General features: G+C 35.0%; 6 protein-coding genes and 2 non-coding genes across 11 annotated transcripts; 1 reads left to right on the top strand and 7 right to left on the bottom strand.

Moving 5' to 3' along the window:
• Window positions 1–7,225: 7,225 nt before the first annotated feature.
• LOC126704297 (uncharacterized) lies at window positions 7,226–7,651 on the bottom strand. Its single transcript, XM_050403297.1, has one exon. It carries the CDS (start codon window positions 7,649–7,651, stop codon window positions 7,226–7,228), a length of 426 nt encoding a protein of 141 aa, XP_050259254.1.
• A 1,656-nt stretch (window positions 7,652–9,307) lies between these two features.
• Window positions 9,308–9,379, bottom strand: TRNAT-UGU (transfer RNA threonine (anticodon UGU)). Its single transcript has one exon. It is a non-coding gene; the product is annotated as a tRNA-Thr (tRNA).
• A 7,692-nt stretch (window positions 9,380–17,071) lies between these two features.
• TRNAT-UGU (transfer RNA threonine (anticodon UGU)) lies at window positions 17,072–17,143 on the bottom strand. Its single transcript has one exon. It is a non-coding gene; the product is annotated as a tRNA-Thr (tRNA).
• A 58-nt stretch (window positions 17,144–17,201) lies between these two features.
• On the top strand, window positions 17,202–27,767 carry LOC126702989 (protein MHF2 homolog). Of its 3 annotated transcripts, XM_050401871.1 has the most exons (8): window positions 17,204–17,344; window positions 17,440–17,488; window positions 17,601–17,641; window positions 18,409–18,448; window positions 18,561–18,614; window positions 18,726–18,830; window positions 27,214–27,253; window positions 27,352–27,396. In XM_050401871.1, the coding sequence occupies exons 1-6, from the start codon at window positions 17,315–17,317 to the stop codon at window positions 18,827–18,829; spliced, it is 318 nt and encodes a 105-aa protein (XP_050257828.1). In that variant the 5' UTR covers window positions 17,204–17,314; the 3' UTR covers window position 18,830; window positions 27,214–27,253; window positions 27,352–27,396. The 3 variants fall into 3 exon arrangements, with proteins under 3 accessions (XP_050257826.1, XP_050257828.1, XP_050257827.1); XM_050401870.1 differs by lacking the exons at window positions 27,214–27,253; window positions 27,352–27,396 and adding an exon at window positions 19,934–20,421; XM_050401869.1 differs by lacking the exons at window positions 18,409–18,448; window positions 18,561–18,614; window positions 18,726–18,830 and adding an exon at window positions 27,517–27,767 and having other exon boundaries at window positions 17,202–17,344; window positions 27,352–27,405.
• LOC126702985 (leucine-rich repeat receptor-like serine/threonine/tyrosine-protein kinase SOBIR1) lies at window positions 20,655–31,573 on the bottom strand. Its single transcript, XM_050401867.1, has 2 exons — window positions 31,478–31,573; window positions 20,655–22,803 (listed from the first exon to the last, which is right to left on the bottom strand). The coding sequence occupies exons 1-2, from the start codon at window positions 31,502–31,504 to the stop codon at window positions 20,932–20,934; spliced, it is 1,899 nt and encodes a 632-aa protein (XP_050257824.1). The 5' UTR covers window positions 31,505–31,573; the 3' UTR covers window positions 20,655–20,931.
• On the bottom strand, window positions 29,332–31,504 carry LOC126702986 (leucine-rich repeat receptor-like serine/threonine/tyrosine-protein kinase SOBIR1). The gene has a single exon (XM_050401868.1). It carries the CDS (start codon window positions 31,502–31,504, stop codon window positions 29,609–29,611), a length of 1,896 nt encoding a protein of 631 aa, XP_050257825.1. The 3' UTR covers window positions 29,332–29,608.
• Window positions 31,574–40,668: 9,095 nt separating the features above from the next.
• On the bottom strand, window positions 40,669–45,188 carry LOC126702993 (protein SIEVE ELEMENT OCCLUSION B-like). The gene is made up of 7 exons (XM_050401876.1): window positions 44,938–45,188; window positions 44,685–44,789; window positions 42,914–43,362; window positions 42,714–42,823; window positions 42,347–42,489; window positions 41,779–42,258; window positions 40,669–41,573 (listed from the first exon to the last, which is right to left on the bottom strand). The coding sequence occupies exons 1-7, from the start codon at window positions 45,115–45,117 to the stop codon at window positions 40,962–40,964; spliced, it is 2,079 nt and encodes a 692-aa protein (XP_050257833.1). The 5' UTR covers window positions 45,118–45,188; the 3' UTR covers window positions 40,669–40,961.
• Window positions 45,189–53,211: 8,023 nt separating this feature from the next.
• LOC126703235 (probable disease resistance protein RF9) lies at window positions 53,212–57,076 on the bottom strand. 2 transcript variants are annotated; one of them, XM_050402190.1, is made up of 3 exons: window positions 54,408–57,076; window positions 54,010–54,332; window positions 53,212–53,477 (listed from the first exon to the last, which is right to left on the bottom strand). In XM_050402190.1, exons 1-3 carry the CDS (start codon window positions 56,281–56,283, stop codon window positions 53,412–53,414), a joined length of 2,265 nt encoding a protein of 754 aa, XP_050258147.1. In that variant the 5' UTR covers window positions 56,284–57,076; the 3' UTR covers window positions 53,212–53,411. The 2 variants fall into 2 exon arrangements, with proteins under 2 accessions (XP_050258147.1, XP_050258146.1); XM_050402189.1 differs by having other exon boundaries at window positions 54,010–57,076.
• Between the last annotated feature and the right edge of the window lie 14,557 nt (window positions 57,077–71,633).

Below are 71,633 nucleotides of genomic sequence, written 5' to 3'. Positions count from 1 at the left end.
GCCTCTTTGCGTAAGTGCCTTTTTTTTTATTCAATGAAAATCTCATTTAGAAATTAAAAAATTATGTTATATTTTTGGGTAAGATTAGTGGAATGGTTTAAAAGGATATGATATAAACGTTATAAAATGATGTGCTAACTTTTAAATACAAAATAAAAATTGTAAGAAAATTATTTATTATATTATTGATGTGTAACTAATAAGATTTATTGTAGTAAACTTAGCATTTTTCAAGATCTGTATGCTATATAAAACAAATTTGAACTTACCAAGAACCCACATATATACAAATTTGAACTGTTAGCGGGTGAAATACATGATTGGGCTAGTTTTATTTCATATTGAAAGTTTAGGGCATGCACTTTCGGGTTTTAAAATATGGGAAACATGAAATCATTACATCAAGTAGATTTTGCTTGGTCCATGCCTTTAATTGTCTTCATGACCTTTGCTTGGATGACAATTATAGCACAGAAAAAAGAATGAGAAACAAATTTTTTTTTTTCCAAAAAAAAAAAAAAAAAAGCTTAAAGCTGCAAATAACATTACAAACTATTCTTTTCTTTCGTTTTATTTAGTTACTTTTGCAAGCAATAAAATAAGCATTTATATACTTTCATAGTGATGGATTGGCCGCACGCTTAGTTTTAGCATTTTGGACCGTCTCTCACATGGTGACATGCTTTTCTCCGAGAAGATCAATGTCTCAAAAGTGCTATCCACATGTCTTAATATGCGGAATCTACACAGAGGAAGCTTCATTGCCTTATTATGAAAGTCCCTCCTGATAATTGAGAGGCCAAAGTTAAGGTTTTGTTTTTTAATAAAATTGTTTGAGCATTAATTTAAATCATGTACATGACGTATTCAGTGACATCTAAATTGACTATAGGTGAACATATATAATGAAATTCATGTGACCCAAGCTTAAAACTCCATGCATTTGGAATCTGAAATTGAAAAAAAAAAAACACACAGACAAAAGAGTAAAATACTCAAAAGGGAGTTCAGCACAAGCAAATATGAGTTTGTATTCCGGCAAAGTGGGCGAAAGTGGATTACAGTGTAGCAATGCAACTGATTTAGGTTTATTACATTTAAAAACCAGAAATTAAAGGAGTTTAGTCCCATTTAACAACATTGGTGGTTGCCTCTTCGCGTAAGTGCTTACGTATATATAGTTTCAATTGAAATTAACCAGCATCATTTGTTCATTATATGAAAAAATCTAGTATTACAAATTAGCATACAACTTTTTTGCTTTAACTATGATGTAATAAAGTGTCAGTGATGAAAGAAAAGTGGTGGGTCTATATGTAAGTGATAAACAACCACTCACAATCTGTCATGATAGAGTTGTAATAAAAAGTTGTGGAATAGTTTGTGGTACTAGAACCACTCGTCGGTCCTCTAAAATTCATGTTTCGAAAGGAAAAGCACACTAGAGCTTGACCATGTTTATAAGGGCCTACTATAATTCATTTGATTAGGTGATCCCACTTAAGAATGATTATTGACTAATGTTATTGTCACTGTCCTGTTGGTTTAATGACAATCACTTTAAAATTAATTAGCAATCAGTTTGGGTACACCAATTACTAATTTATGTGAGATTTTAATTATGCATGGACACTATGTGCAGGGGCAAACCAGAGTCGGTGGTTTATGATAAAATCATAAAACTAACCAACATTCTTGTTCATCTTTCAATATAATAGACTTATCCATAGCAATAATAATAATGGAGTCAGTCATATTCAAACCAACTATTGGACAATTGCTTTATTTTAGTACATTTCTTTGTGTGAAATGTGCAAACAAATTGTGATTTAAATGTTTGTTGAAGATTTGTGTTTTACCTAAATATTCCTCTACGGTTAGCAAAGATACTACTCTCATTATCATAAATCATAAGCATGTGATTCTAACTTTTATAATGTATAACCACATAATACTATTTCTCTCACATGAATCGTGAATCTTACAATGAATATAATTTGTAAGACCCACTATTATATAAGAGGAAAGAGTTATATTTTCAGAGTTCTAAATTTTTACCCCAACCTAACTATTCATACATATTTTCATTTATGTATGACTTTTAACTGAAAACATGCATGAATAGGTTGAACTTTACAAGTGAGAAAAAAAAAAAAATGAAGAAGGAGGGGTGTTTGAACTAAAATTATTTATTTATGTTTTAGAATGGCTGAGAACATGAATATAGGTTGAACTTGAAGTTTTACAAAATATTCCTTCTTACCTTCATCTCCATGCACTAAGATCCCTTTGTATCGTTATCTACAACAATTTGTCTTCTCATTTTTGTCTTCATGGTATCTGGCTAGCTAAGTGCTAGTCCATATTAGTTGTCCTTTAAGCCATTCGAAGTCAGAAACAGTAAGCCTGTGTCTATGGCTCCATATATTCCATAGTATGAGAGGTTTTCCTAATAAAACATCTTAAATTACAAGTTTATAGTTCAAGTTCCCAAGGTGCCATAGAGGTTTAGTAATTAGTCACTTGTCAACAGAGAGTTGCTTTGCTATATATATAATATATATGATGAAAACAACACTTATTACTTATTATAAATAATAAACCTTCCTCAATTTATCATATGCCAAACTGAATTTTTCTTCTATAAGATAAACCAGACAACAGATGATATATGAGAGTTTTGGATTGGGAGACAAGGATAACATGCATTTCGCATATATATGTATTCCCCCAATGTCATACCGTGATAACCATAATTTGCAAACAAAAGAAACCAAGGTTTCAACACTCAATAAAATGTCGCTCACTGCACGTGTGGTTGGACTATGAAATTTTTTTTTATTAAGTATTGACTAAGAATCTCATGTAAACCTTTTGATTTTCACTCTATTTTATTGTTTAGTGTTTTCTTTTTCTTTTTCTTTTTAACTTTGGAATTAAAATTTGATGAAAAGTAATATTAGGGACATACTATTTTTCATAATTGATATCATATCCTGTTATAATTGGAGTAATATCATTTTCACATAAATCAATCATTAAACCATTTTTATTATGAACCAATCACAAGATTCACAATGAATCATGTTAGCAGTTGTGAAGATTGGAGAGTGTTGTGCACTTAATCTTGGATGTAATTGGAGAATGGTGTGCTGTTCCAAATCCAAGGCCCAAGTACTCCATGTTGACTGAAGAGTAAAGACAGGCTTATAAACAAATCTGCTTAAAGAGCACAAGGCCAAGGGCACATCTCTTTGATGTCAATTTAATATTTGCTTAGGGAGGAGGATTGTCACTATACAATGGAGTTAGAGAAACTGCCGAATGATTATGAAATAGTCGGGTTGGCTAAGGCCAAGTTTTGATGAAATCACAACAGAGACCACTCGACAATCAGCATGTAAATGTGGATGTCCACTTCGATATCTAGAGTCTAGACCCACGGAAGATTCTGTACATAAAAGTTGAGGTCCAACCGATTTTGTCATTGTGCTTAGGCCACATTTGAGATGTCCAAGCTGTTCATCTAAGCTAAAGGTTAGCATGCATATATTTTATGCAGTGGGTGCTTTTGAAGATTCACTTTCGTAAGGGAGATATGTTGTTTTCAAAAGCAACTAAAATACAATAATATAGTGACTTGTCTCCAAATTTAAGTCGAAAACTATAGATAAAGTCACTGCATAAGAGGGCCCTGTGGTTCCTGCTTACTTCAGAGGCTAAGATTTATGCTGTTGATTTTCCCCCACCCTTTTTTCTTCCTAACCCCACAAAAGGGTTTTGAGGTTTTCATAAAAGATGAAAAATGAATTCAGAAAATAAAGTGAACAAATAATATATCGGTTAGCCCCAAACCCAGCACGAAGATGGAATAAAAGTATAAAATGGTGGGTGGATTCTGGGTTGAGGGTACTGCTTCTTGAAAGGGCTACGCTTGGGCAAATGCCAACCCAAACCCATTAACAATTGTTCATAATACAATATACCCATTAACAATTGTTCATAATACAATACGATTCAAGTAAATGTTTTACTCTATGATGATTATTATATAATATACCATTAATGAGTTTTATTTTTATTTTTATTATATATGTAAAATTTAATCATAGATTTCTGATTCGATAACAAAATACTTTACTAATTAAACTATCTGTAACCTACATTATTCACAAGTTATCTACTTCTCTTTGCATTGCTTTCTTTTCTTTTCTTTTTTTGTTAGAGAACATTCGAACCAAATTAGTTTTCCTAGGATACTAGTCCTAAGTTAGAGCCAACAGGTAGCTGGAGCTTTTACAAAGAACATAGAAAACTTCAGTGGTACAAAAAACTCTGATGGAAGAAAAAAAGTCGAATTTCAAGTTCTCCCATGCCAATATGGGCAATCTCCTACACCAAAAATCTCAGGATTTTCTTGTCATGACTCAGCTAATTATAATCACAGAAGACCTGGACGACCAAGCTTCCAAATGGAGTAACAGATAAAGGTGAGTAGGCAACACAAAAAGAACTTATTGCACATTTCTAAATGTAATCCGGAATAGACTGAACCAGTCTGTCATGAATGCATCATATAAAGCGTAGAAACTAAAATATGGACAAGAGGTGACCTCAAAGGACCCAGCCACTAACTGTGGCCTTTCATATTTCTGCTACAAACATAAATTTCATACTTGATTTCACTAACTTCCTCAGATGTGCTAGTGAACACTGTATTTGTGCAAGTTATATATACGTGAAAAGAAGAGAGCGTATTTGTGATTTTGGAAACAAAAGATAGCATGGTTAAAAACATAACTCATTTAGCCTAAAACAAGTCATTTCTTGATAAGAGACCAAGAGCTAAGGCAGAGAAGTGAAAGACAAGCTCATAAAATGGAAGTTTCAGACAAAAAGAAACCAAGGTGCTGCTCTCTCAAAAATACTGGGGGATGGCAGATGAAGGTTACAGAGCTCTCTTGTGAAAAACACCAGATGCACAAAATTCATTCTATTTCCACTCTGTGTTACTGAAAACTATGTCCTATAGCAATTCACAGTTCGACAAAACTATGCACCACTACAAACAGAAACAACACAATATAACAATACTCTGTGAAACAATCTTAAGATTCCAACAACCCTGGATATGAGAATACCAAAATATGTTCTTACATACATTCTCTGACAGGTAACAGATATTGAAACAAGAAGATCTAGTGTAAGAATCTGGCTCAATACACAATTGCCAAGGCAAACTAGATATTGATATATGTCCCTCACTATGAGGTTTATAACAAGTATATACAATCAAAAATAAAAACATAAATCTTTGAGGCAAAGAAATAGCATAGGAAGTCACATAATTTTTTTTTTGATAGGTAATGAGAATATTTATTGAAAGAAATTAAAAGTATCTACAAGCTGCTCCCCAAGTACACAAGTGGTGCACTATGGAAAGCCAGACAAATGGGCAAAAAGTGCACTGATCCGAAAAATCCACGGGGGAAGAAAATGAAAGACCGTTCATCACAGTCATCCAATCATACAAGAAAGCAAAAAAGACCATTCCAACTACAAGATTGAATGCTCCTCCCCCTCCAAAGTATGATGATTCCACTCTCTTCAAATAGTCCACAAAAGACACAGAGGAATTGCCCCCCCTAAAACCTAACAAACAATACAAAGTCCAAGAGATACCCCTAGTGAAAGTTATCATACTTACACAACGAACCTCAATTTTTTTATGAGCCGCAGGAATATTACAGGGCAATTCGGAAACAAGGCTCCCCTCTAAGGTGGCAATTCATAGACCAAACATTACATGAATTACCAATTCAGGTGCATGTAACCAGAAAAATTGAGTAAATTCATAGACTAACATATCTTCCCTCACTACCCCAATCCACTTCCATCCAAATGTCCCCTAATCCTTAAAACACCTCCAGACAGTAGACACAGCTCATCTTTCTCATTGTGCCCCGGATTAGTGCAACATCCACCATATCACAAATGCATCTATAATGTTTTGTTTTATAATTTTCTTTTCTTACCTATTGTCCTCACAACATCCTAAGTTAACACCTAGCAATATACATTAGATCAACAAGTTGTTTATCAAATACGCAACAACTTCTTTAGCATAGCTTGTAATACTAATAAAAAACATTAAGTATGATAAAATCTGCATAAAGAGGAAGTTCCAATTCGGTTTATTTGTTCTAGGTTTGAGAAAAGAAAAAAGTGATCTTTCCAACAAAGGGTTTGCACTGCATTCAGTTGTTTCTCATTAGTCATTTGTGAATCTATCCTATTTTACTGAAGCTAATATTGAATTATTGATTACACATAAACTGCATCTTTTAATTGTAACTCTAAAAAATATGCTATTCTAATGACATCCCATTGTTCTGATATATAGTGATGCATAATACAAGCGGTACTTCAAAAGGCCAGTTCAAGCCGGGTTAATTGTGGTATATAGATGGCCAACCATTAGCAGGTCATACTCGGTGAACATTACATATAACTGTTGAGTAAATGTAACTAGACATTAAAATTGTACAAATCGACATTCCTACAAACAGAAATGATCAAAACCATATGTAAAATTCACCTTCATGGATTTTGAGGTACACTGCATTTTCACCAAGAATGATAATGATGAATGCATATGGAGTTTCATACAAATATGGGCAAAACTTAGGTACAATTCCTAAGGTGATGCACATTAGGTTCCCCAATTAAATCCAACTATACAGATACATTGACCAATGCAACATCAAGGTGTTATCTTTCCCCAAGCACAATTAAATTCAACTATGTGGCTAGCCATGGCCAATGCAGCAACATAGTTAAATACTGGGAACCTAAGATACAGTTCCTAAAGAACTTTGTCTAACTTTTGTCCTACAATTATTATGCCAAAACTATTGTTTTGATAGGTACAATAGAATTATTCGTGACAAGAACCTTTATCAATTGAGCTAACTTGAACTCACATAATGCCAAAACTAATAAATAACCAAAGAAAGAAAAGAAGTAAGCAACTTTCAGATGGTAACATAAAAATGTTAGCCCCCATTTCTAAAAATAATTCCCAAAATGAAAAACCCAAAAGAGAAAGAATGGCTAACAATTCCATTCCAAACTCTAAAGGTATTGCATTATATCTCAAAAACCTTCAACAAAAAAAAGAGATAACAATTATCCACCAATGCATTGAACTATGAACTCTCACCAATCATGTCCTAGACTTTCGACGAAGGCGCTTCCTAAGTTTCTTGTACTTATGCTTGTTCATCTTCTTCTTCCTCTTCTTCTTCACACTGTCAGCCCAAACCGTCCTCGAATCATCAAACTCGACCTCACCAGCCTCCCCCTCGGCAAATCTCTCAAACCCAGTTGAGAAAACAGGGTTTAAGCAATACCCAAATGGGAAACTTGGGAAGAATCGCAACAGTTGAGTGGGCTCCACCTGTGCTCCGCTTGTGGGACCCGAAAGAGGAATTGGGTTGTTTGCATAGTCTTCTGGTTTTTGAGTTTTTGCGATATGGGTTTGGTGGGGAATGAGAAAAAGTTTGGGTTTTGGAGATAGTTGGGTGTTGAGGGTTGTGATGGTTCTTATGGAGGATCTGTTTTTGGCGAGCTTGTGTATAAAGCTCGCCATTGTTATTAGACAGAGAAAGACTTTGGATAAACTGTGTTTGATAAGATGAAGTAAAAACTCAAAAATTGTAGTCTTTAGAGCTACACACACAGAAATTGAGCTCGTTTCTGTTGGGAGAAGATGAAACTTGAAAGATGGGGCTCGCTTCGAATTCGAACAAAAGGGGAGGGTAAGAAAGTAAGAATGAGAGTTGGATAAATCTTAAATCATAAATCAGACTTAAAACTTAAAAGGGTTATTAATTATAAATTATCTCTCTGTAGTTAGGGGTAATTTTATTTTCCTATCACCGGGCCTTCTAGCCCAGGTAGTACCCGGTCTCCTAGTAACCTAACAGTTCAAGGGTTTTATCCCCTACATAAACACTTAACCAGCAAAAAAAAAAAAAAATTGTATTTTCCTATTGGAATTTTTAAGCACTCACTAACCCTATGGGTTTGGGGTAAAATGCAATAATGGATGGATTATGCCATGTGAAGTAGGGTTGCCCAAACATCTGAAAAACGACTTATGTGCCTGTTATAACTTATACCACGGTGTGTTAAATTTTGATTGATTTACATATATAGTGATTAATGGTGGGTTAAATACTTTAAAACCTGACTTTATTAAGTCGAGAGTCAAGTTTCTCACATGAAATCCAACACACCTGACCTTTTTGACGGAAAACTTAAAGGTCACATATTTTCTAATAAAGGGGATTAGTGATTTAGAAATCTTCATTCTCGTTTTATTGCTATGATGCTGCTAATTTGCTACTCGTTACTGTTGTGTTACATCCACGAAATTGATTGAATTTGATCACTCGTTAGAAGGCATAATATAAATATTGTTGCCAAATAAAATTAATTAAATTTAGTAGCCGAATGGTTGAATTCATCACTTCAATTGTTGAGTTCAACTTTAATTTGAAAGATTCTTCATTGCCATATTGTCCCCTTTCTATGTCACTAGCTATCTAGGTCAAGTATGAGAGTCACCATGGAATTTAGTATTTTAAGTACTGAATTTAACATGAATTTGACACTTCTTGTGCTAAATTTACATTGTTTCATATTTTTCTAAAATATTTAGTACAATCAGCAAAATGCTAAGAAGATGAAGAAGACATTATACTAGCACAACACTTAACAACCCTTGAATGACCATTTGGGGAAGGAAATTACAATAGGCCATCAAAATTATGCACTTTTTTTTTTTTTTTTTTAATGTCACTAATGATACTCTTTGGTGAAATAAGTTGTCCCTGTTGGTTATACTCTTGAACCCTTATTTACCTGTTGATAAAACTAATAAAACCTTCTAGATACTATCAATTGGAACATAGTCACTCGAGAATTTTGACAAAGCAAGGTGATTAAACGCCTTGATTATTGTGCGAGCGAGATTCAGCACTAACATTCTATTGGGTTATGCCTGTACTAGTTTGGGACTTTGGAGATACTCATATGACAAATACTATGAAGTCTTTAATTGATTTAATCTTAATGTTAGTTGGATTAGGGACATTGACTTATGTATCACTTATCCATCATTCATTCGGGTGCAAGTGTTGCATTAGATCTCAATTGATTTACAAAAGGAAAAGTGAAAAGGGAAAAACAAAAACAGAAACAAAAAAAATGGCACGCAAGTTGGAAAAACAAAAAGAAATACTGCCCCCATGCAGGATCGAACTACAGACCTTCAGTTTACAAGACTGACGCTCTACCACTGAGCTATAAGGGCCATTTGGTTCTTCCAATTTCCCAGAGTCTAAGGGCCTGTTTGGGTAAGGAATTTTCGTCACTCAATTTCCGTCACTCAATTTCCATCACTCATCACTCATCACTCATAACTCATCACTCATCACTCATCACTCATCACTTATTTTTTAACACTCATTTGGCAACATCATTTTTATTTTCATCACTCAATTTTTTCACACTATTCATGGACCCCACAACTATTACTGTGTCAGACCACTTCTGTTTTGTTACCCGCGTACCATTTTCATCCACCTTCAGTATTTCCCTTTTTCTAATTTCCCCTTCCCCTTCAACCCTGTCTCTCTCCCAAAGTAGAAACCCAAACCCAAACCCAGAAAAATGTCTCAACCTCCCTCGCCTCGTCAGTACCATCATCACCGGTGAACAACGCCGAAGTGTCCGACGTGTACAGCGGCGCCATCTCGCCGTCGTGACCCATTTCCCAGCGGCGTTGACGAGGAAACCCAAACCCATTCAAATTTCTCAAGCTTTCTCACCTCGTCAGGACCATCACCACTCGCCAGTGAACAACATCGAACAAATTAACATCTACAGTAAGCTTCCATCTTCCATTCTAATTATTGACTTTATTAAAAATAAAAATTAAAAAAACCAGTAGTAGGAGTTTAGTACAAATATGGTAGACTGGCTTCGGAGTTTGGACACATTGGGTAATTATTAGACTGGCTTCAGAGTTTGGACAGCTTGTGTAAACTAAGTAGAACAAAAAAAATAAAATAAGAAAAAGAAAATCAAATTTCAGATTGGGAATAGAACTCATTCATTAGAACTCGTTCATAATTGTCTATTAGAACTCATTTATTAGAACTCATTTCAGATTGGCTATTATTACAACTCATTCATAATTGTCATTACATGATCCCGTGCAAAATCCTATTTCATATCTAACATCTGAAATACACCCAATCCAAAATTCATGCTTTTCTACGATTGTTGCTCTACTTGAGACATACAAGGAAGTCCGTCTTCTTTTTGCAAGTGATTCTCCGAGTGGGACAAGTGAACAGAGACAAAAATACAGTGAGGCCTGCAAACCCATAACCATTGAAGCAAAACAACAACCACAGTTTCAATCATTCAACTAAAATGGATACCCAAACATCAAACAAAGAAAAAAAAATAAAAAACTACAAACCCATAACCATTGAAGCAGAACACGCATAACCACGGTTTCAAACTCAAATAAAATGCTTACCCAAACATCAAACAAAGAAAAAAAAAGAAAAAAACTGGAAACCCATAACCATTGAAGCAAACCCAGATCTATGGTTTCAATAAATCATACAAAATGCTTACCCAAACATCAAACAACGAAAAAAAGGAAAAAAAAAAAAAAAAAAAAAAGAAACCAGCGAAGCAAACAGAGAAGCATTTCGTTACCGTGGCTGGTGGCGCGGTTGGCTGAGCTTGGAGCGGTGAACTTGTGCGAGAAGAGGTCAGGCCAGTGAGAGCTTCTTGGAATGGAGATGCTCTGCTTTACTGAAATGAAGAGATGAAGTGAAGAGAGGAGCTGATATGACTGAAGAGCAGTTGGAGACACTCTCTGAAAAGGAGCGCACCACGTGATTTCTTCTGACTGTGGGACCGGGTAAGTAGATTTATTTACAAAAATACCATTGAGTTATGAGTTATGGAAACTGAAAACAGCCAAAATGTGTTTTCAGTTTCCATAACTCATAACTCAAAAATCAGAGAATTGAGTTATGGAAACAGAGTTATGGAAACAGAGTTATCGTTTGGCCAAACAACCTTTTTACTATGGGTCCCACCATTTTTGAGTTATGAGTTATGGAAACTGAGAATTGAGTTGTGGAAATTGGTTAACCAAACAGGCTCTAAATTGCTCCACATTTTCTAACTCACCATTTACTCCCTTTTAATTACCACTACAAATAAAGTTTGCGCGCGAGAACTAATTGGATTTACTCCCTTTCATTCTCCTTAATCACCACAATACCCCCAATTTGCTACTATCGTTGCTGTATTGTGTCTCACCCATGAAACTAATTGGATTTGATCACTCATTAGAAGACACAATATAAATATTGTTGTGAAATCAAATAAATTAAATTTAGTAGCTCGACGGCTGAATTCATCACTTTAACTATTGAGTTGAACTTTAATTTAAAAGATTCTTCATTGCCATATTGCCCCCTTTCTATGTCACTAGCCATCTAGGTCAAGTATGAGAGTCACCGTGGAATTTAGTATTTTAAAAGTGCTAAATTTAACATGAATTTTACACTCCTTGTGCTAAATTTACATTGTTTCATATTTTTTAAAATATTTATTACAATCAAGAAAATGCTAAGAAGATGAAGAAGACACTATACTACCACAACACTTAAACAACCTTTGAATGACCATTTGGAGAAGGAAATTACCATAGGCCCTCAAAATTATGCACCAAATATTTCACACCTAATTGTTTTTGACCTTTTGTATTGTAAGAGCATTCGCATATGGTATTTTCATACTATTCTATTTTATCATCTCAAAAAACTACTTTATCATTTATACCATATCATTTTACAACACACCTAAGAGCATCCACAGTAATGGAGCTAAATTTTTAGCAATTTAGCTCCACCAAAAGTTATTTTATCTATTTTACCTACACACATGCTGTAGCAGTGGATCTATTTTAGCTTTCAACACAATAAAATAATATAATCATTACAATAAAATAATATTTCTACTACAATAAAATAATATATCACCACCACCACCACCACACAGCACAAACATCCTCCACCACCACCACTAGCAGTCCACAACAGAGAAAAAAAAAAAAAAAAAAAAACCCAAATCCTCAATCCAGACCAAACAAAATCACCAACCAGAGACAAACCCAGCACAAATTAGAGACAAACCCACGCGTCGATGCTACCCACGCTGTCAACATCCTTGCCAACGCTTTGGTTTCCAATTACGCTACATCAGAAAGTGACGGTGAGAGAGAAGAGTGACGGTGAGTTTATCGACGGCTTGGGACCACTGGGTCGGGCCGGCGGTGGTGAATGAGGGAGATTGAGAGCGTGCCGGTGAGAGAGGAGCGACAGTGAGTGATTTGGGGCCTTAGGACGGTTGGGTCGGGAGTGGCAGCGGGAGGATGAGAGCTTGAGAGAGTTTTGGGAGAGTGAGAGGGACAGTTGGGTCGAGAGAGGATGAGAGCTTGAGTGATTTGGGAGAGGAGGTTGGATGATTTGGGAGAGAAAGAGAGGCACAGAGTGAGAGTGATTTGAGAGAGTGATGAGAGCGGAGTGATTTGGGAGAGAGACAGAGGCACGGAGTGAGAGAGAGAAAGATATAATATTTTAATGGGAGTGAGACAGAGGCACGGAATAAAAAAAAAATATATATATATATATATATATATTTTTTTTTTTTTACTCTCATGAACAATGCACATCTATTTTTAGATGTGCACTGTAGTAGTGGAGCTAAAATTTTTAGATTTAGCTCCACTGCTGCAACAACATTTTTGGGTTTGTGGAGCTAAATTTTAGCATTATACCTATATAGCACCACTGCTGTGAGTGCTTTAACATCCAAACTTTTATTTTACCATACTGCACATTAAAATAATATAAAAATATTTCTCACTTCTCTCATTGATCTCTATTTCTCTTACTCTCTCAACCACCCACCACCACCATCACCGCAGCTTCTTAGTCACACCACCCACCTCCGCTGAGCAAAATCCAGCCAAAATCAAAATCCAAAATCCATAGCAAAATCCAAATCCCAAATCAAAATCAAAATCAAAATCCAAAATTAAAACCAGAAACCTACACCGTCGTTGCACCATCTGACCCACGCCCACATTAGTCACAAGCCCACCACTGCCAGAAACCCACACAACTCGCCGATCTCCACTGCTAGAAACCCAAACCACTCATCGATCTCCACCGCCAGAAACCACAAAAAATACCCAGAAAATACATTAAAGACTATCACGCCAATCTTGCGCCAAAATCCACCTAAATCATGCAGATCTTGCCCACATCAGTCACGCCAATCTCGCGCCAAAATCCACCTAAATACGTTAAAGACTATCTCGCTGATCCACCTAAAGACTATCACGCCGATCTCGAACCATGCTTTGGCCAACAACGAGTCAGAGAGTGAAAGAGGGTAGATGATAAAATAGAGATGAAGAAAGAGAGAGTTGAGAAAGAAAGAGACCATCTCAGTCCAGAGAAAGAGAAGATAGAGGAGAGAGAGAATAAAAGTGAATTAAAAAAAAAAAAAAAACAATAGTGCTACAGTGCCATCCTAATTAAAATGGCACTGTAGCAACATTGTAAAGCTTTTTACAATTTGCATCATTTAGCAGAGTTCGGATGGAGCATCATTTTAAGGGTTTGATGGTAAATGAAACCTATATCTCCCATTTGGCTGTCCCAATGGGAATGCTCTAAGAGTATCCGTAGCAGCTGGTGCAAATATTATGCCATTTTACCACATCAAATACCTACTTTATTATTTTATCACATCATTTTGCAACATCTCATTTATCAGATGTTTTATAATCCAATTCTATACATTAAAATAATATTTACTACACATTAAAATAATATATTATCCGTTCCTCTATTATCATCAACAACAGCAACAGCAACAACAACCCACACTGCAAATCAACCGCCACAGCCCACAACCACCGGCCACCCCCACAGATCAACCACCAACCACCAATATCAGCTACTGCTACCAAAAAAAAAAAAAAAAAACTCAAACAAACACTACAATCAAAACCCGATTAACCAAAATCAGCCATCCTGATCAACCCAAACTCAAACACCAATATCAACCCAAATCTCACACCCACAACCCGATCAACCTACCACCATAAACCAAAATCAACCAACCACCAACAATCAAAACAACCAACCACCAAAAAAGAGAGAGAGAGAGAGAGAGAGAGAGAGAGAGATCGACGAGATCGGAGTGGCGATGACGATGTGGATGATCGGAGTGGCCTTGCCCATGCCGTTTGCGCCTCTGACGGCGATGACGATGGTGATGATCCAATTGGTGTGGCGATGATCGGAGTGGCCTCGCCTATGCCGCTTGCGCCTCTGACGGCGATGACGATGGCGATGATCCAATCGGAGTGGCCTCGCCTATGAAGATGATTTGCTTCTTCTTGGATCTGATTGGAGTGTCATTTTGTTCTTTCTTTGTTGAGCTGTTGAGGGAAGCTTAGGTCTGATGTGAGAAGAGAGAGAGAAGAAATCAAGAGTCAAGACCGGAAGTGAGAGGAGAGAGAAAGCCAAATATAAAACATTATTTGGTTTTACCACATCTGTTCGTACTGTTGCAAATTTACAACGGTACGGACACAAATGGAATAATTTTGGCACATATGCCACATCTTATGGGAGCTGATTTTTGTGTTTGGTGTGGGATATGTGCCAAATATTTAGCATTTGGCACATATCCCACATCTACTGTGGGTGCTCTAATGGGCCTATATAAGGTAAGTACTCGTGAGAGAGTGAAAATTTCAGTGGTTTTTATTTAATTTTTTTATTTATTATGTCACTAATGATACTCTTTGGTGAAATACGTTGTCCCTGTTGGTTATACTCTTAAACCCTTATTTACCTATTGATATAACTAATAAAATCTTCTAGATACTGTCAATTGGAACCTAGTCACTCAAGTACCTAGACAAAGCAACACTAATATTCTTGTGGGAAGACTAACCGTCACAATTGAAGAAAGCTTCTATGTGCATGAGAGAGAGAGAGAGAGAGAGAGAGAGAGAGGTGGATTACTCTCTCATTTCGGTCTAAAAAAAGTAAGGGTGAGTTTGGTTCAGCTTTTTGAAAAAGTGCATAATGAAAAAGTGGAGTTTTCAAAAAGTGCATAATGAAAAAGTGATTTTTCAAAAAGCTGAGTGTTTGGTAAAAGCTGTTAAAAAGTGTTTTTTGAAAAAGCTGAGTGTTTGGCTAACACTTATAAAAGTGGCAGTTTGAAAGATAAATTACCAAAAAGGACAATGTATATAAGAGAGTTTATTTCATACTTAAATCAATATTGTGAAATTATTTTTTTCTCACCAATATTAGGTAATAATAACCTACCACTTAAGATTTATTGTAAAAGTATTGTGATAATTTATACTGATTTTAATTTGAACGTGCTATTATAATTATTTTTTTTCAATTTCTAAATAAATTATTTTTTTTTCTCACAAATATTAACTAATAATAACATACCACTTAAAATTTATTGTGAAAATATTGTGAAAATATTGTAATAGTATTTCTCAATTTTAATTTTTTATTCTTTATTTTATGTTTTTCTTATTTTATTTTATTTTTTTATCCATATTTCTTTCTTTTTTTTCCCTCTTTTTTTATCTACCACACACGTACCCTCCATTTTTTTTTCTTTATTTCCTTATTTCCTCTCTTTCCCCTCCACACACGTGCCCCTACTTTTTTTTTTTCTTTATTTCCTTATTTCTCCACTCCACACTCCACTCCACACTCCAGACACTTCCACACACTTCAAACCCCTCTCATCCCTCAAGCCGGCTCAAGGTCTCTGCATCTCTTCTTTTTTTTTTTTTTTTTTTTTTTTGACACTTCAAAAGCTAATGATGATGATGAAGAAGATGATGATGATGATGATGATGATGATGATGATGATAAAGAAGTCTCTGCATCTCTTTTTTCGTCCTTTTTCTTTATTTCCTTATTTTGTCTTTCCTTCTTTATTCTTTTTTTTTTTTCACACTCTAGAGAAGAAGATGATGATGATTGAAACATAAGGATTTTGGGATTTTGGGTTTTTTTTTTTTTTTTTTTCTATGGATTTTGGGTTGATTTTGAGTTGGGTTTGGGATGGGTTTTCCGGATTTGAGTTGATTTTAAGTTGTTTTTGTGTTGATTTTGAGTTATTTTTGTGTTGATTTTGTTGATTCTGTGTTCGGAATATCAAAGGTTGAAATGGGTTTTGTTGATTGTGGGGGTAGACCAGTGAAGAAGCAGAGGAAGACGAAGAGGAAGAAGAAAAGGAAGATGAAGAAAAAAGAGACAGATGAGAGATGCCGTGAGAGATGCTGGGTATTTCGGTCTTTCAATGTGCTGCAACGGTAATATATCAAAACGCGCATAGCGCATTTTGATTTATGGACCGCTGATGGTCCATTTGATAAGCGCGTTTTGTCTTCAGTATTTCTAAAAGTTCAAAACGCAACTTTTATAAAAAAGTTGCGTTTTCAACTTACCAAACGCAGAACCGTTTCTGGCTTTTTTGAAAACGCCCGTTTTGGGCTGAAAAAGTGGAACCAAACGGGCCATAATTCTCACTCAAACATCTAACGTTGCTTGTGTTGTTATTGTCCAGGATAGTTTGGTATAACTATGACAAAATTGGGTTATGCCTGTACAGCTGTACTAGTTTGGGACTTTGGAGGTACCCATATGACAAATACTATGAAGTCTTTAATTGATTTAATCTTAATGTTAGTTGGATTAGGGACATTGACTTAGGTATCACTTATCCATCATTCATTCGGGTGCAGGTGTTGCATTAGATCTCAATTGATTTACAAAAGGAAAAGTGAAAAGGGAAAAACAAAAACAGAAACAAAAAAAAAATGGAATGCAAGTTGGAAAACAAAAAGAAATGCTGCCCCCATGCAGGATCGAACTACAGACCTTCAGTTTACAAGACTGACGCTCTACCACTGAGCTATAGGGGCCATTTGGTTCCTCCAATTCCCCACAATCTAAATGACACTACATTTTCTTAACTCACTTCATCCCCTTTTATTCACCACCACAATATAGTTTGCGCGCGCGAGAGAATTGGAATTAAAAATCCAAAACAAACACAGAATAGAAATACACAATTTCCCTCTCTCTCTCTCTCAATGGAAGACGAAAACAACACCTTCGATCCTGTACTCTCCAAATCCCTAAGAAATTCCAATTCCCCCTATCATTTCATTTCCTCTACTTTTCTTCGTTTTTTTAAGAATTTCTGTGTACGTTTCAGGATCTGATTCACGCTATTTTCAAGCTCGTTTGGACCAGAAGAGCCCTCGGTTTGAGAAATCTCCTTTCTCTCTTCAAATTCATTACCTTCTTCAATTTCTGTTCGGGAAATCATTTTCCAACTTCTTCGTTTTTTTTTTTTTTTGGTGTTTTCATTTTCAGAGCGAGAACGAAACGACGTCGCTGATGCTTTGGACTGCGAGGTATGCTAATTGTTCAATTTGCATTTTAGGTTTACGGCTTTTTTTTTGGCTGAAATTCATTTTGTTTGTTTGTTCTGAAACTTGATTTTGGTTTTTGATTTTCGTTCCCTAAATTTTTAAAAATTATGATCTTGTCCTTGAAAAATCTAAAAGTTATCAATTTCGTACCTACTTATGTAATGCTAAAGTTGCTTCCAAATTTTTACTTAAAAAAGATTACGTATCGACGTGACGATCAATATGATTGGTGCCACATCCATGACATAATAAATAACCTTTTGAATTACTTTTATTTTATTATTGTTGTTGTCATTATTATTATTTCGTATTTTAAAGTTGATTCGGCAGTTTGTAATGCTTATGTAGTAAAATTTGTAATAGTTGCAGCATCTCTTTTGCCGCGAACACTAATTTACTTATCGCCTTAGCTTTACATATGCCACATCAGCATTTCATTGTATATGATTCCTAACCACAATTGATAGAAATCGAATTTGGACCAAACTTAAGGGATGAAATGAATATTTTAGAATAAATTTGAAAAAAAAAAAAATTGTTTTAAAGCCGAACCAATTGGTTGTGATTTGTGAGAATGAGTCAAGTTACAGATCATTAATGGTATATTGCTAAGTGTAAACTATCTTCTTTAATTTGAAGCATCTAATAATTAAAATAAAATTACATTCTATAATTTTTCACTTATGTTCTTCAGTGGAATCACTTGATTGACTGGTGAATTGTGCGATTGGTCTTTTTGATTGGTGCAGGTAGGAGCTGGAACCTCAAAGAAGAATCGCCAAACATCTGGTATTTCTCGTCGTTACTTCATTCTATTGATGGAGTTTTCTCATGTTCTTTAGAAGAGCTTGTTCAAATTTTAGATGATGTTCTTTTCTATTTATAACTTTTCTTGATGCAGCTAATGGGAAAGCAATAAAGCTGAGTTGTGAACTTCTCCGAATCTTCATTACAGGTTCATCAATCTAATATGAAAGCTTAGTGCTTGGTTCCTTAAGATTTTATAGTTGAGTTTGCATTTTGATGTTATGACATTTCTGACAAAACTATTTGCCTTGATTTGCAGAGGCCGTGCAGCGTGCTGCTACAATTGCTGAAGCAGAGGGTGCTAGTAAAATCGAAGCAACTCATTTGGAGAGGATTCTTCCGCAGTTACTTCTGGACTTTTAAGGTAATCCAGGGGATATATTCATATGGGTTTTGTTTTTTTTGGGTGCTTTCTAACCTGTTCAGATAGTAGAGATTATAACATGTGACTTTGTAAAAGAGAAAATATAATGTGAGAGTAAAATGTAATTCTTCAGTACCAAATAGGGCACCTGATGTACTTTGTCTGTTACATGGCAATAAGATGGAGAACTGTAATTGAAGGTTTAGTCCACATTGATTCATTATCCATCAACACGGTTTATGGTCTGGACCTTCTTACTTCTCAGTAAGCTTGATTAAGATAGTAGTGCGCTTCATATTGTTTATTAAGATCCTTAGTATAAAATGAATTTGTGATGCCAGCTAATTTATATATATAAATGATCCTTGAAGCTTCGTAACTTGTAAGTTAGACAGCTAAGATATCATTCATGGGCCTAGTATTATTCTACTTCTAGTTACTTCAAAATAAATTGAGTGTACCCTAACAATGGATGTAGAAGTCACTGATCAAAGTGTTAGGCATGATGTTTAAACTCCTTCAGGAAACTGAATGAGGGGTAAGTTGGCTTGGTCCATATTTCTTTCAAGTCTGCTGGGCTGAAAACTTGTTTATTTTCCGCAAGTGAATCCTTAGGTGGCGAAAAGGAAAACACTGACCCTTATTAGTTTGTTGAGGATACATACCTGACCCCAAAGTTTTGGGGCTAAGGCTTGCTTCTTGTTGTTGAATCTTCATGTGTTTTTTCTTTGGTTAGGCCAGTGAACCTTCAGGTCAGTTTCTACCATCTGCTCTCCTGATAAAAGAAATGTTCTTTTTGTTTTGTTCACACGATGTTGGTGGACTAGTCATCCTCTTTGAATTGAAGTGTTGACTTATGTTTTGTTTATCTGTTCTTCTCTAGTAATGTCTGCTTACATCCATGTAATTTATTAAAACTGTCACAAGGAGTAAAAGCTAGGCCTTCCTTTACTGGTATTTGTAGTGCTTAGATTATTCTTCCCATTATTGAGAAAGGGCAGTTTCTATTACACCCAAAGTACACACAATTCTAATTTGCATTGAAATTGTGTCTTGAAGTCATGATTTCAGTTCAAAAACTAATTTGTGTACCGTGTGTGCAGTGATGTGTGTACTAACAATCAGCCTTTGAGATAATGACGGAATAATGAACCAGACTTTCCTGAAAGGAAAGGGGAAAAGACTGAAAAGCAGAAAGTAATGTGAAACTTGATTGGTTGCCTTAGAAAGCACTTCAGTCTTTTCCAATGGAGGAAAAACTAAAAGCAGAGCATTTACATGGAACTTTCATTTTATTGAAATCTATAAAATTCTTCTGGAATGAATATTATAGCCTTCCCTTAATGCCTAGTGAAGAAGACGTTACCTTGTACTCTCTCCGAGTGATTTTAGGATTGGGAAAACATTCAACACAACTGTCCTAGGGCATGTGCATAATTTTGGACTACAACATGCTAATTGCTTTTTTTTCGGAGTGAAAAAAGAATCTGGAATAGTGTATTTTAGAGTTTGCACAAACACACTTCTAATCTGACTTTTCTGGAGTAAGAGGCTTCTGGTTGGAAGTTATAATAGAATGCCCCTTAGATAATCTGTCTAGTTGATATAATTTCTGCTGAAGACCAGTGTAAGGATTTATCTTGACCCCTGTAGTTCTCTCTATGTCTCCATTAAAACAGTAGTTTCTTTTTGTTTAAGTCTGGCTTAAACCTGATTGTGCACATGGAATTTTTCTCATAACCAACATTTATCATAGTTGCACATTGATAGTCTGGCTTAAAATTTGAACATGAAGTGCTCATTATTTAAACTGTTAATAAGAAATAAATATTAAACATTGCACTTCATTCTATATATAAACTTAAATATTTTCCTTTACTTTATGAGCCACTATATTTATAGCCTAAAGCAGCATATGCTATTTATACTACATTTTTGACATACTATCATTTTGGTTTACATTGTGTAAATCAACATGCTGAAAAAAGGTACAATCATTTAAACAGAAAGATGCATTGGAAATATAATTGATCTAATTAAACATAACATTTGTCAAATGGCAGCATTATTCTCGGTCATCCTCAGACCTACCCTTGCATACTTATTGCTTGATCTGAGAAAGCATGCACCTAACGTCCTTACTATTAGGCCTTTGCTTCGGGTCATCTAGTGTACAAAAGCAAGCAATCTTCAAAACTAAGAGCATTTGCTCCTCAAATCCATTTCCCATGAGCCTTGAATCAATTGCTTGTCTAGGATTATCTGATGTCATCACATTCCTCAACCATTTCACCAAGCTCATCTCCTGTGTCTCCTGGAAAAACTGATCAGATGGGAGCCTTCCCATTACCAAAACCCCTAGCATCACCCCAAAACTGTAGATATCACACTTGTCTGTGAACTTCAGAGTTTGGTGGTATTCTGGTGATATATAACCCACAGTTCCTGCCACATTGGAAGTTGAGATGTGCGTGTTAGCATCAGGCATTGCTTTGGCAAGCCCAAAATCGGCAATTCGAGCTTCCATGTCATCGTCCAAAAGTATATTTGCAGGCTTGAGATCTCGATGAATTATACGTGGGCTGTGGTTGAAGTGAAGATATTCAAGCCCTGCTGCCACTCCTAGTGCAATCTTGTGACGAGCAAACCAGTCCAACTCTTTAGTCCCATTTGAAACTTCCTCCAAAATGTTTTGTAAACTACCATTCTTCATGAACTCATACACGAGGTAATGGCAATCAGGCCGACTCACATGGGCTAATAGAGGAAGAAGATTGCGGTGCCTAATTTGACCCACAGTATTAATCTCAGATCGAATTTGGCGCATTTTCTTGTTCAGAAGCTTACTGTCTTCGTCAGTCAATTCTGCTGCATCCTTTGGAGGCTGGACTATCTTCTTTATGGCAATCATTTTCCCATTGCTATTTGGAAGTTCAGCCTTGTAAACTTCTCCACACCCACCTTTTCCTATGAGTTCAAATGAAGCTAGGCCATCTTCTTTCTCCAAGAAAGCTAAGTCCTCTGCCTTTTTGATCAAAGGACTAAAGATTGCTGGACCTGCGTCTTTCACTCTACCCCTTACAACAGCCAACAGCAACTTAAATATCAAAGAAAAGATGAACCCTGATATACTTCCGGCTAACGCTCCAGCCAGGAATCCAAGTATCCAACCAGCTAGCTTCCTCTTGTTGTTTTTGTGATGGTGAGGTGATGCTGATGGGGAAGGAGCTGGAGCAGATGAAATGGAAGCTTTATGACTTGAAGCTGATGCATTTGTAGAATTATTGCTGCTTTTAGTTGGACTCTCAGCCAACATGTATCGTTTGGGAACATCAGATTCTGAGTATTCACCCCGGTTTATCATTGGCATTGAACCTTCAAGGAATTCATTTCCTGAGATGTTAAAAAACCGGAGATTACGAAAAGAACGAATAGAAGCAGGAATTTTCCCAGTAAAGAGATTGTCTGCAAGAGACAGATTTTCCAAGTTGGGAAAATATTTCATGAAACTCAAGTCCCCAGAGAATTTATTGGAAGCAAGATCAAGAACTCGAAGGCGAATAAGTGAGGATAATTCAGATGGAATATCCCCAGAAAACTTATTGTTTTGGAGGCTGAGAATTTCAAGTTTCCGGCAGTCAACTATCTGGGATGGTACTTGGTCAACTAGCTGGTTTTCAGACAGAGAGAGCTCTTTGAGCTCAGAAAGCTGTCCGATTGACGGGGACAGAAATCCGGCGAGCTTTTGGGACTTAAAGACGAGTCTGGTCACTCTGAGCTCATAGGTGTGGTTGTCTGAGAGTCTCCTCTCACAAATGACACCAGGGGAGTTGCATGGTTTGGTAGAGAGATAATGTTGACAGTTAAGACCCAAGTCTTTTTGGATTATGGAGAGGGCTTTGAGATCAGAACGATTCAGAATCAATCTTGCTTGAATTATTAGGAAGAAGGAGAGGAAAGTGAAGAGGGAGAGGTGGGCTTTGCTTGGAGAGGCTGCCATTTCCGGCAGATCTCTATGTTTTGTGTTACAGGGAGATTTGAATTGGTCAGCTTAGGAAGAGTTTTTGGCTATTACTCGTTTGCAGTTTTTGACTTTTATAAACGCCCTCCGTGTGGAAAAATTTGGATGTGGAGCCCATGCAGATGGACTATGGTTTCCATTTTTCACGTGTTGACGAGGATTTGATTTAAATTTTTTTTTTTTTTGGATAAAACTAGGATTTGATTATTGGTTTGGTTGGGATCATACTTTTTTGTTCTTTTTGCTTGGTTTAAAATTTAATGTGCTTCGATAGAAAGTATAATAATTTTTTTAATTGGTGAAATTTATTGATAGAGTCAAATTTTGATATTTTTGTTAACATCATATGGTGTTAAAAATTGTCCCTTTAAGTTATTTGGAAATAAATAACAGAGTGAATGGCCTCTGCTCGGGCTCCTCTTATATATGTAAGAGGGCCAAAAGAATTAAACAATAAAATATAAATTAGACAGTTTAATTGATTTTTTCAATATTGCAATAATGTTTCTTTATAAATGCAAAATTAGATTTTATGAAAAAAAATGATATTCTTCGTTTCTTTTGAAATGGAGAGAGTCTAATTTATAGTAAAGATTTAGTAGTTTACAAATTTTAGAGTAAATATAATAAAATGTCATTCAAAAATAATTATTATCCTCTTTTTTTTTTTACGTAATAAAAATTTGAACAATGTGACATTATTTACCTTTTTGAATTCATGAAAGTTAAATTTCAATAAGCTTTCTTCATATTGGAAGAAATGGATAGAATCTTGATCTATTTTTACTATCTAGCAAGTGATAGGAGATTAGAAGATGATCATGCTGTCCAAGGAACTCAAGTATGCTTCCTCGAATGAGATCAATTAAACTTCATAGTTATACCATATAAGATTAAGTTTATTCTTTTTTTTTTTCTTTCAATTAAAATAACCAATATTATCGGTTTCAAAGCAAATGACTGATTTTTAAATTATGTAGTATTAGAATTTTCTCAATTTTGACTTAAATTTTAATAAAGTGATATCAACACACTTTTTTATATTCACAAAAAATGAATTTTAATTAGGAAATGGTCCATTTCTATTAATCACCAAAAAAAAAAAAAAAAAGTGCCTTGCACTCATTGTCTCATTGTTTTAATCAATCATAGTATTATTTATTTATTTATTTTTACTCGCATTAAGAGAAGAATACATAAGTTGAAAATACTTCTCAGAAAAACTTTTCAGAAAAGTCTCAAGTAAGTTTTTCAATTTACTCATATGAAAAGAAAAATATGTAAATTGAAAATGCGTATACTTTTCTAGTTAAATTCGAAGAGAAGAAAAAAAAAACGTAAATTAAAGTCATGTTTTATTTTCAATTTATGTGTACTTGGCTTCGTATGAGTAATATTTCTCAAAAAAGCTTTTATATATATATATATATATATATATAAATCATAGTATTTCATTTAAGCTTTCTTTGTTTACTATTTTTCTGAGGGGTCTAAGACCATCCAGCACGCCCAATATTTTAAATTAATGACTCTCTCATCGAAGAATAAAGAATGAAAATTTTCTTTTTGTTAATTGGGTGAATTAACAAAATGAAATGAAGCTGCTGAGAAATCTCCAGTCAACAGACTCAACACTCGGGGTCGGGGGTTTACCGCAAGTCAAGTCAACAAAAACTAAGACAAGGCTTTAGGGTATTGTGGGCCGTCGGATCATATAATAATTTAAGTCTTGATAGCGACATAAAGTGAGAGACTTCCACCAGCCAATCACTAGGTTGCTAATTTTCTACCATTTCGGACGACTTAGAGCTGTTTGGTAGACGGGTTTGAGTATTGCCAGGGACGAAACTAGGATCAAAATTTAAGGGGAGGTCAAAACCTCAATAAAAAAATTCTTTAAAATACAAATTAGCATATATTTAATGTTAAGAAAATATCAACAAAAAAGAGGAGAAACAAAATAACCGTTTATTAATACATTTTAAATTAATAATTTAAAAATAGAATTCAACATTCTTTTAAATAATAAAATCAACTATAGTTGATTTTGTACTAAACTTTGCAACAACCTCCCTTTCAATCCTTATTTTCTTTAGATTAATCATACATGAATTTATAAAATAAAATTTGTAATACTAATGATTGTACACTACACATTAGCACCAATTTATTAACACAACTATTCAATTCTATAATACCCCACATAAAATTAAACTAATTTACTAGTAAACAACCAACTAGTAAGTAGTAAGTGAAAAAAAAAATTAAATATTTTAAGTTAAAAATTAATAGCCAAACACACCTGCCATCCCAACCCACACACTGATTAATGGCCACCCACGCACCCCACTCGCACTCACAACAAGTACATTAACTTGGTTTGTAATTTGTATTCATCTATCTTTCTTTTTTTATTATTATTTTTATAGCAAAAATAGTCATATGTTTTTCATGAAAATTCAAATAGCCAATCTTAACACTCATAAAAAAAATAGCTTGGATTTAAGAAGAAAGAGTAAGAAACAGCCAACCCAGTAACACAGATGTTGTAGTATAGTTGTTTGCCAGTTGGGTTTTATCATTTTCATGGGCCAAAAATAATTATTTTGGGCTGAATTGTTAAACTATTCATTAAATGTGTATACTATTACTATTTAAAAAAAAAAAATTTGGGGGGGGGGGGGGGCAATGGCCCCCCTTTGCCCCTTACTAGTTCGTCTCTGAGTAATGTTGTTTGTAGTTTTTTGAAATACGTGTGGGTGAAAAAATGTGTGAAAAAGTGTGTAATGTTGTTTAAAAACTAAAAATGAGTTGTTTAACAACTTTACCAAACGGTGCCTTATATATAGGGTATGCCTTATAACACTAATGAATATATTAGTTTTAGTTTTATACACTAATGCATGTTAATTCCGAATCCACAATATGTGGCATGAATCAAGAGTTTTTTTTGTTCAATAATATTGTTTGATTCTCTAAATAAGGGGAATATGAATTTGAATCCCTTTTATCATACTAATAAGTCAGAGAAGAGCGGTATAAATATCTATTTGAAACTATAACATATCAATTAGGATGAATATCAATTCTTATAAATTATCAGTTTAATTTCGTCTTGAACGTGTCAATTACTCTAAATTAAATAACAATGATTCAATATTACTGATACCTTTCTCTTTTAATTAGCAAAAGTGGCGGTCTAGTGGTTATTGGGATTATTTCCAAGTGGTTTGAAGGGTGGAGGTTTCAAATTTGAATTCCACAATAGAACGCACTTGGGAAAAACCCCACATCCTAGCTCAATGGCCACTAGTGCCTTGTGGGGTTGTAATAACAGTTATGATTTACTAGTTACCTTGCTTGCAAACCCGAACCTAATAGGTTATAGGTCTGATGTTACCATGATAACGCCTAAATAAAAAAACCACTCTGGTCGCTTCTTCCTACTTATTTTTTTTCTTTTCAAAAAATGGATACCTTACTCTTTTAAGAAGTTAATTGATTTCTGTAAAACGAAGTGATTCAATTTTGTAGTTGGATCAAAGAGTTTGAAGGAATTACTACTCGACTTGTATGATTATGATGGTTAATTTTGATGAGAAGTAAAGACACGGGTGACATTAAAGTATTAAGCCATTTTCAAAAGTTTAGATATGAAATTGAATTTTCAGAATTAAAATAATAGTTTGGCTTAACAATGAAAGTGGGAATTCACTCATGTTTACTAGCTCGGCGTTGCTGATCTTGATTAACTTTGATTTTCGTTCCTTATATTTTTTTTTTAAATTACAATTTTGTGCTCGGAAAAATCTAAAGTTATCAATTTCATACTTACTCATGAACTAGCATTTTTGGTACTACTACTGTTCACAAAAATGCTAAAACTACTTCCAATTTTATTATAAGAGGGTTACAAACTAACGTGACAGTGACAATAAACGTGATAATCACGTAACGAATCAATTTCTGAATTACTTTAAAATAAAAAAAACTAAAAGTTGATATGTCATTTTATAAGACTCATGTAATAAAATTTGTAATAGCCATACTCATGTCTGCTTTATGAAATAGAATCTGAATTTTGAATCAAATTTGAGGGATAAAAATTGAAATGAATATTATGGATTTAATATATATAATACATTGAGGGAAAAAAAATTGTGTTAAAGCCAAACCAAATGGTTGTGAAAATGAGACAGAATGCACATGGTCTGGCGATAAATATAAACTAGTCATTATTTTGGTGTGTTAGAGAGGAGTATTGTTAGTATAAAGGTCTTGCTATCTTTAATTTGAAGTGTGTAATAGATAAAATAAAATACATTCTATAACTTGTGCAATTGGACTGTTTGATTGGTGCAGGTTGGAGCTGGAACTTCAAAGAAGAATCGCCAAACATCTGGTATCTTGTATTGTTACTTCATTCTGTTGATGAAGTTTTCTCATTTTCTTTGAAAGTAGAGCTTGTTCTTTGTTTTACATTCGTGTTTCTTGATGCAGCTAATGGGAAGGCAATAAAGCTGAGTTGTGAACTTCTCCGAATCTTCATTACAGGTTCATCAATCTAAAATGAAAGCTTAGCGCTTGGTTTCTTAAGATTTTATAGTTGAGTTTGCATTTTGATGTTATGACATTTCTGACAAAACCATTTGCCTTGATTTGCAGAGGCCGTGCAGCGTGCTGCTACAATTGCTGAAGCAGAGGGTGCTAGTAAAATCGAAGCGTCTCATTTGGAAAGGATTCTTCCGCAGTTGCTTTTAGGTTTCGTTTTCTTTGGGTGCTTTCTAACCCGTTCAGATAGTAGAGATTATAACATGTGACTTTGTAAAAGAGAAAATGCAATATGAGAGTAAAATGTAATTCTTCAGTACCAAATAGGGCACCTGATGTACTTTGTCTGTTACATGGCAACAAGATGGAGAACTTTAATTGAAGGTTGAGTCCACATTGATTCATTATCCATCAACACAGTTTATGGTGTGGACCTTCTTACTTCTCAGTAAGCTTGATTAAGATAGGAGTGCGCTTCATATTGTTTATTAAGATTCTTAGTATAAAATGAATTTGCGATGCCAGCTAATTTATATGTATAAATGATCCTTGAAGCTTTGTAAGTTAGACAAGTAAGATATCATTCATGGGCCTAGTATTATTCTACTTCTAGTTACTTCGAAATAAAGTGAGTGTACCCTAACAATGGGTGTAGAAGTCACTGTTCAAATTGTTAGGCATGATGTTTTACTCCTTCGGGAAATTGAATGAGGGGTAAGTTGACTTGGTCCATATTTCTTTCGAGTCTGCTGGGCTGAAAACTTATTTATTTTCCACAAGTGAATCCTTAGGTGGCGAAAAGGAAAACACTGACCCTTATGAGTTTGTTGAGGATACATACCTGACCCCAAAGTCTTGGGGCTAAGGTTTGCTTCTTGTTGTTGAATCTTCATGTGTTTTTTTTTGGTTAGTTCAATGAACCTTCAGGTCAGTTTCTACCATCTGCTCTCCTGATAAAAGTAATGTTCTTTTTGTTTTGTTCACACAATGTTGGTGGACTAGTCATCCTCTTTGAGTTAAAGTGTTGACTTATGTTTTGTTTTATCTGGTCTTCTCTGGTAATGTATGCTTTCATCCATGTAAGTTATTAAAAAACTGTCACAAGGAGTAAAAGCTAGGCCTTCCTTTACTAATTTCAGTTCAAAAAATAATTTGTGTGCCGCGTGTGCAACGATGCGTGTACAAACAATCAGCCTTTGAGATAATGACGGAATAATGAACCAGACTTTCCTGAAAGAAAAGGGGAAAACTGAAAAGACTGAAAAGCAGAAAGTAATGTGAAACTTGATTGGTTGCATTAGAAAGGACTTCAGTCTTTTCCAATGAAGGAAAAACTAAAGGCAGAGCAGAGCACTTACATGGAACTTTCATTTTATTGAAATCTATAAAATTCTTCTGGAATGAATATTAGTGCCTTCCCTGAATGCCTAGTGAAAAAGACATTTCCTTTTACTGTCTCCGAGTGATTTTAGGATTGGGAAAACATTCAACTCAACTGTCCTAGGGCATTTGCTTAATTTTGGACTACAACATGCTAATTGATTTTTTTTTTTTTTTTTTTTTTTTTTTTTTTTTTCGGAGTGAAACAAGAATCTGGAATAGTGTATTTTAGAGTTTGCACAAACACACTTCTAATCTAATTTTTCTGGAGTAAGAGGCTTCTAGTTGGAAGTTAGAATAGAATGCCCCTTAGATAATCTGTCTAGTTGATATAATTTCTGCTGAAGACCTGTATAAGGATTTATCTTGACCCCTGTAGTTCTCTCTATGTCTCCATTAAAACAGTAGTTTCTTTTTGCTTAAGTCTGGCTTAAACCTGATTGTGCGCACGGAATTTTTCTCATAACCAACATTTATCATAGTTGCACTTTATAGTCTGGCTTAAAATTTGAACATGAAGTGCTCATTATTTAAACTGTTAATAAGAAATAAATATTAAACATTGCACTTCATTCTATATATAAACTTAAATATCTTCCTTTACTTTATGAGCCATTATATTAATAACTTAAAGCAGCATATGCTATTTATGCTACATTTTTGACATACTATCATTTTGGTTTACATTGTGTAAATCAACATGCTGAAAAAGGTACAATCATTTAACACAGAAAGATGCATTGGAAATATAATTAATCTAATTAAACATAACACTTGTCACATGGCATCATTATTCTCGGTCATCCTCAGACCTACCCTTGCATACTTATTGCTTGATCTGAGAAAGCATGCACCTAACGTCCTTACTATTAGGCCTTTGCTTCGGGTCATCTAGTGTACAAAAGCAAGCAATCTTCAAAACTAAGAGCATTTGCTCCTCAAATCCATTTCCCATGAGCCTTGAATCAATTGCTTGTCTAGGATTATCTGATGTCATCACATTCCTCAACCATTTCACCAAGCTCATCTCCTGTGTCTCTTGGAAAAACTGATCAGATGGGAGCTTTCCCATCACCAAAACCCCTAGCAACACCCCAAAACTGTAGATATCACACTTGTCTGTGAACTTCAGAGTTTGGTGGTATTCTGGTGATATATAACCCACAGTTCCTGCCACATTGGAAGTTGAGATGTGCGTATTAGCATCAGGCATTGCTTTGGCAAGCCCAAAATCGGCAATTCGAGCCTCCATGTCATCATCCAAAAGTACGTTTGCAGGCTTGAGATCTCGATGAATTATACGTGGGCTGTGGTGGAAGTGAAGATATTCAAGCCCTGCTGCCACTCCTAGTGCAATCTTGTGACGAGCAAACCAGTCCAACTCTTTAGTCCCGTTTGAAACATCATTCAAAATGTCTTGTAAACTACCATTCTTCATGAACTCATACACGAGGTAATGACAATCAGGCCGACTCACATGGGCTAATAGAGGAAGAAGATTGCGGTGCCTAATTTGGCCCACAGTATTAATCTCAGATTTAATTTGGCGCATTTTCTTGTTCAGAAGCTTACTATCTTCCTCAGTCAATTCTGCTGCATCCTTTGGAGGCTGAACTATCTTCTTTATGGCAATCAATTTCCCATTGCTATTTGGAAGTTCAGCCTTGTAAACTTCTCCACACCCACCTCTTCCTATGAGTTCCAATGAAGATAGGCCATCTTCTTTCTCCAAGAAAGCTAGGTCCTCTGCCTTTTTGATCAAAGGACTAAAGATTGCTGGACCTGCGTCTTTCACTCTACCCCTTACAACAGCCAACAGCAACTTAAATATCAAAGAAAAGATGAACCCTGATATACTTCCGGCTAATGCTCCAGCCAGGAATCCAAGTATCCAACCAGCTAGCTTCCTTTTGTTGTTTTTGTGATGGGGATGTGATGCTGACGGAGAAGGAGCTGGAGCAGATGAAGTGGAATGATTGCTGCTTTTAGTTATATTTGTAGAATGATTGCTGCTTTTAGTTGGACTCTCAGCCAACATGTATCGTTTGGGAACATCAGATTCTGAGTATTCACCCCGGTTTATCATTGGCATTGAACCTTCAAGGAATTCATTTCCTGAGATGTTAAAAAACCGAAGATTCCGAAAAGAACGAATAGAAGCAGGAATTTTCCCAGTAAAGAGATTGTCTGCGAGAGACAGATTTTCCAAGTTGGGAAAATATTTCAAGAAACTCAAGTCCCCAGAGAATTTGTTGGAAGCAAGGTCAAGAACTCGAAGGCGAATAAGTGAGGATAATTCAGATGGAATATCCCCAGAAAACTTATTGTTTTGGAGGCTGAGAATTTCAAGTTTCCGGCAGTCAACTATCTGGGATGGTACTTGGTCAACTAGCTGGTTTTCAGACAAAGAGAGCTCTCTGAGCTCAGAAAGTCGTCCGATTGATGGGGACAGAAACCCGGCGAGCTTTTGGGACTTAAAGACAAGTCTGGTCACTCTGAGCTCATAGGTGTGGTTGTCTGAGAGTCTCCTCTCACAAATGACACCAGGGGTGTTGCATGGTTTGGTAGAGTGGTAATGTTGACAGTTGAGACCCAAGTCTTTTTGGATTATGGATAGGGCTTTTAGATCAGAACGGTTCAGAATCAATCTTGCTTGAATGATGAGGAAGAAGGAGAAGAAAGTGAAGAGGGAGAGGTGGGTTTTGCTTGGAGAGGCTGCCATTTCCGGCAGAGCTCTATGTTTTGTGTTACAGGGGGAATTGAATTGGTCAGCTTAGGAAGAGTTTCTGGCTGTTTCTCGCTTGTAGGTTTTTTTTTTACTTTTATAAGCGCATGCCGTGTGGAAAAAATTGGATGTGGAGCCCATGCAGATGGACTTTGGTTTCCATTTTTAAGTGCTGACTAATTCAGCAAAAAAAAAAAAAAAAAAAAAGAAGTGCTGACTAGGATTTGATTGTTTTTATTTTTATTTTTATTTTATTTTAGATAAGACTAGGATTTGATTATTGGTTTGGTTGGAATCATACTTTTTTGTAATTTTTGGTTGGTTTAAAATTTAATTTACTTCGATAGAAAGTATAATAATTCTTTTAATTGGTGAAATTTATTGATAGAGTCAAATTTTGATATTTTTGTTAACATCATATTGTGTTAATAAATTTATTTGTTACAAAATTTTCCTTTAAGTTATTTGGAAATAAATAACTCTGAGTGAGTGGGCTCTGCTCGGGCTCCTCTTATATAAGAGGGCCAAAACAATTAAACAATAAAATATAAATTAATCATTTAGTAATTGCTTTATTCAATATTGCAATAATGTTTCTTTATAAATGCAAAATTAGATTTTATTGAAAAAAAAAAGATATTCTTCGTTTGTTTTGAAATGGAGAGAGTCTAATTTATAGTAAAGATTTAGTAGTTTACAAATTTTAGAGTAAATATAATAACATGTCATTTAAAAATAATTATTATCATTTTTTTTTTACGTAATAAAATTTTGAACAACGTGACATTATTTACCTCTTTGAATTCATGAAAGTTAAATTTCAATAAGCTTTCTTCATATTGATAGAAATGGATAAGATCTTGATCCATTTTTACTATCTAGTAAGTGATAGGGGATTAGAAGATAATCATACTGTCCAAGGAACTCAAGTATGCTACCTCAAATGAGATCAATTAAACTTCATAGTTATACCATATAAGATTAAGTTTTTTTTTTTTTTTTTTTTTCAATTAAAATAACCAATATTGTCGGTTTCAAAGCAAATGACTGATTTTTAAATTATGTAGTATTAGAATTTTCTCAATTTTGACATAAATTTTAATAAAGTGATGTCAACACACTTTTTTATATTTACAAAAAATGAATTTTAATTAGGAGATGGTCCATTTCTATTAATCACCAAAAAAAAAAAAAAAAAAACAAAAACAAAAAAAAGTGCCCTGTACTCATTGTCTCATTGTTTTAATCAATCATGGTATTTTTTTTTTAACTCGCACTAAGAGAAGAATACGTAAATTGAAAATACTTCTCAGAAGTCTCAACTCTCAAGTAAGCTTTTCAATTTACTTGTATGAAGAGTAGAATATGTAAATTGAAAATACGTATACTTCTCTAGTTAAATTCGAAGAGGAGAAAAATACGTAAATTGAAGCCATGTGTTTTATTTTCAATTTACATATACTTGGCTTCGTACAAGTAAGATTTCTCAAAAAAGCTTTTATATATTTGTGTGTGTATATATATATATATATATATATATAGTAGTATTTCATTTAAGCTTTCTTTGTTTACTATTTTTCTGAGGGGTCTAAGAGCATATCCAGCAAATTAGGCAAATTTTTGTATTGTTTGGAGAATGAACAGTGACTTTTATCTTTTAGCTATCCATTTTTTCAAATACACTTTCTTACACTTTCTAATAGATTCTCTATTTCATTCTTTATCTTATTTAAATATTATTTATTTATTCATTATTTATTCTTTTTTTAATAACTACACATCTTCCAACATTTTTTTATTCAATACTTTATTATTATAATAGAAAAAAAAACATTTGAAGAATAAACAGTAACCCATCAGACTTGTTGAGCTACTGTTCATGAGCCAAAAAAATTTTCGGGTATAAAGAGTCCACTGGAGAATGAACAATATCTTATTTTGTGGGTTTACTCTTTTAAGTAGAGAGCATTTTGTGTTTAGGAGATGCTCTAAGACCATCCAGCATTCCCAATATTTTAAATTAATGACTCTCTCATCGAAGAATAAAGAATGAAAATTTTCTTTTTGTTATTTGGGTGGATTAACAAAATGAAATGAAGCTTCTGAGAAGTCTCTAGTCAACACTCGGGGGTTTACCGCAAGTCAAGTCAACAAAAACTAAGACAGGTCTTTAGGCCATAGTGGGCCGTTGGATCATATAATAATTTACGTCTTGATAGCGACATAAAGTGAGAGACTTCCACCAGCCAATCACTTGGTTGCTAATTTTCTACAATTTCCGACGACTTATATATGGGGCATTCTTTTTAACACTAATGAATATATTAGTTTCATTTTAATACACTAACGCATGCTAGTTCCGAATCCACAATATGTGGCATGAATCAAGAGTTTTTTTGTTCAATAATAATGTTTGATTCTCTAAATAAGGAGAATATGAATTTGAATCCCTTTTATCACAGTAATAAGTAAGAGAAGAGCAGCAGTATAAATATTTTAGAAATGATATGTCTACAACATTTTTACAACAAATCTTAAGTGACAGGTTGTTACTGATTGTTATTGTTGAAGCAAAAAAGTAATCTTAGTGTTAGTTTAAAATTTGAACCAATAACAACTAACCACCCGTGATTTGTAGTAAAAATGTTATGGATGTAGCATCTCTCTAAATATTTATTTGAAACTATAACATATCAATAGGATGAATATCAATTCTTATAAATAATCGGTTTGATTTCGTCTTGAGCTTGTCAATTTCTCCAAATTAAATAATAATGATTCAATATTACTGATAGTTTTTTCTTTTGATTATCAAAAGTGGTGGTCTAGTGGTTATTGGGATTATTTCCAAGTGGTTTGAAAGGTGGAGGTTTTAAATTCGAATTCCACAATAAGAAGTGCTTGGAAAAAATCCCACATCCCAGCTCAATGGCCACTAGTGCCTTGTGGGGCTGTGATAATAGTTATGGTTCACTAGTTCCCTTGCTTGCAAGCCCGAACTTAATAGGTATGATATTACTATGATAACGCCTAGATAAGAAAACCACTATGGTCACCTCCTCTTACCCATTTTTTTCTCAGCAAAAAATAGATACCTTACTTTTTTAAGAAGTTAATTGATTTCTAAAAAACGAAATGATTCAATTTAGTAGTTAGATCAAAGGGTTTGAAGGAGTTACTACTCGATTTGTATGATTATGGTAGTTAATTTTGATGATAAGTAAAGACACGGGTGACATTATTAAAGTATTAAGCCATTTTCAAAAGTTTAGATATGAGACTGAATTTTCAGAATTAAAAAAATAGTTTGGCCTGATAATGAAAGTGGAAATTCACTCATATTTACTAGCTCGGCGTTGCTGATCTTGAAAATGAAAATGATATCTACAATTATTAGGGGGAAAAATCGGATTTGAAATGACTTTTTTTAGTAAGTAGAGAATGTTTCTGTAGTCTCTATCAGGTTTAATAAATAAATAAAAAATTAGGTTTGATTTTTCCACCAAAATAATTAATATAGATGCGAAATGTATGTTTGGAACAATTGACAATTACATTGATGCCATCTTATATTTAAATTATGTAATTGATATTTTTGTTGTGATTCTAAATTTAGTTTTCCAATATAGATAAAGAAAAAGAATTTATGTAAGATGAAATATCAATTTATGTAAATTGATATTTCACCAAAAATAAATTTAGTTGTCTAATATTAAAAGTTCAAAGGAAAAACAAAATAGATAAAGAATTTATTTATAGCGAAATTTCTTGGTGGAAAATTATTTAGGATTTTGTTTTACTAATAAGAGGATATTCAGACTTTTTGGGAATCTTTTTACTAGATTTTGATTTTTCCGACCCAAACCTTACGCTAACCGCGTTGCGTTTGTATTTCGTACAGTCTTTAGCATGATTTGGATTGTTGGAAAGTGTTTTCCTCTTTGTGGGGCCAACTTGCAATTGCTATGTTGATTCTTGAATCAAATAATAAATAACCAAACATTGATTGATGTTCTCAACTCTCAAGTGGGAAATGGATAAGAATCATCCTCACAAACTCCAGCCAAGTACTTGGTGTTATTTATTTTTTATATATAAAAAATAAACTCTCCAGCTGAGTAATTTGGACCCCAAAAAGAAAAAGAAAGAGACAAAAAAAGCTCTTAAGTTTGTAGAAAAGTGAGTTTACACGTTTTTACTGCATAGAGTGTTGATTCATTCAGCCGTAACCAAAGGTGTGTCTAGATCAACATGTTAAACGATTTCAAGGTTGCCTTGCCCCCTTTGTAACGTCAAAGTGACATTTTTATGGTTTTGTTCACACTTGGGACAAAAGCTTTCAATTGTAGACATTTGATAGTTTTAACTTGGGGGATTTGCTACATAGTTTCTAAGGGCTTATAAAATTTATGAGGTTTTGAGTTCGAAATTTCTTGCTCTCATCTTGAGACCATCTCATGTGTGAGATGGGAGACTGCATACATTCAAGGAAATAATCAGATATTTGAGAAAGTTTAGATACCCTTGTTTGTAAATAAAATTAAAAAAAAAAAAAAAAACCTGATTATTTTAATATTTTTGATAGTACCCTTTGCAATTTTCTATTTGAAATTTATTGAAGTACTAGTTTGTGATTCTTTGTGAAGTCCTTAAGCATAGAAGAAGTGAAACAATCTTGATTTTGTTTGTTTTTGGAGAAATATGAGTAATTCTAAACAATTTTTGCTGATAATAATTTGTGTTCTTTCCTGGGAAATCTTTTAATGCTGTCTATTCTGGTGATAAAGCTTGCTTGGTTCATCGCCAGCAAAAAATGAAATAATAAAAGAAGCTTTTTGGTTGATGTTAGTCTGGACCAATAGCAATAAGGGTAAAAAGAAAAAGGCTTTTAGCCTCTCTTTGATAAAGTGCAAAAAAGAAGAAAAGATAACAAAAGGAAGTAATGTTTTCAAAAGCTGTATCCTCATTAAAGATCTCACTGCCTTGTGTAATTGTTCAAACACATTATTCTATTTGTATTAAGACAAATTCCATGATATGTATTAAGAATGCTCTACCATTATAATCCATCACCAGTGTCAAAACATTTCATTGGACAACATATTTAAAGATGATATAGTCTTTTGCAGGATGGCTTTAGTTTCATTATTTATTTTTAAGTCACCAGAGCCATCATAGTCTTAGAGATCTAACAATTTAAGTGATTGCCCCAATATAACCACAAGATAAAGCAAGATATAATAATATCTAGTGGAGAATTTCTGAGTATTCCGAAGCTATTAGATAAGTAATGATGGCAAGGGAATGAAGGAGTAATTCATTCTTAACCACAAATCAAAAAACTAAAAAACAGGAAGAAGAAGAGTTATGAATTCCATGCAAAGAAAAAAAGAAAGGGACTTTCTTCCAATTTTTTAGGTGATTTTGTTTATGATGTGCATGATGGAACTTATGAAGGATGAGTTAAAAAAAAAAAAAAAAAAAAAAATTCAATAAGAGCTTTGCTTATAGTTATAGCCATTATGTAATGCTAAATATGGTGTGCATGGAATGGACAAGACAAGTTACCAAGATGAAGGGAAAAGAACTAAGAAACATAAAACAATCATAGATTTTGTTCCTTGCTTTAATGAGAGCTTTTGTTTGCTGTCATTGGCATACTTTAATGGGAATTTTGTAAGCCTTACAATTATATTTAAACTGTAGGATTTTTCTTACCTGCTTGATTACAGAATTGAATTATTAGAATACTGCTAAAAATGACAGTAATTATTGGTATTAAACATTATGTAATAATAACTGATTTTGTTTTTCTTCTTTTGCCTATTAAGACAAACAGACAGTCCATAGGTTGCTTTTTTCTTATGATAGGTAGGTCTGAATAGCAGATATGGAATCAGGCACAGGGTTGAAATGTCAAATACAGCTATTATTATATTGACATTGACTGTGAAAGTCTAGTCTCTGAAAAATTGATGAGTAAGGAAAGGGGAAATAGGAAAAAAAATGAAGGGAAGGGAGGTGGAACGAGAGTTCATGTTGACAAGTGGTGCCATCAAAATGGCTTGTGAATAAGTAATTGTCATCCTTCCCATGTCAACTTTGTGATAGTGTTCTTTATACATTACTTTGAATTCAATGTCTTCCTAGGAAGAACTCTATTCTATGTTGAACCCTTAAGTTATGCAGTTGTTTTTTAACCTGGTTTTTTTAAATCATTGGCCTGCAGAATCTATCTGTGGTAGCTCTCCTCCTATCTGGAATTGTGTGATGTTGAACATTGGAATGATTTCCTGTGAAGTACAGTCATCACTCATCACTTGCCTAGTAAATAATGGACTAGCTAACTACTTTCAAAACCTTTGCAAAAGTGGGGTATTGTTTTTAGGTTTAAACTTAGATACAATTGTTTTTAGATATTGTATCTTAGGCTCTCTAAATGAACTTAACTACATGATTGTATTTACCAATGCAGTAAAAAAAATGTAATCTTTTTCAAGGAAATGAGGTTCAACCATATGTTTCATTGATCAATGTAATCATGTGGTTGGATTTAACTAGGGAACTTAAGGTACAATATCTAAGAAGCTGTATTTAAATTTTGACCATTTTTAAAAATTTAAAGAGTCAAACTAAATATTGAATTGCAGAATTTTAATGCCCTTATTACAATAAACATATACGGCCTCTAAGAGATGACAGGGAAAACAACCACAGACTCACACTCTTCCCATCTCAACCATAGAAAATGATTCTTCTAAGTAGCTTCTTATCTCACTTTGATATACTCAGTTTCCTTTATAGTCTTAACCTGATAACTTATACCTGAGCTACCATTTTGATATTTTGTTGGACTTGATTTATGTGATAAACAGAGGGAAGGAGGTTAGGATGATTTTACTTGTTTAACAGTTTCCAAGTGAAAAAGCCATGTTTGTTGATATATTGGTTTTTTAAAATTAACTAGCTGATGTCCCGTGCGATGCACGAGCATGATATAAATTTATTTTAAAATATTATATAAGAAATTATCTTTATGACCATGCAACATAAGCTCTTCCTTTATTGATTATTTCCTTACATGGTTAAGATAAACAAAAAGCTAATATGAAATGTTGCAACATATTTTCAAAAGTTAAATAAATCCAATAAGTGCTCTTATGTCTATCAAATATTGATATGCATGTCGAAAAAAAAAAGTCATATAGTTGACAGGACTTCAAAATTGCGAATCCTAATAATTTTGTTGAGTTTGCAAAAACCGTAAGTGTTAATGTAACTTTGACAAAACACCCAAAAGAAAAACACATATGGGTATTTTTAAGAATTTATTTTAATCAAACCTCTGTCAAAGAAAATATTTCTTTTTAATCACTATCATGTTTTATGAATACATCAAGGGTGACTATACTTTAGCCCAAGTAAAGATTCAATACACTTTTAGGCATGTCACAACCATTTATATAGATACTCTAACCAAGCTAATTGCTGAATTAGTACAATCATGAACAATTATTAAATTAGTACCTGTAAGCTCAGTTGTATGCTCATCCAAGGCACTGGCATTTGTTGGGAAGATGTCTCCCAAATTCTTGCATAGTCGTTGTAGTAGCAACATCACCATTAGTTTAGCAAAAAGAAAAAACATCACCATTAAGCCCAACAACCAAGTGAGAAAAAAACATTTATAAGTGAATGGGTTGATCACCGTAAACATTTATCATTTGAACTACTTTCCCGAGTATGGTTAAGGTTTAGTACCTTTCGCCTATTAAGTCTTGTTCTATTACAACTATCAATATCATGGATCATTGCTATGTCATTAGGCTTTTTACTCCTATGACTTCCACCTCCAAATTTCTTTGACAACTCTATGTTTGTGTAATCCATCTATGCAATCTTTTTCTTGTACATGATCATACGCCTTCTTTGGAAACGATATTTGAAAAATACTTCCTTTGTTTTGTTTTGTTTTTGTTTTTGTTTTTTTTTTTTTTTTCCCGTGGATTAACAATTGTTTTTTTTTTTAATAAATTTTTTCTTATTGAATTATAAACTAAATACTTCAAATGAATATAATATTTTGGGATTCAACAAACAAATCAATTTTTTTTTCTATTGTTAACAATTATTATTTTTTAATTTCCTTTCTTATTGAATTACAAATAATTTATAGAGACAGCTAAACTAAATACTTTAAACGAACATAATATTATGGGATTGAACAACAAATCAATATTTTTTCTGTGGGTTAACAATTAGTTTTTTATTATTATTATTGAAGTATAAATAGTTTTTAGAGAGCTAAACTAAATACTTCAAACGAACATAATGGGATTCAACAATAAATAAACTATTTAAGAGGAACATGAAATTTTGAAAATGATCATACTTTTTTGAAATGAAATGTAAATATTGGGAGAGAAATTATAGAAACATAACTTTTTGATTCCTAAGGAGACAGGGATATATAAAAGAATAGATTTTACAACATGCAAAGCCTTTCACCTACATGTGGGGAGGGTCAAGCCTAGGTCATAATTTGTAAGGTAATAAATAAGATTGGGCTTTCCATAAGGTTTAGTCTATTTTTAAAAGGTAGTCCACTGTTTAGAGTAATTGTCAATAATAGCCCATATTTTATATAACAGCAAAAAATAAGTTTTTGTGGTCTATTGGGTAACAGTTAAAATAACTTAATGAAAGAGGTTAAAAAAGCTAAATGCAAAATTAAAGCGTCATATGGCAAGAGCTCATGCATTCTCGCATGAGGTCTCTCCTTTTATATACATATTGATTGATTGATTTAAACCTTTTGCTTTTATCAGTGTGTTTGGAGCTAGCATTTAAGATCATATCTTCTATGTTTCATTTAATATGCTAACAAACATATTATAACTATGTATATATGGGTTGCCAATGACCTTTAGGTCAAATGGTATTTCTTGGTGTTTTCAATGTGAGATCTCTACATGAAATGAGTTCTTTGTCTCTGTTTCAAATTATGAACTTAAAATTTTAGTTACTAGATTTTTTTTAGGGCAATTTTGTTGCCTTGAAAAAAGCATGGTCGATCCCCAAATACAATTTGTGGTGAGATTTACATATTTGTTACTATAAACTCATTATAAGTTTAAAGCTTTTGGCAGGGCACGGAAAAATTGATCCTCTTCTAACAGAGAGAGAAAGAGAGATATTTTATTAGACAATATGGCCTGCAAGGCATCAGTACATTTATACCAAATTCTCACAGCACACTTTATTAATTAGTCACAGACTCAACTACCCAAAATGGTTCCTAGAGTCTTGACATTTCACACAAACATCATTACTAGAACAGAAATACTACATTTCATGTAGAGGGATCACACTACCAATCATTCCAATTAACCAAGATAACAAAATGGGCTTTCACAATAAACATGGATAATAGTAACATGCTCAACCATGTCATCTAGTCAGTACAGCAACGGTACATGTAGTACTTCTCCATAGGACGGCCACATTCTGCACATACCACCCTCTCTGGAATGCCCCCATCAATCCCAGGAAGGATAAGGCGGTTGCAATGATGTGGGGTGTGAAGTTTTTGTAGGTAATCTTTGAGTGCTGGTACAAAACCATTAAGCTCAGCATCCTCTCTCCACTCATTGAACTCTAGCAGGCTTCTTAGAGCCAAGTCTCCTTTGGCCCTAGCCATTTCATCTGATCCTCTAAATAATATTGCCCATCCTTGATCACTACCATCAAAGCTAAGCATAGTCATGACCTCCTGCATTATGTAATCATTTTCTACAGTCTTTTGCAATTTTGAGTACAACATACTTTCCAGTCGTGACCAAAATAATGAAACTGATGAGATGTCAGGCCAGTAGTGACTAAGCTGCTCTGCATTGATAGTAGCAATATTTTTCTTCAGCCTCTCCTTGGCATTGTTCTTTCCTACATAAACCAATTCTAAGTTGATCCCAGCAGCCTCAGCTACAGCTTTTGCTGTAGTTGTGAATTTCCGGATCCAGTTAATGTCCTCACCTCCATACAAGCATACAACACTCCCTTTTGCTATCTGGTAAAGAAAGAAGCTACATATTAGTACTATCATTGGTGAGTTAATAAGAAAAAAAGTGCATATATATATGCACGCACGAGTACAAACCTTTAATAAAAAAATTCCATCACCACATGTATTGTTAGTGTAAATAAGTAGATAAGTAGATACACACATACAAGTATGCAAAAGCATGAGTAGAAGGTTGTGAACATGGACATACCCAATCTGGTATTTCTACATCAATGCCATAAACAAGTAGATCAAGCTTCCAATTTTCCAACTTCCATAAAGCATCTTCTTTCTCACTAGTAAAAGGGAAGGCATGATTTCCCCATATCCGAACCATGTGAAGTGCATTCCGGGAAGCCACCTTTCCTTGTGGATCCAATACCACTAGAATTGACTTCTTTGCAAAATGCCACACTTCCTTGATATACTTAATGACTGCTGTTTCAATGATCCAAGGATCGTACACAGTATACCATGGCATCATTGACTGCAAATGCTCGAATATATGTTGATGCTCTTCATTCAAAGGGGTCAACCTGTCCACAATTGGGAGCCACACCAATTCATATTGGATCTCTGGCCTTTTCGGCTCCTTGTACATAGAATCAAGAAAGAGAACTTCTTCATGGGAGATATCAAGATCCGATATGAGCAGTAAAACATGCTTCTTCCTTAGAACTTCAAGGTTTGCCTGTTTGTGCCAACAGAGAACTCAACTGTTTTATATTTAGAAGCTAAAAATTGAGCTTAGTTAATGAAAAGGTGATTTGAGAACAAACCCTTGTCTTGGTTGAACCAATCACCAGTGGTTGCAGCTCATCCTTGGGGTTTAACAATGCCTTGAGAATCTTCATATTATCAAGGTGTGATGTTTCAAATAGGTGGACGAGATTTTGATAGTATTCTAGATGTCTCTTCTCATCTGCATCCCATGGTAGATGTTAAAAAATAAAAAAAATAAAAAAACTGGTAAAATTGATAAATTATAGTATGGGAGGTAAACACGACAAAGATCATTGTTTCCTCGTGTTAGTCCTAGATACACCACTGGTTTCTCAAAAAGATAAAAGAGTATTCTTCAAGAATTTGAACTGATTAGCTTGTCTATGTAATATGATTTTGATTACATGAATGTTAACGACCCACCTATCTGTTGATAGCAGAGAGCGAGTTGCTTCTTGAGGTGCTCGTGTATATTGTTGACCTTATGAGCCAAGCTTGATAGTTCCCATGCTTCAGTGGTTGATGCAGTATGCCTAAAAGCATAGAAAGGGTGTCATATATGATATATCTACATATGGCATTCATATAAAATTGATTGAGCTTTCTTGATCATGAAGACTTACTCATGTCTCAAACCTATAAGGCTTGCGATCTGTGAGGAACAAGCCACTATGCATCTAATGATCCAATAGGAAGCAGCAGGGATATGAGCTATGGCAGTTGACATTGCTGGTGTGTCATGTGAAATGTACTGAGGTGGTAGCTCCTTGAACTCAACAATGCACCTAGTTAAATCCATCATGGCCTTGATGAGTTTCTCAAGTGCATCATACTGGGGTTTCAAAGAGTTTGAATGCTCTATGATGTCGGGCAGTTGCTTAAGGAATGCCACGGACTTGGCAAGTGGATTTGTTGTGGAAAGTTTAGCTACGAGCCAGAATTCCCCATAATTCACAGCAAAAGCTGCTAGTGAGAGAACCACTTTTGCATCCCAACTATAACTCGTAAGGGTGTTGAATAACACCATAGTTGTTGCATGTGCATCTCCACCACCAGAGCATTTACATGATATCTGGTAACAAATATGTAAAAATCATTCACCTGATTTCATTTCTTCCAATAATTTAGTAAGAGGGGAATAAAAACTTCACTTGAATAAGCCAAGTTAAACAGCAACAGAGCATCATTAGAACCATAAATTACACCCCCTAGCGCACAAGAGATTAGCCTTAACCTAGAAAGCACGAACGCAGTTGGGAGGGTGTTGCACCCGAGTCCGACGCGGTTGCCCGCGCGTCAGTGCCATGTCTGAGTTTTTTTTTTTTTTTTTTTTTTTTTTTTTCTTAGATTCGCGCCGACTTGGCTCGATTCGCGCCGAATCGGCTTCGATTCGCGCCGAACTAGGCTGATTCGGCTAGAATCGGGTCGTATCGGCCATATCGAGTAGTATCGGCTGGCAACTGATATGGCCAATACGACTGAAATAGGCCGAAATCGGCCTTGAACTTGGCCGGAAAATCCAAAATTCTCACCTTAGAGGCATAGTAATGTGTTTCTTGCCTTCTTCTTTCTTTGTTTTGTGAATCAAAGCATAGTAATGTGTTTTTTAAAAATATTTTAATAGTAAAAATATATAGAAAATATAAATAAAAATATTTTTAATAATTTTTTAATCGCCGAGTCCCACTGCACACGCACCCTACTTTTTCAAAAATTGCTGAGTCCCGCACCTGCACTCGAGTCCTGAAACGCACCCGTGCTACATAGGCCTTAACTGAGCTGTGGTTTTGTACTTTGAACGAGTGATTAGCCTATCACATTATGCTGGAAAGGCTTAATCTTCTCAAGTTCAGCATGGAATTAGGCAATTAGCTGATTACTTTAATAGGCAACTCAAAATGATCATTTGGTCAATAGAGGGATTTTCAAAAAAAAAAAAAAAAAAAAAAAAAAAAAAAAAAAAGAAAGAAAGAAAGAATAACTATAAAAATAATTTTTTTGAAAAAGAAAAAATCTCAATTTGCAGCATGAGCATCCACAGTCCACACACACACACATAAATACATTAATTATTTAAGAGGGTATTAATGTATTATGCTCATTCAAAAGTTAAATTGCACTAGACATGAAAGGCAAGTGCTTAGTGTATACATGTTTCTGTCTGTTATCAATGGCAAAGAAGTGTGCTATGTAAGCACCTCAGAGGACTACTCTCTTTTTGGAGAGAAGTACCTTTTCCCATAAAAACAGAGGAAGAGAAAGTATTTGTTTTGCTTCTGTAGAAGAGTTTATTAGACTATTAGTATGAAAAGCATTTTTTATTAGCAACAGAATGGCACAGGAGTGGAATATGATAAAAGTTGAGAATATCTTGACTCAGGTCTCAAAATAAACCTCGCAGGAAATTTTATGTATGATGTAAGCCAATGCTTCAAGAATGTCGTCAAAACCAGCCAGACTAGCACTGTCCTCCACATGATCGACGTGTTCTTGAGTACCCTGCATGGTATAACATCATATCAGTTACTAAGAATAACAATAATAAAAATCATTGAATGTTATTTTGTTTGCATTTTTTTTAACTAGGCAATAAGGCCAAGTGCAAGTCAACTAACATAGAAAAAAGAGAAAATGGAAAGAGTAATACATGGAAACCACCATCAATGATAGGATTGGCACGACGCAAGATATCCTCAATGATATGGAGAAAAGGGTTGACATCAAGTTCACGACCATCAGGAGCATGTGTTGCCTGAATTTGCTTCATCATTGTACTATCATCAGATGCTGAGAACATCCTGTGATCACTCTTAATCATTCGCTGCATCTTTGGGAGCAGGCTGTGTACTGGCCAAGCTTATTTGGGATATCAATAAGCAAGAGAAGGATATACGAAATCTTGGTTTGTGTGCATGGTTTTTCGATTACGCAATCTTGGCCTTATATAATGAGAAGAAGATGGAATAAAGCCTTGTTGTACCTTGCTTGCAAGGGGGTGTAAACAAAGCTAAAGCCATGAATATGATAAGATTATATTACTACAGTGGCCCCTTACTTTGTTATCAGCATAAAGCTGGCTCGGTTTCCAGGATTTCCAGTCAAAAGGCACCTGTCACTTAGATGATTAAGCTATATATGGTGTATACCTCAGTCATTTGTGCTAAATACAGCTTTGAATAAATATTTACTATTGCTTTCACTAGCCATATCCTACCACTTACTAAATAAATATAACATACCATACAAGTTAAAAGTTAATTAGAATTTAGAAGTAGTTTAGCTAAAAAAATTACTTTATCTTTCACTGACAATGATTGTTACAGTTTCTGTTGGGTTAAAGTTTATTGTTTGTTTGTTAATGGATCAAATGCAATGTCGCCAACTCATTGTACCAGCAATTATATATGCAGAAAGGATGTTGCTTAGAGTATCTTTCTATTTTCTTATTTGGAAAGGAAAAAGAAAAAGTGAAAAGGAAAAATATAGAAGGGAACCAATAAAGAATGCTACTAGGATTGTTACATTTGTCAATTAATTTTTCAGTATAACGTCTATAAGCTACTGCAATATTCTTTGTTTCCCATATGTTACATGCAGAATGATTGCAAAGCTCTCTCGTATTTTCTTTCGTACTTTTTTTTTTTTTTAAAACTTTTTTAAAAGCTTATCAAACATGGATTTTAGTATAACAAATACCACAATACAGCATGGCAGTGACTAAAAAATTGTTTAGCAGACAAAATTTGAACAGATAGTTTCTGCAGAGACAGGAAGGATCACTCTTTAGATTTCAACTTTGAAGCTTTAAGAGAGGAAAGGGTGTTTGCACAGTAGCTCAAGAATCATCTTACTCCTCCACTCCACAGTAGCTCAAGAATCATCTTACTCCTTTAGAAAGGTAAATTCTACCAACAAATCCAAAAGGCAAAAAAGGAACTGATTTATATATATTGTGTTATTTACCAAGAGAATTCTTATTTCCACCTATACCAACTGACATGGTTGGCACATTTGCCTTTGCCAGGTGCTAAAATGTGAAGGGCATGTCACAAAGTTGCTAATGATCCTATGGACAAGTAACAACTTTGGTTTACACAGTTATGGCATTAACCATCTCTTCACTAAACAAAAAGGTATTAACAATCTCATCTGCTCATATTCATGCAGGTTTTCACACACAATCTGCTTTTATAACAAGTAATAACCACAAAGAGAAATAAAATCGACTAATTAGTGATTGTAATTTTTAAAGCATTTAAAAAAATTAGGCATTCACTTGATAGTTTGCAAAAATCATACTATTTTCATTAAATTAAATCAAATTTTATTTTTTGAGAAAATTTTCTAGAATTTTCTCTTTTATCTTGATTTTCTTATGAATATAAACCTTAAAAAAAAATTCTTTGTCAATTTCAAAATGTTAAATTAGTATTACACTCAATTTCAAATCTAGGGGGTGGATCTGCAATTGTGAATTTGGTGGGGGAGGGGGGGGGGGGGGGGGGGGGGGGGAGTGAGCGATTGATTGTGATTCTTTTTCTAATTGAGAGACTACTTGAGAAGCCACTGAATAGCATGGAGATTTCATTGTTGGATCAATTCCAAATCATTTGAGATATGTTTCAATTTTTATTGAGCATAAGATCTTTTTTTTTATTGTTATTTTTATTTTTTTGTTGTTTTTGTAGTTAATAAATTTTTTTTTTTTAATTTTAATTATAATATTTATTACTATGATTATTATTATTTCCAAATGTTGGTTTTCAAAAATTAGAGCTGCACATAATTTCATGTCACAGACTCACAATCCTCTTAAAAAAGAAAAATTGAAGTTGAGTCATAAGAGGGAAAAAGAAAAAGAAGAACATAAAATTTGTAGAAAATGCAATAATGATCTTGATGAGGCTTGTTGGTTTTTTGAAAGTTAGAGTTGCATGTAATCTAATATATTATAGTTCATTATCCAGGTAAGGATAACTTATCTACATAAATCATGACTGATAATCCACTCGTTTCATCTTTTACATGTTGTATTATTTGTTACAGGTAGTTGGAACATTAATAGGATCTTCCACAAGAACTTTAACTGCATGGTTGGCTCTCTCGCGAACAAAAATATGTGTGAAGATGCTAATTTATGGACATGCCCCAGTGACAAAGGGGCATTCAACAGATCGTTGATTTGGGGCATTGATCCCGGCCAGGTATTTTCTTAAAAGAAAGAATTGAACTTGAAAGTTTAGTTGTAAGATAAAGATAAAAATAAATGAAATAACACTAGTAAAAAATACAATATTGACTATAGGATATGTAACATTTTCTTTTAGAAGACCTGGAAATATAATAATTTAGGACAAAATTGGCCTTTGCCCTTTCTATCAAACAATTCAGCATTTTGCCCCCTGTCCCAAACAAATTAGAGAAATGCCTTTCTTTTGAAACTCGATTTTCTCAAAATCGAGTTAAGCCTTATAGTGGCATTTTAAGGAGCTTATAATGATGTTTCAATAGCCTATAGTGGCGTTTTGGAACTCTGAACTTGAGTTATAGGTAAAAAAAACTTGTATATAACTCGAGTTCATGGAGCCCAAGTTTCAAAGCGCCACTATAGGCTCATTAAAATATCACTATAGGCTCCTTAAAATGCCACTATAGGACTTAACTTGATTTTAAGAAAATCGAGTTTCAAAAAATGGGTATTTTCTTAATTTGTTTGGGAAATGGGGCAAAATGCTGGATTGTTTGATAAAAATGGGCAAAAGCCCATTTTCTCCTAATAATCTAACTTGAGTTAAGCCTTATAGTGGCATTTTAAGGAGCTTATAATGATGTTTCAATAGCCTATAGTGGCGTTTTGGAACTCTGAACTTGAGTTATAGGTAAAAAAAAACTTGTATATAACTCGAGTTCATGGAGCCCAAGTTTCAAAGCGCCACTATAGGCCCATTAAAATGTCACTATAGGCTCCTTAAAATGCCACTATAGGACTTAACTTGATTTAAAGAAAATCGAGTTTCAAAAAATGGACATTTCCTTAATTTGTTTGGGAAATAGGGCAAAATACTGGATTGTTTGATAGAAAGAGGCAAAAGCCCATTTTCTCCTAATAATCTAACATGTTCTTCTCTAACATCAATGCGAAGCTTATGCCTTTTAGGGTTACTGTCAATGAGATGATATATAACACTTACGTACAAAAACTTACTAATCTTGAAAAAAAAAAATGCTTAAATGTGAAAGGCAATAGGACATAAGTGACAGTAACATTGGATGGATGGATTATTATGGAAAAACATCATTGGCTAAACTAATTTCTATAAAGAAGAGACTAAGCGATTGTTTAGTGCACCTACCATATTATTTTAGCACTAGTTGTTATACCAGTACAAGTGTTGGATACATAGCATGAGACCGAATTGTTAGTCCATCGTAATATACTTGCATCAATTGAGTCCGAATTGTTGATGCATTTATTATTTAGGTTCCATAAATTAGAGTGCATAATTGATAATTTAAGTTGTCATTGTGATGTGCAGGTTCTCACATACGTTTCAACTCTACTCAAAGTTAAAGGCAATCAAAGCGGTGCAGAAAATAGTTAATAAAGAGAAGTTTGGCAATGACGTTAGGCAAAGGGTTGAGAGGACTAGGTTGGATTTATAACGGTAAAAACTAAAAAACCAATTGCTATCCTTTTGAGGGAACTTCAATCTTATTGCGAAGGAAAAAAGAGTCCTTGTACAACTATGTGTCCATTAGTAATGCCAAGGAAGCATTCTTGAAGCCGAAGTCCAAAATTAGTTGGCCAAATCTTAAGGACCAGAACTCTATTCTATTCCCCCCCCCCCAACAAAGTTGTAAGTTGTAAATACTAGAACTTTGAAAATTTTAGTCAAGAACTTAAAGAATGAATAGGGAAGGGCATTGATATCGGCTCAATACAATTGAAAAAACTTGATGTGAATTTCTATAAGCAACTCCTAGGTCCTCAATCCTTATTTCTTGATCCTTGTTCTACTAAGTGTTTCTATTTTGTTGAATTCGCAAATCTCATGTAAGCAAAGAGAGCACCTTATCTCAAATGTCACACCAGACGAGGTCAAATATGTTCTATTTTTTATGAAGGGGATATATCTCTAAATCCTAATAGGTATTATGTTTACAACTAAATTCTTTAAAACTCTTGGTCCATTGTTCAAAGAGATGTGATCAAGGCTATTGTGTCTTTCTTTGAATTTGGTTCCTGCTGAAGGAAGTCAATTCCTTGTTTTGGTTAGTGGGTGCTCCTAGGGCATTAACCATTTTAGAAAGTTTTAATACCACTATTATTAGTTTAGGGTTAAGAGCCCAAATCATGTATTAGGCCTTGGGCCTTGACTGAGAACGTGAGCAATCCGAGGACGAGTGAATGGTAATGAATGGTTCAAACCTAGAACTCAATGAGCAAAATACAGATAGGAGGATAGTCTGAGGAGGAATATCTCCTCGGATATGATAAGTACGTCTCAAATACGTTTTCTAACAATCATGATGACCTTCCAGGAAGCTTCAGTAATAAAGATGTGTATCATGAACGTCCAAAGACGATGGGACCTCAGAAATATCTTAGGGAAAGCTGCTACCACCGCATTGAATGCACTGCAGCTACTTTCCTGGCCGCATTTATGTTGAGGAGACCCTTGAACAGTGTTGTCTTGGCTACCACAACTCACAGAAAACCAGAGAAGGTGTCTGATGGGACAGTCACTTAAGTGAATGCTCAAATGATCAATAAATGTAGGATCAAGATGGTCCAGGGGGAGATATATAATGTAAGAGACCCTCCGTGAGGTAGGGATCGGAAAAAATAAAGAGAGAACACTATAGCAATCTAAATTGCACTTGTACCCAATTGTGATCAATTTATGAAAGTGAAACCTCCTCGGACTATAAATTCATTGATATCAAAATCTTTTATTTGAGTTTAATTGTCATTTAATCCAGTACTAGCCGTTGTCCAACTCGTTAAGACCTAGTTCTTTGGCCCACTCTCTACAAATTCATTGTACTGGGCTCACTGGGCCAGGATCATACATCTTGGGCTTAGGCTGCGAAACAGGTCCTTACAATTAGATATATAAAAAAGTTGTCAAAAAATCAATTACTTTTTTTTCATAAAAAATATTTTATTTTATTTAAAAAAATTAATGCCCTTAAGCCATTTGATAACCTTTTCCTACCTAATATATCACCTAGATCCTAGCTAAAAAATTGAGGCCTTGTTTAGATGGAATTATTATGAAAATGCGTGGTTTTCTTCTTCAAAATTTGTTGAGCCAATCGGTTTGTTATTTTCAGTATCTTGTCAATATTGCTTCTCTTAAAAGTCACTTTATTATGTCTCATATGGCTCACACAATAAGGTAGAATTGTTTCTTCAAGGTAATGATTAGCTTTTAGAATGTGGGTAATTGTACACCTGTTTCTCCATGGAATACTTGAATTAATTGGCACTTTTATTAAATTATATATATATAAGGTAGAATTGTTTCTTCAAGGTAATGATTAGCTTTTAGAATGTGGGTAATTGTACACCTGTTTCTCCGTGGAATACTTGAATTAATTGGCACTTTTATTAAAATATATATATATATATATATATATTAGCGTAACTACTATATATATATATATATATATATATATATTAGCGTAACTACTAACTAGCTCAATTGATGAAGTTGAAAGAACTAGAGCATCCCAAGACCCATGGCCAAAATGTTACCTCACTACATGTAGCCAAAATCTTAATGGGCCTCCAATGTATTAAAAAAGTATCAGGCAGAGAAAGTCCATTCAAACACAACAATTACAAAGCCCGTGAGGCAATGACCAGATTTACACAAGCCCAGCAATCTCATTAGGGAAAAAAAGAGTATTGATGAACAAATGTTTTTGATAATCTTTAAGATTGCAATGATATGGTTAGTGTATAATAAAAATCGATGGCCCAACATAAAAGTGATGTCCTTCTAATAACAACATTTCACCTATACAAAGTAGTAGAAAAGTTTTGAAAAGGTTAGGAGTTGATATTTCAATCAAGACCTTGTAGTCTAGGGTTCAAATCCACCCATAATAATTATTGAATTATAGAAAAAAAAAATGAAAATAGTTGTATCCTTAACATTACTTTGAGGAGAAGAAACATAAAATTTACAAATTGACGTGACAGTTAATGTGATTGGTATGCATGTTTAAACTACCTAATAAATGAATGTTTGACTTGTTTTTTAGGCAATCATGATCATGACACATCATTTTGTAAGATCTACATATTAAATGTTGTGGTATCCATGACATCAAGAACAAAGTTTGGCTACAAATCGGTTTGGAGCTATTTCTTCAACCCATTATGTGTTGATTTATAAGACAATATATATGTAGTAGTATTAAAAAAGCTATATGACTAAAATTACATATGAATGGTTGCTTCAATCGCCACATAGTAGGTTGGAAAAAGAAAATTCTAAAAGAGAGTACATGACACTGTAGTATTTAAGTCAATAAAGAAGAAGAAGAAGCGGCTGATTGCATTTCTCCCTTATCTCAACACTCCTTTTTTTTCCATAATTACGGAACAAAAGGGGAAAGAAAAGCTAAGTACCAATGTTTATCTTAATAATTTCAGTTGTTATATAATCATGGTTTCCCATAATCATATAACGTCTATAAGCTACTGTAATATTCTTTGTTCCCATATGTTTCATGTAGAATGATTGCAAGGCTCTCTCTCATTTTTTTTTTCCTACTTTTTTTTTTTTTCTTTTCCTTTTTCAAATGCTTATCAAACATGGCTTTTAGCATAACAAATACCGCAATAAAGCATGGCAGTGGCTAAAAAATTGCTTAGAAGACAAAATTTGAACTTATAGTTTCTGCAGAGACAAGAGGAATCACTCTCTAAATTTCAACTTTGAAGGTTTTAGACAGGAAAGGGTGTTTGCACATCAGCTCAAGAATTATCTTACTCCTTTAGAATGGCAAATTCTACCAACATATCCAAAAGGCAAAAAAGGGGGAAAAACCTTGTCCCCTCTCACCAATGCTTTGCATCCAAATTTATGAAATAAACATGTACGGTAATTTTGGGTTTAGTAAAACTTTTAAGGATAAGTGGAGGATAATTTTGGAAATCTACCTTAACCAAAGGGCAAATTAAGGTACAATATTTTTAACTTTATTTTAAAAAAGTTTGGTCAAATTAATGTCAATGGAGAAAATGTTTTTCCCCTTCAGATTTGGGGGAGTCTTACTTCTTCAAACCTGAAGGGATGGGAGATAATTTACCCTTATATATATATATATATATATATATATAAAACGAAATCAATGAAAAATGAAGAGAATTAGGTATAGCGAAGCTCAAAATGTCAATAAAAAAAAAAATATATATATATATATATATATATATCTCTTTAGTTATTTAATTATTTATTTGGTGCACATAAAAAAAAACTAAATTAAATTAATTAACTAATTTAAACTCTTTAAATATGTTACAAATGATCAAATAAGTAAGGAAATATGTGAGGCAGTGACTGTGCGAAGGTGTTTTGGCTATGTGACGGTGTGCGGGTTTTTGATTGCGGATCTCATGCCCAGCGAATGGTGGCTGTGTGATGGTGTGTGTGGCAGAAAATGATGAAAGAGATTGGAGATAGAAAGTGGTTTGCTTTTGGGGTTGAAAGAATAGAGAAAAAATAAATATTTAAATGAAATTGGGGATAGAGCATTGAGGCTGAGAAAGGTGTATTTGAAAAATGATTAATTACACAAGAAAAACTAGAATTTTTTTATTATATTAGTTTAGCTAAAAAAGTGTGGAGATTGATGTGAATGATTTAACTGGAAAAAAAACAGAGAAGATGAAGGCCAATGCAAATGTGAATTGTACATTGAACTGTCCCTGCATGTGCATAAGTTATATTTATACATGAAAGTACATCATTTCAGCATAATATATGGACCGCTTCATAAAGATACAACTCAGCTTTATTTAACTGAGCAAACACAAGTTAAAAATAAAGTTGCGACTTATTTTACATAAAAGAACTGTGAAGAACTGCAAACTTTTGCGGCTCATTAACTCTTGACAGTTTTTCCCTCCAAAGACTGCAGTCTGTCCCAAACTTCATGAGCAATATTCCCCTGCATTAAAAACATCAATTTATTTAGAAGCTCCTCATTATATACAATGTCGTTAAGATTTGATGGCAAAAACAAAGGATTGAGGGAATATCATACTAGTTTTCTGAGTAATTTTCAAAAAGGGAAGAAAAGAAATCTTGCACCGCTAAGTAATTTCTTGTGGTATCCAGTTTTCTACCGAACATATTGCCTAATCCAACTCATGGTCCACTCAAATGATGCATACTATATTTCATTCAGATTAGGCATATATATCTATCTAATATATTCTCTTTATCTTTTAAAATATATAGATTGGAAATTTACTTTGGAGAGTTAAAAACGATGTTATAACTCTAGAGGTTTGATGGACTACAAATTCAGCATACCTGATGTGCATTGGTAAAACAGTTGAATCAACTCTTAGCTAGCATTTTTGTTATGTAGTGTAAGACCAGCAATGGCTCTTTAGGAAACATGAATCACACGCATATTTTAAATCAAAATGAAAAGAGAAAAAATTGAACCACGGCAGATACAGAATAAATCTTACATGGATCACATGCATATAGTTGTTGCCCAACCTTTTTCTTGCATCTTCCACAAAATCCTGCGGCATGTATGTTAAAATCAATTCCTTCAAGGCTGGGAGCTGATCTAATCCCTCTGAACTTCTAAGTTTTTCACAACTTCTGATTTCTAATTCTCGAAGCTGTGGCATGGCACCATTCTCAACTGTCAACAGCTCTAGTTTCTCTAGGTACCACAATTTCAGGACACGGAGTTCAGGAAAGTTCTGATCAGCATGACAAGTCATTTCCTGCCCTAGATAGGAGCTAGCGAAAAGATTGAGCACTCTCAGCTGAGGCAACTTCCCTAGCACCCGCATTGGATCTTCTGTGAGTTCAGAGTACCACAATGTAAGGATATTGAGGTTGCGAGGAAGGTTACCTATCCGATGATCTTTTATCACTCCAAGCAAAGATATTTTTGAGAGAGACGGATGATCTTCCAAAGGACTCAACACGAGGTTTGAAGGTTGACCGAATGGATCCATTGATCTCAGTTTTAAGGTATGAAGGTTGCCAAGTCTTGAAATGCACTCGGCTGTTTTCAGCGCTGATTCTGAATGGCATCTCAGTACCAATTTTCTAAGGCTAGTGCACCTATCCAAGCCATATATCCCGGGGTCTTTAGATCCAATTCTGAGCCCCGTTAACACCTCAAGGTTGGTTGGAGGCTGATTTGATGGCTTCTGAATGGTTACATTGTTCATGTAAAGATATCGAAGGTTATTTGCCTTCCAAATGGAACATGGCAAAATGGTTATATTAGTGTACTTCAAATCTAAAATCTCCAGGCGTGGTAGATCCCCAATTAATGCGGGAATTAAGTTTAGTTTAGTCCACCGCAAGTTCAAATACCTTAAATTAACCATGATACCAAGTTTCTTAGATAACACAGGTTTGAAGATACCCTCCAAATCGAGCACCTTCAGCATCAAAAACCCTCCCCTATTGATTATTTCCTTAAACGTTCTTCTCCAGTTGTTTCTATCACGTTTTCTGGTGTTGAAAGAAACAAAGGGTGGTCGAAATTCAAGCGAGTCTGCAGATGTACATTCTGACTCGCCATGGTGGAGATCAAGAAATCCTATATCTTTAGCTTTTGGCAAGAACACATCATAGAGATAACAAGGCATATGACATGTTTTTGGGGTTCCATCTGGCTTCCATCTTACTATTTCAATCATGTTTCTACACACTAGTTCTTCCAAATATTTCTTGGCCACATCTTCAGGGACGCTCGCCTCAGGTGATGTTTGAACAAATCCGTGTGCAAGCCACAGCAGCAACAACCTCCGTATGGAGATCTCATATGCTTTAGGAAATACAGCCAAATAAAGGAAACATGGCTTTACGACATATGGTAGCATTTGATAGCTCAAAACTACAAAATTTGATAGAGGTAATTGACCTTTACCAAAGTGTGCCGCCACTACCAGATCAATCACTCTTGACCACTCACTTGATTCCATGGTTGACAACACTCCTCCCAGTAGCATGATTGCTGGAGACAAACCGTGACATATTCTCAAAATGTCTTCTCTGAAGTTGTTTATGTCTGAGCTATTTTGTGGTCTACCTACTTTCTTCAAGAACAATGCCCAACTCCCCTCATCAGATAAACGCACTAGATTCAAATGAGAATTCCATAAATCATCATGCCACGCTACATTACAGTCACGGGTAGTGAGGATGATCCTACTTCCATTCAGGACGTTCGCGAAGGGATATGCAAGCATGAACCGCACACCATCCGTCCAGACATCATCTAAGACTATAAGAAACCTGACTTTCATTAGACTCTGGTATATCATAGCAGACAGTTCCTCCTCGCTCTTTAACTCCAAATACGTAAATTGAGGACGTGGAATCTGTTCGAGTATGATAAGCAACAGACCCCGATATGTTACATCCTTATATGCGAGATCCTTGGGAACACGAACCCACGCACGGCATTCGAAATGCTGACGAATGTCTAGTCTGTTATAAACTTTCCTTGCCAGAGCTGTCTTGCCAAGTGGTTCTTCGCTCACCAATGAAATCACACGGAGGCTTTTTTCATTGTCGTCCAACAATCGGGCTACCAGCTCCTTTTCAGTATCTTCAAGTCCAACAAGTGCTGAATGCCGTTCTTGATCGTATTGGTGGTTGTTCCATCCTCCTCCAAGGGCTGAATTTCTCAGTTCCAGTTCCGTGTGCTCGCCGAATAGCTTCTCCACCGCGTCCATTGCCGGCACCACCGCTGCTCCCACCCCGTCCATGAGCTCTCCACCGTTCTCCACAGCACTCGGTGGAGCCCTCCTCTTCAGCGGTGGAGGAGGCTTCTCCGGACTGGGCCTTTTCTTTGGACGGCCGCGAGGACAGGGGTCACTGTCAGCGGTGGCGTTGGGTGGGTTGATGAGCTGAACGTTGCTAACAGAGAAGACAGGGGATTTCTGGCTTCCAGCCTCTTCTTCGCTTGTTAGACTCGCGGCCCATATTGAGTTTTAGGGGATGTGGAAATTCAAATGCTGCGACTCAATGCAATGAGGGGAAAGACAATAGAACTGAGTTGCCAGAGAGAAAAGAAAGAGAGGGTAGGTACGTAAAAAATTTTACAGTACAAAACACTGATCAGCCACCAACAACCACCACCAAATACAAGCACAGACTAGCCACTATCAACCCACAAATCCGAGCATTAAACCACCAAATCAGCACAAATCCAACCAAATCCACCCTAACAACCACCCAAATTCCAAATTAAAAAAAAAAAAAAAAAAACCCACTACACTAAAAGTCGGATCAGAACTTGAGAGGAACCCACTGCCATGGAGGCCGACCGGCCATGGAGGCTTTACCGAAAGAGAGAAAACGAGAGAGAGAGACCGATCATAACAGATGAAGGTGAAGGAAGCCACCATCGCGATGGCGGTGATGAGAGGCTGTAGCCGGCGATGCAAGGGCTTCAGCCATGGTGGGCGTGGTTGATGAGAAGTTGGGGTGGGGGAGTGGCTTGTACTTAGTACATGAGAAAGCTGAACATGTAAGGAGCTGAAGATGTAAAATGCTTTACGCTTTCTTTGGCCATAAAACATTATACTTGTTTTTGGCTTGATTTTACCGCTTTGTTTGTTTCAGCATTAACGTTTTCTGGAAAATGGTTCATTTTTCAAAGAATATTTTCTAGAAAACTGTCTTGTTTTTCAGTGTTTGGTAACGACCTTGAAAATGCGCTTGAGAATGTTTTCTGGTGTTTGGTATGCAGTTTTTTTAAAATATTTCTTGTATAATTTAAAACATGTATATTATGTAAACTAACTAATGTAATAATCATTATAAATAAAAAACCAAGAATGAATTTGGTTTTCATACTAATTAATCTAAAATTTTGACAATAGATACAATCAAAATTAATTAGTTGTCAAATTTTCATGATCTCTACCACTCATCTTGCTCATATATATAGAGAGTAACGTACGTACACACACACACATATCAACCATTTGTCTACTATGGTCAACCACAAGTCTTCAATATTACTCTAAATTATGTATTTACATAATGTACTGCATAATATATCATCATTATATAGTATCTGCCAACAAAAAATATATTTGCCAACAAATGCAATTATCCTAAACAATTATCATTCATTATATAACAATATTATTAGTCCACGATAAAGATTGTCCCATGTAAAAGCAATTTAGAGCAATATAGGTACTATGTTTAAAATTTTCATCTTTTACTTCTTTCATTCTTTCTTCTTCTTCTTCTTCTATTATTTTTATTTTATTTTATTTTTTTGCACTTTATGTACGAAAAAGAAGTAACTTCTGCCTAGAATCCATCAAACCAAAAATTTCTTAGAGAAAAAAGAAAATCGAGCTTGAAATTCAAAGCAAAGAATTGGAATTTTGGTAGAGAGGAATGAAATAATTACCGCTGCAAATTTATTCTCCTTTGCAAGTCGGAGCTATTGATTGATTAGTGAAGTAAAGAAAAATCTAATCAGAGAATTGTGTTACAGAGGGGAAGAGAAACATGGAGAAAAGAGAGAAGAGAGACAGTTAAAGAGAGAGATCTATGGGAAGAGGAGAGACCAGAGTTAGTGACGGGAGGGTGTGAGGAGAGAAAAAGTAAAGGGAAGAGAGAAAAAGTGAGAAAACTTACCATGAGAGAGAGAAGGCGCCAAAAAATTATGTTTCCCACGGCTACAGACAAAGATAATATTTATAGGAGATGCAACGCATGAGAGAGAGATTGTTTTCCAAAAAAAAAATTTGGAAAACAGCTTATAAAAAATAAGCCTTATTTTTATTAGAGTTTTCCGTTGACCAAAGATAGTTTTCCATTGACCAGGTTTTTTTTGTGCTACAAAACACTGGAAAATGTGGAAAACTATCTTTACAGAAGGTTTTCCAGCGAAACAAACAGAGCGTACATTTGACAATTTTTTAAGACAAAACAAACATGTTAAAATGTGTAAATAATTTTCAGAAAAATACCGTTATAGATTTTTTTTAAAAAAAGAAACTAGATTTAGGGTCCGTTTGGATAGACCATATTTTACTAAAATTGAAAACTGAAAACTGAAAATACTGTAACAAAATAATTTTTAAATGTGTGAATAGTACCGTAGGACCTATTTTTAATGAAAAAGTTGTTGAAGAGTGAAATTTGTGGATGACATGCACTGTTTACAAGCCTCACAGGACTGATAAAGGGCGGAAAAAGTCAACAACCTATGACTACTGTTCATGATCAGTAGCATGAACAGTAGCCATTGTCCCCCTAAACACATGCGCAGAAAAAAAAAAAAAAACGAGCGTGAAAGACAACCTCCGGATCCAAACCACACCTTATTTAGTTTTTTTATCAAGCTACTCTGGCTTACTTTTTCAAACAAATAAAACTTATGTATAATACTTTATGTCACGTAACTACCTTAGTTATGTAACTACTATCTTAAGTACAATGCCTTATGTCTTGTAATCTTAAAATTTAGAATCGTAGCTATTTGAGATTTTCTTTGGGTGTTCATAAAGGAATGAAATGGAATTATCAAAAAGTGTAAGATTCATATTTTTATGTATTGTCATATTTGAGATCAAAATGCACTTTATATAAAATTGAGTCTTAGTTTCTAGTGTGTTCAAAAAGACCGTGAAATTGACAAACAAGTGGTATTATTGAAAACACAAAGATACTCAAGAAACTGCTCAAGAAAAGATGAAACTGCAGATCTTGACACATGCTTGATACCTGTTGATCTATCAAGATTTAATGAACCTCAATACCTTCTCAACACCTCTTGATCTATCAAGCCTCTGGTAAATTGAATTCCAAATTCAGTTTTTAGCCCACGGTGACAAAACTTTCTATGCATTCATGTACTAAGGTTCCAGAATATATGATTATTAGAAAAAGGTTCCAGAATATTTTCAAAAAAAAAAAAAACATATTTTATAACCGTCATCACAGGTACTGAGAGACACATGCTTAACAAGAGTTGTTGCGACATTTATGCACCTAGAGTTTTGTACCAAGCTAATTTTGGTCCATCCAAGCAAGAATTGAAGAACTCTGCAAAGCTACAAGCCTACAACAATAGAAAGGAAAAAAAAAAGTTATTGTGGAGTTAGTTATGAATAGGGAGATTCATGCAAAGGAGAAATCTTATACAAGATCAAGTCCAACTGGGGATCAAAGCTGAGATTGGTATAGTTCAGTAGGTTCTATAGTAGGTAGGTACTTCGAGATAGGCCTGTAGGGTAAGATTCATTGCACATGTAACCTCTTTTTCTTGTTAGTAAATTCTTCAGGAGTGATGACCTGAAATTCACCTGGTGAGGCTTTGCTTACGGGAGTTTTCCCCATCGTGATCAAATTACCGTGTCAAACTTAATTTCCGATGCACTCTACTTAGTTTGGTGATTTGATTGTCCCTTACGACTTGGGCCCCCTTTCCCCAATAATATTGGAATTCTAAAGCCCAAAGTTGGTTTAGGGCCCGATTAGATTGAAATTGACTTGAGGAAAGTGTTTTCAGAAAAATATAAGAATATGTTTGGTAATAGTTTTTGTTTTCTATTTTCAAAAACTTGTTTTTGGGAATATAAAGAAAAAACAATTTTCATATATTTTTTAAATCAGAAACATGTTTGGTTAGTTGAAATTAAAAAAAAAAAATTGAAGAAAAAAATAGAAAATACTAAAATATTTTGTTACTAGGATTTAAACTCTAATGTTAACTCATTAAATGAGACAGATTCATTAAATTAAATGCGTATTTTTATTGACTTTTAAAAATTAAAAATTGAAAACAGCATTTTGCATGTTTTCAGTTTCCTTCACAAATTAAGTTTTGAAAACAGTTTTTGTTTTATGTCCATTTTTGGTTGCCAAACAAGTTTTTTAATTTCAAAAATATAATTTTTTTTTTAAAATAGAAAATAAAGAGAAAAAAACAATTACCAAATATACCCTAACTCTTTTATGAACTAAATAAGCTATTTTTGGAAAAGAAAGGTCACGAAAGCCCTAGGGCATGTGTACGCATACACGCGTATATGCACACATGCTCAAGCTCTACGTGCGCATGCTTAATGCATGCGTATGCATACACGGGCATGCATGCGCATGTTTAATGCATGTGTACGCATACACAGGCATGCATGCACATGTTAGGGTTCTAGAAACTATGAAACTCAAGTTTTTCTGCATTAAAGATTGGTTTTGGAATGAATCCCATATCGTTTGGGAGTTGCTCCGAGCCCCCATTTTCTGACTATAAAAAGTCATACATGGTACCTTGTTAAAACACAGAGAAAATCTTAAGGTAAAACACAAGATTTACTAAAAATAATGAATCAAAGAGAGAGTTTTTCACAAAACATTCTCAAGTCAATATTTTTCTGATTGAGGCCTTTTCTGGCCTCGATCTTCGAGTTTCAAGTTTACTAATCATTTCATTATTTGATTGTGAATATATTCATTGAGGAGAATGGTCAAAATCAAACTAAAGAGCTTTGTGTTTTGAGGTATAATGTTTTAGTTCCTTTTCTCCATCTTTTCCTTGTCTTGATCTTCTTTTCCTAGTTTTTCTTGTTTGTTTATGTTATAATATGTTTGTTTAATTTAGGTTGACGTAGCTTTTCTGTTTTTAAGTATGCTAGGTTGTTAGATTTAAAGTTTTTGTTTTGCTATGTTCTTGTTTTCAGGGTTAGGGTTTAGGGCGTGTATGTGTACACATGCTTTCTGCATGTGCACGGATACTCGAAGTATGTGTACGCATACAACTAGGCTATGCATGCAGGCCTATGTATGTGCATGCATACTCATGCCCAGAAATCCTAATCTAAACCTTTTTGCTTCTGTTTATTTATTTTACTTATATAATATGCCTCTAGCTTGTCTTGTTTTATGCTTATGAGCCTTTGCCTCCATGTTTGCTTGCTTTGTTTGATCTTCATATGCTAGTTTAGGTTTTAACCTTTTGTTTTGCCATGAACATCCATATAACATGTCCATGCATTGATGCATAGATGTTGTGATGTGGAGAGGTAAAGCATGCATTCAAATGAACATGCATTTGTTTGTGGATGTGATCTTGTCTTGTCTTAATGAATATGATGTGAGTTTTGATGAACATGAATATGCAAGTCTATATGCCATGCCTTGGATATGATAATGCCATGTTGTCTGCCTTGGATATGATAATGCCATTTGTTACCATGTCTATGTTTCTACCTTGGATATGATATAATGCCATGTATGATAGATGTATGCTAGGGTTAGGGATGATACGATGCCATGTTGTCTACTAGATGTATGCTAGTGTGTGTGTGAGTCTAGAATGATAAATGTTGTATGTGCCTTTGATAAGATTAAGACGTAAGACACAATGAGTGGAAGCCGTCCCACGGGTCGGGTGGGGTTCGGTGCCTAACACCTTTCCATCCCCATAATTAAACTCCGGACATGTGCTTTGGTAGTAGATCAGTCATTTCATGAAGGACGCTATATTTATGGTTCCTAGACCTAATCTAGGTAGCAACTCCATTTCCTTCTCTGCCTCGGTTCACTGTGGTGACTCCGTTGGGGATAGAAAGTTTGATTCTAATGTGTCTTATTTCTTAGTCTTTATAAAGGCTTACTCAATATTTGTTTGCATATACTTCACTTGGTTCTTTTTGTCCCTTTCACCCCAGTTGATGATGAATGGGAAGGTGGAGGCTCCATTAGAGCCAAAATCTTCTATAGTTCATCCCACCAACTCACAATCTGTGCTATTGCCTATAATGGGCTTTAAGTACGTTAATGGTTTACCACCAATCCACTACAGTTCATTTAGGCCTTTTGTTTTGCCATGAACATGCATATAACATGTCTATGCATTGATACATAGGTGTTATGATGTAGAGAGGTAAGACATGCATTCATATGAACATGCATTTGTTTGTGGATGTGATCTTGTCTTGTCTTGATGAATATGATGTGAGTTTTGATGAACAAGAATATGCAAGTCTATATGCCATGCCTTGGATATGATAATTTGGTTACTTGATTGCTGCAATGTCTATGTTTTTGCCTTGAATACGGTATAATGCCATGTATGATAGATGTATGCTAGGATTTAGGATGATATGATACCATGTTGTCTGCTAGATGCATGCTAGTGTGTGTGTGAGTCTAGAATGAGAAATGTTGAATGTGCCTTTAATAAGATTAAGATGTAAGACACAATGTGTGAAAGTCGACCCACGTGTCGGGTGAGGTTGGGTCCCTAACCTCTTCTCATCCCCATACCTAAACTTTGGACACGTGTTCTGGCAGTGGATCAGTCCTTCCACAAAAGGTGCTATATTTATAGTTCCTAAACCTAATCTAATTGGCGACTCCATTTCCTTCTCCACCATGTTCCACTCGGTCGAGGTGTACTCCCCCCCTAGTTGCGCCCACAGTTCATAAGAAGGTGTTTAATTTCTAGCAAAGAAAGAAGATGGGGGCTAAAAGAGTTTTGTGTCTTGGGTTCAATGGGAATGTTAGGGAAAGGGGATTGATTTTGTCACGAGGATATAACGTCCATTTTGTGTATCTGTTAAGTTACCACATAACTGAATTTTAAAAGGGGAATCTAAGGTACATAACATAAGTTACTGTATCTAAGCTTTGCCCTTTCAAATAGGATTGCATGTTCAAGTTTGATACTTTTTTTTTTTTTGGTTGAAAAAGTTCAAATTTGTTCACAAGCTACTTGATTAATTTATTCATTTCCAGTACGTAGTAATACTAGCTATGACTAAATTTTTTTAGTCCTTTATAAATCAATGAATTTTTACTTATAATAAACCGTTTATACCATCAATAAATTACAAATAATAATTGATATCATATGAACCTATTTACAAATTTATACAATTTAATATCAAGTCTATATAAGTTCAAACATATTATTATGTTGGAACTTAACTTGTTTATATTTGAGCATAAACTTGGGTTTGAACTTAGCTTGCTTGCTAAACGTACGAACATTTAAAAAAAAAAAGCATTTCCTTGAGTCGAATTTGAACTATTCAAAAAAAACTTGATTCATTAAAACTCGACTCCAATCAATTAAGCAAGCCTCAAGTAAACTAAATTCTAAATTTATGGCCCATGATGACTGAGAGCATTGGGATTCATGCCCTAGGGTTCCAAAACATATTTAACATCATATTAGGTCATTAGAAACATAAAGGGAACACACAATGAAGAGGAGATCTTGTTGCGATAATTGTGTGCCACATGTTTGTACTAAGTATCATCTCTGGCACCAAATTGAAGATCAAGAGGTGCTCCAAGTGAAAATGCTGCAAAATCAACAAAATTAATGAAGTTTTTGTTGTAGTGTTAGATACAGATAAAGGATTCATGCATCAAAGAGATTTACAAGTAGAAGAGTCTGGTTAGATTAGAACTAAGGATAGTCAAGTGCGTAAGTTTATACTGTAGTAGCAATACTAAAGCCTGGCTATAGTCTTGTATTATAAAACTTCAATTCTACTGAGTAAATTCTTTCATTTGGTGGTGGTTGATACACCACTCGTAGGTTTTTCCCCTTAGAATTTTCCCTTCATAATCATATTGCTATGTCAAAATTTATTTTCCGCTATATTTATATTTTGCAAAATGGTTGTAAAGGATCTGAACAAAATATTATTTCAATTTTAAAGACATTGTTGAAGAATTCTAGTATAAGGAAGTCTAGTACACAACATGCTGAAATGATTCACTATGTGTGGTAAAAAAAAAAAGGTGGTGTGTTCCTGTGAAGTGATTGTTTACTTGTAAATACCCCATTTTAGAGCATTCCCATCAGCTCATGTATACTCTTCTAAATTAGAAAAAGGTGCAAGTTTTACACATTTTGAGCAAAATAACACCCACATCAGTGGGTGTAAAGTTGTGTATATTTTACACCCGATCGTGTAAATGAACAGTAACCGTGTATATATACACGGTTACTGTTCATCGTGTAAACCATTTTTTTTTATTTTATTTTCTCTCTCCTCTATCAAACTCCTTTCTTCCCCAACCATTACAACAACCAGCGCGCCAGAATCAACTGAAAATGAACCAAACACATCTACTGAAAATTAACCAAAATCAACCCAGTATCAACTGAAAATTAACCAAAATCAACCCAGTATCAACTGAAAATTAACCAAAATCAACCCAGTATCAACTGAAAATTAACCCAAATCAACCCAGTATCAACTGAAAATTAACCCAAAATCAACAGAAAATTAACCCAAACACATCTACACAGACTAATCTACACAGAGATAAACTTGCTAAAAAAAAAAAAAACACAGAGAGATCGGAGCTTATCGGAACAATCAGTGATTGACTGGAATGATCGGAGCTCGTGGGTCTCGCTTGATCGGAGCTCGTGGGTATGGGTCTTGCGTGCTTGTGGATCGGAGCTGTGGAGATCGGTGCTTGCCTGATCGGAGTTGTGGATCGGTGCTTGTGACCGAGATGGTGTGGATTAGACCAAGACGGAGAGTTGATTCAGAAACTAGTTGAATATAACAGGACAAGTTGTTCTTGTTGATGGGTATAGAGATGGAGATCGGTGGATTGGAGAGGCGTTGTGGTGCTTGTGATGGCTGTGGTGTTGATGGAGTTCTCTGGTGCTTCCGGGTTTTGACCGTGAGAGAATGGTGTTGATGGAGTTCTCTGGTGCTTCTGGGTTTGGATCGTGAGAGAGGGTTTTGATCATGAGAGAATGGTGTTGATGGAGTTCTCTGGTGCTTCTGGGTTTTGACCGTGAGAGAGGGTTTTGATCGTGAGAGAATGGTGTTGATGGAGTTCTCTGGTGCTTCTGGGTTTTGACCGTGAGAGAGGGTTTTGATCGTGAGAGAATGGTGTTGATGGAGTTCTCTGGTGCTTCTGGGTTTTGACCGTGAGAGAAAGAAGAGGAAGAAAAGAAAGAGGAAACGGCAGAGACAATGAAAAAGAAAGAGAGAAGAAAGAAAATGAGGTAATGGAAAAAGAACGCATAGGTGAAATAATATTAAAAAAAGAATATAAAAATATTATTTATATAAAATATCTTGTATAATAGATGATCTGATGTGGGTGTTTTGTAAAGATAGATGTGTAAAATAGAAAAAGTAACTTTTTTCGTGTAAAATAGATGATGGATTTACATGAGCTGGTGTGGATGCTCTTACAACTCTCATTTGCATCTCATGTGCATATTACTATCACATCAACTCATGGGGTAAAAATGTAATTTTGATAATTTGAATTCCAATTTCATTGCATAAAATAAATCTTGAAATCAAAATGACAGTTTATGAGCCTTAATCAGACCATCGGATTAAAAAAATATCAAAGAAACGATAATATGCGCTTGCATGAATTAAGTCACGACCACAGGTGATTGCGAACTCTTAATTTTAATTGGTCTATTTTTAGTCCAGACTAAGTTTAATGAAGTAATATTATTGCTTGCAAGTTTAATTTATTGTGAGGTTGCATGCATTGATTCAATCCATTAGACAAACTATTAATTAATTCCTCAAAATTGGATAAAATTGGTTAAATTAAATGTTAATTGATTTAATTAAATGATTTTGGAGTTAATTGGTTAAGCTTGAAGTCCAAGGAAGTCTGAAAAATAGTGAAAATTTAGGCTGTGTTTGTTTCACGTAAAATATTTTCCATGCTATTTTCAGGAAAGGAAAATATTTTTAAGTGTTTGGTTGTATTTCAGAAAATGTTGTGAAAAATATTTTCTGGTGTTTGGTTGTGTTGTTGAAAATACCATAGAAAACACATTTTCTACTTATTGCTCACATTTTCTCAACTGCCAAACAAATATATAATTTCATTCCTCAATCCAAAAGCACAAATAAAACCCAGAAAAAAAAAATTCATAATCCGGTCAAATTGAGAGAAGAGGGAAAAGAGAGAGGTGACTGGGTTCGATGAGAGGCGAGATTGCGCGGCGAAGGCAAAGGCGAGATCGCGCGGCACGGTGCTGCGATCGCTATCAGCGCGAAGGCGAGATCGCGATCGGGGACTACGAATCTGGGTCAAGGACAATCGGTTTTGGGGTGCGACGAGAACAATCGGTTTTGGGTGGATCATTGCTGGGGTGCGACGATCTCGCCGATGGTGCGATCGGCGCGACGAACGACCTCGATCTTGGGTTTTCTGGGTTCGTCGGAGTCAGTTTCTGGGTTCGTCGAAGTCGGTTTCTGGGTTCGTCGAAGTCGGTTTCTGGGTTCGGTCTCTTCTTCCTCTCTCTCTCTCTCTCTGCGCGTGGGCGCGATCTCCCTCTCTCTCAGCTCTCTCTTTGTTTTCCGAAAAATGACATTTGAAGGTAAAATAAAAACGGAAATCAATTTACACCCCAACACAGGTCAACTGAAAAGCATTTCCAGAAAATGCATTTTCCATGCGCAACCAAACACCCGTAAATACGGAAAAGCATTTCTGGAAATGATTTTCACCCAAAACAAACACAGCCTTAGAGGAAATTATATCACAATTGAGTTGGAAAGGAAAAGATCTAGGGAAACCTAGACCAAGTGCCGAGGACAAGATTCCCCATATTTCTTTCGTTCTTTCTTTTTTTGGTATGGCTTACTCCTCACTCAGTTTGACCTTGCACCCTAAGTTTTCACTCAGATTTTCAAATTTCTCAAAGTACCACATTGCTTAGAGGCTCATCACAAACCCCTAGCATTTAGTATTAATACTCTACTCTAGCATCAATTCAAAGCACCCCAAAATTTCAAATATACACCTAAAATCTCTTCTCTTATCTCTATCTCAATTCTCTAGAGTTAGTAGTAATGCTTTGGTGTTTTGGTCCTCTTAATCTCAATTCACTAGAAGGGGTAGTTTGGTCTTCTTGGTCTCAAGCTATTAACTTCTTATTATGAATCTCACTCAAGAGAAGCTTGCTTGCTTGGAGTGCCAGTGCATGTAGGTAAGGTTTCTAACTCTTCCTTTTAATTAAGCCCTAGTTCTTTAGAATTAAGCATGTTTTATTTCCTAGTTTTTCACATGTTATTGAATGTTAGCATACAAGATCTCAATTGTCCTTAACTTTCCACATTAAATATGTTTCTAGGGTTTTTCAATTCAAATAACATGCTCACATGCTTTTAGATTAGAGCTTATCACATAACACACACATATCACCATGCTTTGATTTCAATTCATGTTTGCATGCCTAGAATAGAGTTTTCAGCATGTATATGAATGATATTTTCAATGTTCTTTAATCACATGTTCTTGAATGATATAAATTGTTGTTGATGATGTGATATGCAATTGGCTACCAAAGTCTAGAAAATTGATTTCACGTGGCAAGTTTGGTGCCTAACACCTTCCAAATCCTGTAATTTAACCTCTGAACTTAGATCAAGGGTTAGTAGATTATGTTTTTCCTTGTACTTTTCAATTTATAGATTGTAACTTGGAAGCAAAATCATATACTTTTCTTAGACTGTATCTAGGACTAAAGCCATGTAATTTTCTAGTTATTTTCAAGAGATGAACAATTTCAATTCATCAATAAAAATGTACTTTTCAATTTTGGTTTTCTTATTTTTTCAATTAAATTAATTGCGACTCCATTGTAAAACCTTGGTCTAAAAGAGAATATAAAATCAGTAGAAACCCCGCTTCTTAAGAGGCACCAATACAACTCTACACATTAGTGTGGGTTTAGCCTAACAAAAGGGAACAAATTGGGCCAGGGCCATGGTCTCTCACACTACCACTCATTGTCGACTACTTCAAAAAATTGTGGTAAATTTTGTGTTCATCGGATAATTGTCAAAGAATTTTTTTTTCTTTATTTTTTAGTTTTAAGGAAACGGTGCCTTAATTTTTGGCCAAATTATTTTACTCCTGACCCATTAAACACCCCAAAAGGCCTATGTACCAGTAGTTTAAAGGGTAGCTGTCAAAGGACTTAGGTCGTGAATGCTACCAACATCTTTGAACCAAAGTCATAAAATATAGACCTCTAGATTGAAGGGCATACTTGGTGAGTAAAAGCGAGTGTTAGTTCAAATGGGTTTCAGAGGTGAATGAATTTAGTGATATTATAAATTTTGCGAAGTGACATTATACTAAAAAAATGTCGTATTAGTGCACAAAACTCATATTTTTGCGGATGATAGACAATGTTATTCCTAATTTTTTCAAAGAGACCAATTCCCAAACTAGAACTTGGGATCTATTGTTTTTGGTGAAAAACATTTGCTATTACACCAAAACTTAACCTCTAGAGACTAATATTTCATTGATCACAAAAAAATTGTTAGGTCCCAAATAATGTTATCACAAATATTAGCAATCCAAAATAGCAATCACACATAAGAATACAAATATTTACGTGAAAAAACCCTCTCTCTTGAAGGGAAAAAACCACGGGACAAATTCCGAATAATTTCACTATTATCAAATCAATTACAATAATTTTTTTGTGTATGTCTCATGGCTAAAGAAAAATATCTCTCATTTTTCTTTGCTCTTTCACACACACTCTTATTTTTCTTTGCTTTTTCACACACACACACACACACACAAATTGTTAGGTCCCAAATAATGTTATCACAAATATTAGCAATCCAAAATAGCAATCACACATAAGAACACAAATATTTACGTGAAAAACCCTCTCTCTTGAAGGGAAAAAACCACGGGACAAACTCTGAATAATTTCACTACTACCAAATCGATTACAATAATTTTTTTGTGTATGTCTCATGGCTAAAGAAAAATCTCTCTTATTTTTCTTTGCTCTTTCACACACACTCTTATTTTTCTTTGCTTTCACACACACACACACACACACACACACACACACACACACACACACACACACACACACACACACACACACACACACACACACACACACACTAATTATCTCTTTCAAAGGCAGCAACACTTTGCTCTCTCCTTCTTGGCTATCTTCTTGAAGGTGGCAACCCTTTGCTCTCTCTTCCTTGGCTATCTTCTTAAAGGTGACAATACATTGCTCTCTCCTTCCTCTTGTGTTCCTCCTAAGCAAAAATCCCTTTTTTTCTCTCTCTCTCTCTTGGTTTCACGCTCTATTTCCCCTCTCCCCATAGGAAGGACTCTTGGGCCAAAACCATCAAATTCTTTGTAACATTGTCTATTGTTGAGGTCTAAAAAAGGATCATAGTGAAATAAGCCCAAAAAGAATAAGTCAAGCCCAAAAGGAAAAATCAAGCTAAGCCCAAAGTAGTAGATACAGGAGACCCATAAGGGAATAAAAGAAAGGCTCAGAGGATCTTGAAGCCCAGACAAAGAAGCATCCAAGAAAAAAAAAAGAACCACGGCAAGGGATAAGAAGCAAGGATCCTCAGGAACCACCAAGAATCTCTCATGAGCATAGTAGCAGATTCAGGGATGGAATGCTTTACAGCGGAGTCACATACTAGTCGAGCTTTCCTGGAGACAACCAATGCAATAACCTTCACTGATGAAGACATGGAAATTGAGCACCCAGACCACCGTAGACCCCTTTATCTAATGGCCACCATAAACGGCGTTCAAGTCAGAAGAGCACTAGTGGATACGGGGGCATCACTCAATCTCATAGCCTTGAGTACCCTGGAAGCTGTTGGTTTAGTTGACAGAAGGATCCTGGGGGCTCCCATGGAAATAACAGGATTTGGAGGATCGGTGGAATCAACAGAAGGATACGTGCAGCTAGCCTTAAGGGTAGGGCCAATAGTAGCCCTGACAAGGTTTCATGTGATTAATGCAGAAGTTTCTTATCATGTGTTGCTGGGACGCCCGTGGCTTCATAAACATCGCCTTATTCCATCCACGTTCCATCAATGCATTAAAGGGAGACTGAATGGGAGGCCCATAAGGATCCCTGCCAACCATAATCCTTTCAGCCAGGGAGAAGTGAACTTTGCAGAAATGATATTTTATGATGAATTAGAGCCAGATGTTGAGAACCCCGCCCCGGGGACCCCAGGGACACCTATCCTAGAAGAAGAAGAAGGAGGGAGGGGCACCCGTGACCTGAGGAACCTTCTGGAAAGAAAAAGACAAAAAAGGGAGCCTAGCTCTTTAGGATCCCGAGAATGTGTGGTGGTGCGGGAAACTGGAGGGAGGCTAATCTATCGTTTGTGAAAGTGCGCGGGACCCGAATGCATTGTGCAGGAAGGTCCCGGACCACCAAGCTGCATGATGGCCCAAGAAGAAATTCCAGAAGACCAGTTAAGGAGGCCCAGATTCAGCCTGAGGAAGAATTAAAGGAAATAGATTTGGGGACAGAACCGAGATCCCGAAAGCCTGTCTTCATTAGCAGTCAATTGGTGGCGCAAGAAAGAGAACAACTGGTAACCTTGCTTCAAAAATACAGAGATGTGTTCGCATGGACCTATGATGAGATGCCTGGTCTAGACCCAGGGTTGGTAGTCCATTCTCTTAATGTGGACCCGGGGATGAGGCCAGTAGTGCAACCGGTTAGGGTTTTCCACACTGAGGTAGAAGCTCAAATAGTTCAAGAGGTCAAAAAATTGCTAACAGCTGGTTTTATCAAACCCATCCAACACCCAAAATGGCTTTCCAACATTGTACCTGTGAAGAAGAAAAACGGTCAGATCCGTTGCTGTGTAGACTTTCGTAACTTGAACAAGGTATGTCCTAAAGATGAATTCCCCTTGCCCAATATCGACCTCCTTGTAGATTCAGCTGCAGGAAGCTCAATGTTCTCATTTATGGATGGGTATAGTGGGTACAACCAAATCCGCATGGCAGCCAAAGATGCAGAGAAGACGGCATTCAGAACTCCGATTGGGAACTTTTACTACACTGTAATGCCCTTTGGCCTCAAAAATGCGGGGGCTACGTATCAGCGGACCATGACAGCCATTTTCCATGACATGATGCATGAGGAGATGGAAGATTATGTAGATGATATTGTGGTCAAGTCAAAAACCAGAACAGGACATTTCCAAGTACTTGAGCAAGTCTTTGAGAGATGCAGGAAGTACAAGTTACGTATGAACCCCATGAAGTGCGCCTTTGGAGTGTCTGCCGGAAAGTTCCTTGGGTTCCTGGTACA

The sequence above is a fragment of the Quercus robur genome, chromosome 10 (genome assembly GCF_932294415.1).
Source record: "Quercus robur chromosome 10, dhQueRobu3.1, whole genome shotgun sequence".
Classification (NCBI taxonomy): Eukaryota; Viridiplantae; Streptophyta; class Magnoliopsida; order Fagales; family Fagaceae; genus Quercus; species Quercus robur.
Note: the sequence above shows the minus strand (reverse complement) of the source record. Positions and strands in the feature narration are given on the sequence as shown.

Bases quoted from the DNA above. Each gene is read 5' to 3' on its own strand.
- LOC126702985 (XM_050401867.1), bottom strand. From the start codon at position 31,504: ATGGCAGCCTCTCCAAGCAAAACCCAC. The intron at 22,804-31,477 runs CTCTCCCTCTTC...AGCAAAGCCCAC, and splicing joins CCTCTCCAAGCAAAACCCAC to CTCTCCCTCTTCACTTTCCT.
- LOC126703235 (XM_050402189.1), bottom strand. From the start codon at position 56,283: ATGGACGGGGTGGGAGCAGCGGTGGTGCCGGCAATGGACGCGGTGGAG. The intron at 53,478-54,009 runs GTAAGATTTATT...TTTTTAATGCAG, and splicing joins ACTATATGCATGTGATCCAT to GGGAATATTGCTCATGAAGT.
- LOC126702986 (XM_050401868.1), bottom strand. From the start codon at position 31,504: ATGGCAGCCTCTCCAAGCAAAACCCACCTCTCCCTCTTCACTTTCTTC.
- LOC126702989 (XM_050401869.1), top strand. From the start codon at position 17,315: ATGGAAGACGAAAACAACACCTTCGATCCT. The intron at 17,345-17,439 runs GTACTCTCCAAA...TGTACGTTTCAG, and splicing joins AAAACAACACCTTCGATCCT to GATCTGATTCACGCTATTTT. The intron at 17,489-17,600 runs GTTTGAGAAATC...TTTCATTTTCAG, and splicing joins TTGGACCAGAAGAGCCCTCG to AGCGAGAACGAAACGACGTC.
- LOC126702993 (XM_050401876.1), bottom strand. From the start codon at position 45,117: ATGCAGCGAATGATTAAGAGTGATCACAGGATGTTCTCAGCATCTGAT. The intron at 44,790-44,937 runs GTATTACTCTTT...TATACCATGCAG, and splicing joins TCATTGATGGTGGTTTCCAT to GGTACTCAAGAACACGTCGA. The intron at 43,363-44,684 runs GTTTATTTTGAG...ATTTGTTACCAG, and splicing joins TACATAAAATTTCCTGCGAG to ATATCATGTAAATGCTCTGG.
- LOC126704297 (XM_050403297.1), bottom strand. From the start codon at position 7,651: ATGGCGAGCTTTATACACAAGCTCGCCAAAAACAGATCCTCCATAAGA.